We start from the raw sequence: 72,089 nt of genomic DNA, 5'->3' as shown, positions 1-72,089 counted from the left end.
TGTCCTTCTCTAGCTCCCAGAGGTTGCTCAAACTCATGTCCATTGAGTCAGTGATGCCATCCAACCATCTCATCCTCTGTCACCTGCTTCTCCTCTTGCCCTTAATCTTTCCCAGCATTAAGGTCTTTTCCAATGAGTTGGCTCTTTGCATCAGTTGGCCAAGGTATTGGAGCTTCAGCATCACACCTTCTCTAGTACCATAGTTCAAAGGCCTAGATTCTTTGACCCTCTGCCTTCCTTATGGTCCAACTTTTATATCCACACATGACTACTGGAAAAAACATAGCATAGCTTTTTTTAAAAAAAAAAATTTATACCTATACAGCTTGAATTTTTTAAAAAATTGGGGTATAGTTGCTTTTCTTTTTTTTTAATTTTATTTATTTTTATTATTATTTTAATTTATTATTATTATTATTTTACTTTACAATATTGTATTGGTTTTGTCATATATCAACATGCATCCACCATGGGTGTACACGTGTTCCCCATCCTGAACCCCCCTCCCACCTCCCTCCCCATACCATCCCTCTGGGTCATCCCAGTGCACCAGCCCCAAGCTTCCTGTATCCTGCATCAAACCTGGACTGGCGATTCATTTCTTATATGATATTATACATGTTTTAATGCCATTCTCCCAAATCATCCCCCCCACCCCACAGAGTCCAAAAGACTGTTCTATGCATCTGTGTCTCTTTTGCTGTCTTACATACAGGGTTGTCATTACCATCTTTCTAAATTCCATATATATGCGTTAGTATACTGTATTGGTGTTTTTCTTTCTGGCTTACTTCACTGTGTATAATCGGCTCCAGTTTCATCCACCTCATTAGAACTGATTCAAATGTATTCTTTTTAATGGCTGAGTAATACTCCATTGTGTATATGTACCACAGCTTTCTTATCCATTCATCTGCTGGTAACATCTAGGTTGCGTCCATGTCCTGGCTATTATAAACAGTGCTGCGATGAACACTGGGGTGCATGTGTCTCTTTCAATTCTGGCTTCCTCAGTGTGTATGCCCAGCAGTGGGATTGCTGGGTCATAAGGCAGTTCTATTTCCAGTTTTTTAAGGAATCTCCACACTGTTCTCCATAGTGGCTGTACTAGTTTGCATTCCCACCAACAGTGTAAGAGGGTTCCCTTTTCTCCACACCCTCTCCAGCATTTATTGCTTATAGACTTTTGGATTGCAGCCATTCTGACTGGCGTGAAATGGTACCTCATTGTGGTCTTGATTTGCATTTCTCTGATAATGAGTGATGTTGAGCATCTTTTCATGTGTTTGTTAGCCATCTGTATGTCTTCTTTGGAGAAATGCCTATTTAGTTCTTTGGCCCATTTTTTGATTGGGTGATTTATTTTTCTGGACTTGAGCTGCAGGAGTTGCTTGTATATTTTTGAGATTAGTTCTTTGTCCATTGCTTCATTTGCTATTATTTTCTCCCATTAAGAAGGCTGTCTTTTCACCTTGCTTATAGCTTCTTTTGTTGTGCAGAAGCTTTTAATTTTAATTAGATCCCATTTGTTTATTTTTGCTTTTATTTCCAATATTCTGGGAGGTGGGTCATAGAGGATCCTGCTGTGATATATGTCGGAGAGTGTTTTGCCTATGTTCTCCTCTAAGAGTTTTATAGTTTCTGGTCTTATGTTTAGATCTTTAATCCATTTTGAGTTTATTTTTGTGTATGGTGTTAGAAAGTGTTCTAGTTTCATTCTTTTACAAGTGGTTGACCAGTTTTCCCAGCACCACTTGTTAAAGAGATTGTCTTTTCTCCATTGTATATTCTTGCCTCTTTTGTCAAAGATAAGGTGTCCATAGGTGCGTGGGTTTATCTCTGGGCTTTCTATTTTGTTCCATTGATCTATATTTCTGTCTTTGTGCCAGTACCATACTGTCTTGATGACTGTTGCTTTGTAGTAGAGCCTGAAGTCAGGCAGGTTTATTCCTCCAGTTCCATTCTTCTTTCTCAAGATTGCTTTAGCTATTCGAGGCTTTTTGTATTTCCATACAAATTGTGAAATTATTTGTTCTAGCTCTGTGAAAAATACCATTGGTAGCTTCATAGGGATTGCATTGAATCTATAGATTGCTTTGGGTAGTATACTCATTTTCACTATACTGATTCTTCTGATCCATGAACATGGTATATTTCTCCATCTATTAGTGTCCTCTTTGATTTCTTTCATCAGTGTTTTATAGTTTTCTATATATAGGTCTTTAGTTTCTTTAGGTAGATATATTCCTAAGTATTTTATTCTTTTCATTGCAATGGTGAATGGAATTGTTTCCTTAATTTCTCTATTTTCTCATTATTAGTGTATAGGAATGCAAGGGATTTCTGTGTGTTGATTTTATATCCTGCAACTTTACTATATTCATTGATTAACTCTAGTAATTTTCTGGTGGAGTCTTTAGGGTTTTCTATGTAGAGGCTCATGTCATCTGCAAACAGTGAGAGTTTTACTTCTTCTTTTCCAATTTGGATTCCTTTTATTTCTTTTTCTGCTCTGATTGCTGTGGCCAAAATTTCCAAAACTATGTTGAATAGTAGTGGTGAGAGTGGGCACCCTTGTCTTGTTCCTGACTTTAGGGGAAATGCTTTCAATTTTTCACCATCGAGGATAATGTTTGCTGTGGGTTTGTCATATATAGCTTTTATTATGTTGAGGTATGTTCCTTCTATTCCTGCTTTCTGGAGAGTTTTTATCATAAATGGCTGTTGAATTTTATCAAAGTCTTTCTCTGCATCTATTGAGATAATCATATGGTTTTTATTTTTCAATTTGTTAATGTGATGTATTACATTGATTTGCGGATATTGAAGAATCCTTGCATCCCTGCGATAAAACCCACTTGGTCATGGTGTATGATCTTTTTAATGTGTTGTTGGATTCTGATTGCTAGAATTTTATTAAGGATTTTTGCATCTATGTTCATCAGTGATATTGGCCTGTAGTTTTCCTTTTTTGTGGCATCTTTGTCAGGTTTTGGTATTAGGGTGATGGTGGCCTCATAGAATGAGTTTGGAAGTTTACCTTCCTCTGCAATTTTCTGGAAGAGTTTGAGCAGGATAGGTGTCAGCTCTTCTCTAAATATTTGGTAGAATTCAGCTGTGAAGCCGTCTGGACCTGGGCTTTTATTTGCTGGAAGATTTCTGATTACAGTTTCAATTTCCGTGCTTGTGATGGATCTGTTAAGATTTTCTATTTCTTCCTGGTTCAGTTTTGGAAAGTTGTACTTTTCTAAGAATTTGTCCATTTCTTCCATGTTGTCCATTTTGTTGGCATATAATTGCTGATAGTAGTCTCTTATGATCCTTTGTATTTCTGTGTTGTCTGTTGTGATCTCTCCATTTTCATTTCTAATTTTATTGATTTGATTTTTCTCCCTTTGTTTCTTGATGAGTCTGGCTAATGGTTTGTCAATTTTATTTATCCTTTCAAAGAACCAGCTTTTGGCTTTGTTGGTTTTTGCTATGGTGTCCTTTGTTTCTTTTGCATTTATTTATGCCCTAATTTTTAAGATTTCTTTCCTTCTACTAACCCTGGGTTTCTTCATTTCTTCCTTTTCTAGTTGCTTTAGGTGTAGAGTAGGTTATTTATTTGACTTTTTTCTTGTTTCTTGAGGTACACCTGTATTGCTATGAACTTTCCCTTTAGCACTGCTATTACAGTGTCCCACAGGTTTTGGGTTGTTGTGTTTTCATTTTCATTCATTTCTATACATATTTTGATTCCTTTTTTGATTTCTTCTGTGATTTGTTGGTTATTCAGCAGCATGTTGTTCAGCCTCCATATGTTGAAATTTTAAATATTTTTTCTCCTGTAATTGAGATCTAATCTTACTGCATTGTGGTCAGAAAATATGCTTGGAATGATTTCAATTTTTTTGAATTTACCAAGGCTAGATTTATGGCCCAGAATGTAATCTATCCTGGAGAAGGTTCCATATGCACTTGAGAAAAAGGTGAAATTCATTGTTTTTGAGTGAAATGTCCTATAGATATCAATTAGGTCTAACTGGTCTATTGTATCATTGAAAGTTTGTGTTTCTTTGTTAATTTTCTGTTTAGTTGATCTATCCATAGGTGTGAGTGGGGTATTAAAGTCTCCCACTATTATTGTGTTATTGTTAATTTCCCCTTTCATACTTGTTAGCATTTGTCTTACATATTGCAGTGCTCCTATGTTGGGTGCATATATATTTATAATTGTTATATCTTCTTCTTGGATTGATCCTTTGATCATTATGTAGTGTCCTTCTTTGTCTCTTTTTACAGCCTTTGTTTTAAAGTCTATTTTATCTGATATGAGTATTGCTACTCCTGCTTTCTTTTGATCTCTATTTGCATGGAATACCTTTTTCCAGCTCTTCACTTTCAGTCTGTATGTGTCCCCTGTTTTGCGGTGGATCTCTTATAGACAGCATATATAGGGGTCTTGTTTTTGTATCCATTCAGCCAGTCTTTGTCTTTTGGTTGGGGCTTTCAACCTATTTACGTTTAAGGTAATTACTGATAAGTATGATCCTGTTGCCATTTACTTTATTGTTTTGGGTTCGAATTTATACACCGTTTTTGTGCTTCCTGTCTAGAGAATATCCTTTAGCATTTGTTGGAGAGCTGGTTTGGTGGTGCTGAATTCTGTCAGCTTTTGCTTGTCTATAAAGCTTTTGATTTCTCCTTCATATTTGAATGAGATCCTTGCTGGGTACAGTAATCTGGGCTGTAGGTTATTTTCTTTGATCACTTTACATATGTCTTGCCATTCCCTTCTGGCTTGAAGAGTTTCTATTGAAAGATCAGCTGTTATCCTTATGGGAATCCCCTTGTGTGTTATTTGTTGTTTTTCCCTTGCTGCTTTTAATTGTTCTTTGTGTTTGATCTTTGTTAATTTGATTACTATGTGTCTTGGGGTGTTTCGCCTTGGGTTTATCCTGTTTGGGACTCTCTGGGTTTCTTGGCCTTGGGTGATTATTTCCTTCCCCATTTTAGGGAAGTTTTCAACTATTATCTCCTCAAGAATTTTCTCATGGTCTTTCTTTTTGTCGTCTTCTTCTGGGACTCCTATGATTTGAATGTTGTGGCGTTTAATATTGTCCTGGAGGTCTCTGAGATTGTCCACATTTCTTTTAATTAGTTTTTCTTTTTTCCTCTCTGATTCATTTATTTCTACCATTCTATCTTCTATTTCACTAATCCTATCTTCTGCCTCCGTTATTCCACTATTTGTTGCCTCCAGAGTGTTTTTTATCTCATTTATTGCATTATTCATTATACATTGGCTCTTTTTTATTTCTTCTAGGTCCTTGTTAAACCTTTCTTGCATTTTCTCAATCCTTGCCTCCAGGCTATTTATCTGTGATTCCATTTTTATTTCAAGATTTTGGATCATTTTCACTATCATTATTTGGATTTCTTCATCAGGTAGATTCCCTATCTCTTCCTCTTTTGTTTGGTTTGGTGGGCATTTATCTTGTTCCTTTACTTGCTGGGTATTCCTCTGTCTCTTCATCTTGTTTATATTGCTGAGTTTGGGGTGGCCTTTCTGTATTCTGGCAGTTTGTGGAGTTCTCTTTATTATGGAGTTTCCTTGCTGTGGGTGGGGTTGTATCCGTGGCTTGTCAAGGTTTCTTGGTTAGGGAAGCTTGTGTCGGTGTTCTAGTGGGTGGAGCTGGATTTCTTCTCTCTGGAGCGCAATGAAGTGTCTAGTATTGAGTTATGAGATGTCAATGGATTTGGAGTAACTTTGGGCAGCCTATATATTGAAGCTCAGGGCTGTGTTCCTGTGTTGCTGGAGAATTTGTGTGGTATGTCTTGCTCTGGAACTTGTTGGCCCTTGGGTGGTGCTTGGTTTCAGTGTAAGTATGGAGGCGTTTGATGAGCTCCTATCGTTTAATGATCCCTGGAGTCAGGTGTTCTGTGATGTTCTCAGGATTTGGACTTAAGCCTCCTGCTTCTGATTTTCAGTCTTATTTTTACAGTAGTCTCAAGACCTCCTTCTATACAGCACCGTTGATAAAACATCTAAGTTAAAGATGAAAAGTTTCTCCACAGTGAGGAACACCCAGAGAGGTTCACAGAGTTACATGGAGAAGAGAAGAGGGAGGAGGGAGTTAGAGGTGACCCGAATGAGATGAGGTGGAATCAAAAGAGGAGAGAGCAAGCTAGCCAGTAATCACTTCCTTATGTGTGCTCCACAGTCTGGACTGCTCAGAGATGTTCATGGAGTTATACAGAGAAGAGAAGAGGGAGGAAGGAGACAGAGGTCACCGAGAGGATAAAATGGGGGAGTGAAAAGGAGAGAGACAGATCCAGCCAGTAATCAGTTCCCTAAGTGTCCTCCACCGTCTGGAATACACAGAAATTCAGAGAGTTGGGTAGAGAACAGAAGGGGGAGGGAGGAGACAGAGGTGACCTAGTGGAGAGAAAGGAGAGTACAAAGGGGGAGAGAGCAGTCAAGCCAGTAATCTCGCTCCCAAGTAAAAATAGGTACTGAAGATTGGGTTCTTAAAGGTACAAAATTGATAACAAATACCAAAAAGCAAAGATTAAAATTCTAGAGTAGAGCTTGGATTTTCAAAAATACAATATTAAAGAAAAGAAGAAGAAAGAAACAAAGTCACAAAAGTTATTTATATATATATGAAGTTTGCTTTAAAAAATAGTCTTTTTTTTTTTGGAAAAGTAATAGTAGGTTATAAAAATGAAAATTAAAGGAGTAATAGAGGACTTAAAAATTTTTTAAAAATTAAAAAAAGAAAAAAGAAAAGAAAAAAAAAGTAGAAGAAAAAAAGGAAAGAATGATCGTAAAAATAGTAAAAATATATCTAAGACTTTCTCTGGTGTTGTTGTGGGCAGTGTGGGGTCAGTTCATTTTTGGATAGTTTCTTGGTCCGGCTTATATTTCTCAAGATCTATAGGCCCCTTCCTATGTAGTCAGTACTAACTACAGGGTTTTAATCTATTGCACCTGTCACTTCCAAGGCGGTTTCCTCAGTTTTAGCTTCTGTTTGCAGGTCTCTTCAGTGTTTGATTTCCGCCCTGACACAAGGGGGCGGTGGTGGACACTTTTTTAGGCTCACTTGTTCAGTCGCGCTGTGGGGAGGGAGGGACGCTGCAAACAAATAACACTGGCGTGTGCTTGCAGTGTCTCAGCCACACTGGGCCTGCCCCTGCTGACGGCACGTGTACCCTCCCTGCCCACACTGCTCAGGCTCTGGGTTGCTCCTCCAGGAACCATCCGAGGCTGGCCGTGGGCTGCATGCACCTCCCAGGTCTAAGTCGCTCAGGTTCAGGCATTCAGGTAGTCCTGAGAGGCGCAGACTCCGTTGGTCCTGCGTTTTGTGCCCTTCCCAGCTCCGAGCAGCTTGGGTGATGAGGTGTTTGCCAAGCGTGGTCACTGTAACTTAGCGCCTCTCCCGTCCCTGCCGCTCGGTTTTCTGGGTGTACAACTGGCGCACCTTCTCAGGCAGATGACTGTCCAGAACCCCAAGAAGTCTTAGTAAGCAAAGAAGCCTTCTTGCAGTTTGGTAGATAATGTCTCTCTGGGACTGCGGTTGCCCCCTTCCGGCTCTGGCTGCCTGTCACTGGAGGGGGATGGTGTGCAGCCAGCTAGTTCTGTTCCGCCCTTTGTTCTGTGCGCGGGCCTGCTGGTGTCTTAGGGGTTTTTGCGTGGTAGCTATCCCACAGTCTGGTTTGCTAGCCCAAATTAGTTCACTCTGAATACCCTTGGGGGCATTCCGGCCAGATCCTTACTCTAAGCAATGCAGCCCACGCCTCCCTGCCCAGCCCCCGCTTGCTAGTCGTGGATGCAGGCATCTGTGCTGCTTCTCCGCTGGGGGAGTTACTGTTGGGCTCCTAATCTGTGGGTTTTAATTATTTACTTATTTTTCCTCCCTATTATGTTGCCCTCTGTGCTTTCAAGGCTTGGCACAGACTCGGCAGTGAGAGTGTTTCCTGGTGTTTGGAAACTTCTCTCTTTTAGGGCTCCCTTCCCGGGATGGAGCTCCGTCACTACCTCTTTTGTCTCTTTTTTTGTCTTTTATATTTTCCCTACCTCCTTTTGAAGACAATGGGCTGCTTTTCTGGGTGCCTGATGTCCTCTGCCGGCATTCAGAAGTTGTTTTGTGGATTTTACTCAGCGTTTAAATGCTCTTTTGATGAATTTGTGGGGGAGAAAGTGGTCTCCCCGTCCTAGTCCTCCACCATCTTAGGACCACCTCCCTATAGTTGCTTTTCATACTGCCCATGAGCAGTACGGAAAGCAACTATACTTTAATTGAAAAAAAACTGAACTGTATAGATATAAAACTTAAAAAAAAATTAATTTGACCTTCACCCAGGAACCTTGAATCTACTTTCAGGAAAATACAAATAACTGCTGACTTTTTAAAAATTTGGTGACACAAGAAATGATTGATAATCTTAACAACAGTAAAATAAGAGGGTTTTTTTTTTGGTTTGTTTTTGTTTTTAAAGGAAGGCCAAGGATGGATGGCCACCAGAAGTTACAAAAAAAGCACGGAGTGGATCTGGCTTATGGCTTATGGCAAGTGGAGCATGACCCTTGAGTTTGAACTTCTGACCTTCAGAGCTGTGAGGGAATACCTTTTGTTGTTTAAGCCAACCTTTCATGTATTTTGTTACGTTGGACCTAGGAAACTAACGGGAGAAGGCAATGGCACCCCACTCCAGTACTCTTGCCTGGAAAATCCCATGGACAGAGGAGCCTGGTAGGCTGCAGTCCATGGGGTCGCGAAAAGTCAGACACGACTGAGCGACTTCACTTTCACTTTTCACTTTCATGCATTGGAGACGGAAATGGCAACCCACTCCAGTGTTCTTGCCTGGAGAATCCCAGGGACAGGGGAGCCTGCTGGGCTGCCGTCTATGGGGTCGCACAGAGTCAGACACGACTGAAGCGACTTAGCAGCAGTAGCAACAGGAAACTAACATAGTCATTGAGCCATGAGGCTTGGTTTTATTGGGAAATCTGTGGGGAACAGTTGCAGGGCATGCTGTCTCCCTGGTGGCTCAGCAGTACAGAATCTGCCTGCAGTGCAGGAGACATGGGTTTGATCTCTGGGTCAGGAAGATCTCCTGGAGAAGGGAATGCTAACCCACTCCAGTATCCTTGCCTGGAGAAGCCCGTGGAGGGACGAGCCTGGCGGGCTATAGTCTACGTGCTATGGTTGCAAAAGTATTGGACATGACTTAGTGATTGAACAACAAGCCTCACATATCTATGCCTGTTTTCTGCCTTTCTCCCCACCACACAGGCTCCACAGACTGCAGGCCCCCCTCTACATGACACACCTGTACCATGAACCTGCTGATCAAAGCTCCCACCTACAAAGACAGCCCAGGCTCAATCCCCATCCAGCTTGGGTGTCCTGATGGCACCCCTTTCCTAGAACTCCTGCCTCACCCATCCTATGAAAGGAGATGTGATGGATGGAGCACCAACCCCTCATGTCACTCAGTCCATCAACAACTCTGTGAAATACGACGTCGTTTGATAGATGAGGCTGTGTTGGAGCTTCCCTGGTGGCTCAGATGGTAAAGTGTCTGCCCGCAACATGGGAGACCCGGGTTCGATCCCTGGGTTGGGAAGATCCCCTGGAGAAGGAAATGGCAACCCACTCCAGTATTCTTGCCTGGAGACTCCCATGGACTGAGGAGCCTAGAAGGCTATAGTCCATGGAGTTGCAAAGAGTTGGGCACAACTGAGTGATTTCACTCACAGCTTCCATGTTCCCTCTAACACATCCTAGGAATCTCCTCCTGGTCCCCTTGACTGATAACAAATAATCCCACCAATGACTGTATTTCGGTGTGAAAGGCGGGCTATGCCTTCATTTTTACCTGTCCTGGGTGACATTTGCCTTCTAACAGGGAAGCCTGGAAATGCAATGCTTCAATCCACCGGCTCCTAGCTTGAGTTCTCTGCTCTAGCTGTGACTGCAATTACCTTTGTTACAAGGTTAGAAAAAGTTCCACTCCAGAGACTCTAGTTTAAGTAGGTCTGGGTGGGCTCTATCTGCTGTGCTTGTTAAAAAGCTCTGTTAAGAATTCTGAGGCACATTAACGCTGGTGAACTGCTTCAGTTCCAAGGGGTCCAAGCACAGGAACAGGCTACACTTGGGGTTGAAAATTTTTGAAGTAGCGGGGACTCGGAAAGAGGGAAACTGTGCTGTTTCAACCTGCTGTCCAAATGTACTGTGGCATTAGCAGTAATATTCGAAACAGGCACCAATTATTATACTCCCAACAGGGTCAGACACTGTTTGGTTTCTTAAACGTATCCCTTCTCCTCCCAGGGTTTGCAAGAGATGGGTAACTTCCATTTTCTGCAGAAAGCACTGAGGTTCAGAAAGCTCTCCTGCTATACGCCCAAACTGGCTCTCATTACAATACAGACTATCACCTGTGTACAGCCCCACCACGTTCTCCACTCTGGTTGAGCAGGTATAGAATCCAGAGTAGACTTTATGGCCATTCACTGGCTCCTGTCCCCTTCCACAGACAAGCTGCTTACAACTGTGTTCAGAAATGGACAACGGACCATTGCAACTGTGTAAAGCCCTTGGCTCCCAGCAAGTCAACTTAAGTAAATGCCCTTTTCTTGGTCTGGAAATTCTTTGGGTTTTTCTCCAACATGACCATCTTTCTTTCTACAGAATTACTCAAAATCCATCCCTTTACTCTGTTCTCCCCAGACCTTTTGCATTTCCATCTTTAGATTTTATCTCCATTCTTCAGCCTGAATTAAACACCAGCCAAACCTAGTTGAATGATTTATAACATATTTATAAGAAGCAACAAGCTCGCACATAGTTTATCTCATAGAACTGCTACCGTAACCTCCCAGAATGGTATCATTATCCCCAGTTTCCTGAGGTCCAAGAAGCTAAATTGTGACTTGATCAAAGTCCTCTATTTAGTGATGAGAAGAGGAGGGGCTAGAACACAGTATTGTCTTTCCATGAATCCAGTTCCGTATCCATGGACCACCTTAAAGAATTGCCCAAATGCAAGTATGAAAAGTGAGACCTCTGTTGTGTGCTCCACAATAATAGCAGGATGTCTGCCTCTTCGTTCAAATGTGACACTGCCAATAATTTACTTTCCACTCTGATCCTTCTCTATTTTGTATCAAGTTTAGACTGGCCTCTCGATTTGGGTCTTGCAACCTCCATGAACGGTGGTCTTAGTTTTCAACTGGATCTTTAGACTCTAGAGCTGAATCCACAGGGTATACCTGCCATCAGGTGACACTGAAGCCTGCAGGTTAGACACACCTGTCAGCAGGACATCTCTCTCAGCGCGAGTCTTGGCAGTCACTGACTATTCTCAGATCACCCCAGTGACGACTCAGGTGAAGGCAGAGAGACCACCTGAGTGGATTTAGGAACTCTTATCTGAAATAAGAACTCACATAGCTAGCTGTAGCAGTTCTGTAGCCATAGCTTCTATATCTCCATAAGAGACAAGCCCAGGTATAGATTGCTCCGCACAGGAAGCCCAGATTATATCATCCTTCCAGGCACTTATAGTCTATCTACAGTCCTCCCAGGAATGAAGCAGCTCATCAATCACGGGGCTTCTTGTGCTTCCCTAACTGTAAATTACATTGCCTGGAACAGAGCTCTCTTTCACCTTTATCAGGAGTTCGGGGTTACAACATGGTCAAATTTATCCATCTAGGAAGAGAAGGTTTTTATTAACCCTTTTCTTTCAACTTTGCTGTTGTTTAGTCATTAAGTCCTATCCAACTCTTTTCTGACCCCATGGACTGCAACCCGCCAGGCTCCTCTGTGCATGGAATTTCCCAGGCGAGAATACTGGAGTGAGTTGTCCTTTCCTCCTCCAGGGGATCTTCCCCACCCAGGGATTGAACCCTCATCTCCTGCTTGGCAGGTGGATTCTTTGCCACTGAGCCACCTGGGAAGTGCCTTCTCTCAGCTAGTTTCCTCCTTTCTAGTCTCTAGAGAAGCTTGCATTAGGTAAGAATTATGCATTCCTAGGTTTGGTAAAACTTGAAATTATCTTGCTTTTCTTTGGAGGGTGGGCAGATTCTTTTACCACAAATTTAATTTCCTGAATGGTCAATTGAGGTTTTCTATTTCTTCTTGAGTCAATTTTGATAATTTTCATTTTTCTGAAAATATTAATCCCATCTTAGTTATCAAAATGATTGTCATAAGACTCTTCACACCATGGTTTAATGATTGCTAAAATGTCTCTAAAACTGCAGCATATTTCCTTTATCATTCTAAATATTGTTTATTTGTGTTTTTCTTTCTTGAGCAATCTTGTCAGAGAGCTATTTTATGGATTTTTTTTTTTATGGATCTTTTCAATGAACTATCCTTTTGAAAACAAATCTCCTTACCGTGTCCTTATTTTCTATTTAATCACTCTTGGTTTTATCCTGATTTTATTTAAAGTTTCTTTCAGTTTATTCTATGGTTCTTTACTTTTAGTTTTTGTATTAAATAAGTAGCTTAAGATTTCGTTTTTTTTTTCTAATACATACGTTAAGACAATATGTTTCCATCTAAGTACCTTTTAGATTACATTACTCATAATTTAACATGTAATGCCTTTATCACCACTCACTTCTGAATTTCCATTATGAATTCTGCTCTAATTCATGAATTATTAATTGTTACTTTTCAATTGCTAAACATATGTTGTGTTTCTTTGCACAATTTCACTCTAGCAAAGTGGTGGTAGTCTATTCTCCTTACAGCAATAAAGCAGAAGGTTCTCAGAAAAAAAAAAAATTCTGGTGGAGATAATAAACAATCAGGTTTATCTCACAGAAGAAAAATAGAAATAACTTTGCTAGATCAAATATACAACCACATAGAATAGTGTTTACTTACCACTGAGTTTAATCTTATGGGTATGTTGTCATTCAACCAAGATTTATTTACTACTTGATACAGGCAAGATATGTGTTGGGACTGAAGAGACAATTTAGTAGGGGGAGAAATCAAACCCGTGAAGGGTTCTATGATGGGGGCCAGCAGAGAGTCTACAGAGTGAGAAATGAGGCTCCTAGGAGGCGAAGAGACAGAAGTCCCCAGGTGATGGTGAATGATGCCCCAGGCCTGGGAGCAGGCTGGACAAATGCATGAGGAACCACAGAAGAGGGGGACTCAGGTAAGACCCAAGAATGGCTCTAGCATTGAGTCCTTTTTTAGCAACTCCCAGAAATGAGAAAAGTGACAGGACTCAGAGTAGAATAGCCTACTTAAGTGATGGTTTGGAAGTTGAACTTCTCTCTCATAGCCCTCTAGCCTCTCGATGGATTTACACTGCGTCTTCCTTTGCTAAGAGGTCCAGGTGGGTGGTCCTTACTTTAACATGTAGGGGAAAACAAGAGCTAGTTGGTCTACCAGCAACTCAGAACCACTGGACACTCTCACACCCCCGCAGGTGGGGAACAGAGGCGATAGCACAGCGGGGGCTGTGTTCTCCCCGCATGCCAGGCACTGCACTGGGCGCCTTATCAGCATTAGTTCATTCAACCCCCCAGGAGCTGGAGTAAGTCCTGGTGATAGGCTTCATATTGCAGATGAGCACACTGAGTTCCAGGGTGCTAAGGACTTGCCCAAGGTTGCAGAGCTAGAAAGAAGCTGAGATAGGATTCTGTCCTTTCAGCTCCTTCTCTCTGGAAAACAAGAACATTAGTTTTTCTCCTGGGGTTTCCCAGAGGTAACAGTGCAGACTTACCAGCAATCCTCAACATTAACAAAGGCTCTGTAGGAGTTTTACTGAAACAACAGTCTCGTGGGTGACCAAAGCAACAGGTAATCTATTAAATAATCATACTAGTTAGGATGCTTTCAGCTAAAAACAGCAGATGATTTCACTAACCGTGGCTTCAAGGTGAGGTCTTGTTTTCAATAACAACGTGTCCAGTAGCTGGTGGTTCCAGTACTGACTCAGCACCGGGTCAGTGCCGTCAAGAACCCACCTGTTCCCTTCTCTCGGAGCTGATGAGCTTTGTGCATAAACTGCGCCACCATGCACAGCCCTAAGGTGGCAATCCAAAAGGAAAAGGGAGGCATGCTGCTTTTTAAAATAAAATCTATTTTTATCATGGGACTTCCCTGGTATGCTCAGTGGTGAAGAATCTGCCTGCCACTGCAGGAGACATGGGCTTGATCCCTGGGTCAAAAAGATCCCCTGGAGGAGGAAATGGCTACCCATGCCAGTATTCTTGCCTGGGAAATCCCATGGACAGAGGAGCCTGGCGGGCTACAGTCCATGGGGTCACAAAAGAACTAGACACAGCTTAATGACTAAACAGCAGCATTTTAATCATGGAGCAGTATTTTCTGGAAGTCTCCTCCAAACACAGCAAACTTTCCTTTACATGTCATTAGCCCAGATTGATTTCCACGAACACCCCTCGCTGCCAGGAAAGCTCAAAAGCAAAGATCCAGCACTTTCTGGCCGTCAGGAGAGGTGGGCTCTTCTTTGACACAGAAGGATGAGGGAGCTGGTCATTGGTCAGGCAGCCAGCAGTGTCTGCTGCAGAAGCTCCAGTTGATAGTGTTTTATTGCTGTCTCCTGCTTTGCATTTATCATCTGCTGATTTATACCCATGGATGATTAATCTAGGAAGAGGAAACAATTAGTTATGACTTAAAAACCAAATTCTGATTGGTGGAAACTCTTTCAAAGCCGAGAATCAATCATGGAATTTCTTCCATCGAGCGCTAAGGTTCTTCCCCGGAGTTTACTTACTGTTTCTTTTGGGGCTATCCAAAGAGTCTGGATCATGTACAATTTGTTCCAAGGAGCAGTGGTGATGGCAGAGGACAGGGGCTGAGGAGATACTAGAGAGACCCCTCCCAGAACTGTCCCCAATATGCCCTGCTTTCCAGATGGGCGTGCAGCTCTTTGGAGTGAGATGGTGCCCTGGGCCACCCACCCTATCTCCCCCCCTCTCCATCACCACCCTGCCATGATGTATTCCTGCAGGTTTCTCTGGCGAAGATTAGTTCTGACTCTAATTAGATCAGAGGATGCCTCATTGCCTCTTTCTATATTCAGTGCTGGCTACATGGGCAGGGGCAGCAGAATGGGGTGTCACTAAGTAAAACTGTCATTGTTGTTCAGTCGCTAAGTCATGTTCAACTTTTTGCTACCCCATGGACTTCACCTTGCCAGGTTCCTCTGTCTTCCACTATCTCCTGGAGTTTACTCAAATTCATGTCCACTGAGTCCATGATGCTACTTAACCATCTCATCCTCTGCTGCCTCCTTCTCCTTTTGCCTTCAGTCTTTCTCAGAATCAGGGTCTTTCCCAATGAGTCATCTCTTTGCATCAGGTGGCCAAAGTATTGCAGGTTCACCTTCAGTATCAGTCCTTCCAATGAATATTCAGGGTTGATTTCCTTTAGTATTGACTGTTTTGGGTTCCTTGCAATCCAAGGGACTCTCAAGAGTCTTCTCCAGCACGACAGTTTGAAAGCATCAATTCTTTGGTGCTCAGCCTTCTTTATGGCACAACCCTCACATCTGTCCATGACCACTGGAAAAACCAGAGCTTTGTTGACAAAGTGATATAAAATTAGATAATAAAAACTAGTTGATACAGTTTACAGTTTTTTGAAAATGTGTCCCTCATGCAAAATGCAAGATGTCGCAGCCTTCTTACACAGAGCTGGCCAAGAAATGAGTTTGTCAGTGCTAAGAAAGGAGATGATTTTTTTAAGCTGTATTTTTTTTTAAATATTTGGTTCTTTTAAGTGGATATAGATATTTTTTTTTTAATTGCCAACTTTGAACTCTTTGAAGACCGATGTCCCCGATCTGAATTTCTTCAGATGGCCATTTGTAATGAAATACCATTTAATTTTCCTCTTCAAATGTATTCTACTTTTCTTGCTCTCTTGCTTTCTTGAAAGTTTGCAGAACTATTTGTCACTGGCCCCCATAATAAGGTCCCAAATTAGGATGCACTTGTGGAATGAATGCCTTTGTGTGTGTATATATATATACTTGGCAACTGGCTTTAATTTATAATTTAGTTCTGTTCCTGCAGCTGATGGCAAGGGAGCATGACTTTTGAGAATGCCAAGGTGTACTTACTTTTTGAACACAATTTACACATTAAAAGAAGTTGCCAGCTTCCCTGGGTTTCTGCATGTTCACGCATTTTCAATTATAAACCACCATATGTATTCAGTAAGGAAGATGGATAAAAGAGAGAATGTGGGCTGGTTAGCAGGGCCAGATTCTGAGGAACAGAGAATATTTTCACTTAATTGAATTGGCAAAATTATTGGCAATATTTTGCTTTCAAAAAAGGAGGGAGACAGAGTTCCTATTTCTTGGTAGTACACTGTGACAGGAACTAATTTGCCTATGAGGTCAAAGTTAGAGGAAATCTTTTCCCCTTCTGGAGGCTCCACTAATGTGAAGACCCATTTCATGGGAGCTGCACCTAGTCTTTCTGTAGTTTCAGTCAGCTAGAACAGGGTTGTGGGGGAAAAACCTTCAGGAAAGGAAAATTCAGAGGCGTGATGCAGTCATTTCCTAAAAAAGAAGAAAGACACCCTAAGCACCCACGCAGTATTGATGCCCAGGACCCCACCTCCTGCCCCAACCACATCCACCCCTCAGTGTCCCTGGGATTGCCTGAGGATCTCAGTAGCCCAGGGCAAGCCCAGGGCAGCTGGTCGGGACTTGGCTAAAGACTGAGCCTTTGTTCAGCCAAACCAGGAACAGTGTGTGTAAGCAGATGGGGTATGGAATGGGAGCAGGGTTCCGGCCAATGGAGAGAGATGACAGCTGCTTTAGGAAAGAAAATCTGAGAAAATTAAAAGAAGCTTAAAGAAGAAATTTAGGTCTGGGCATCAGTATATGTGATGTATTTCTCTGTAATCTTAAACAGTCTTCAGAAATAATACTCAAAAACAAACTATCTTTCTCTTTCAAGTTTTAAGAGTTGATTTTTGATGACAGAGGAGGAGGTAGTTTGGAGTGTACGTATGTGTGTGCGTTGGCTTGTTTTTTGATGCATATGTGATGAGAAATGACTTACGTGTAGACTGGGCAATGCAAGGGTTATAGCTTAATCCAGGTTATAGCAAGAGACAAGGCTCAGAAACCCTAAAAGTGGCTCAGGATAAAAGCGGGCAGTGCAAGAGTCATTCACATGATTTCCTTACCTTGCAGTGCCCAATCTGGAGGATTCTGTTCCTAAAAATCTTCTTGGATGAGAATTTCAGGCTGACAAACTGAAGTTCCTAAAAGGAAGGAATGAGAGTTGATACTAAATCAAGCAAACACAAGGGACATTTTGTACATCCTAAGTGAATGACTGCTGTTGTTGTTCAGTTGCTAAGTCGTGTCCAACTCTTTGTGATCCCATGGACTGTAGCCTGCCAGGCTTCTCTGTGATGGGGATCTCCAGGCAAGAGTACTGGAGTGGGTTCCCATTTCCTTCTCCAGGGATCTTCCCAGATCAGGGATCAAATCCATGTTTCCTGCAGTGGTAGGTGGATTCTTTATCACTGAGCCACCAAGGAAGGGGCCCTATACAGTTGGCATCCATTTGCCATTTTTATTCTTAAGTAATTTTTAAGGATCTTAAAAAATTACTTCTTCCCTGCAGTTTCAAAGGGATGCTTGAAAATCCTTTATGAGATGCAGGCTGAACAAGCACAGCTTGTGAAGCAATTAAAATGCACTTGTGCTTGGTTCTCCCACCACTTCTTTAAAATGTATCCAATGGGGCAACTTCTGCCTTTGGAAGAAAGTAAGGTTAAGTCCAAGACTTTTCTGATGACTCTCAGGTAACTGGCATTTCCATAGCCATTTTAAGTCTCAGAAATTAAGTGTCCAGTCAAAGGTATGAGCCAAAAATCTAAATAAGACTTGATAGTGAGTCTTCCTACTTCCTGAGAGTTTGCTGGGACAGCAAGGAGATAAAACCAGTCAGTCCTAAAGGAAATCAACCCTGAATACTCATTGGAAGGACTGATGATGAAGCTGAAGCTCCAATACTTTAGCCACCTGATGCAAACAGCTGACTCATTGGAAAAGACCCTGATGCTGGCAAAGATAGAAGGCAGAAGGAGAAGAGGGTGACAGAGGATGAGATGGTTGGATGGCATCACTGATTCAATGTACATGAACTTGGGCAGACTCCAGGAGATGGTGAGGGACAGGGAGGCCTGGTGTGCTGCAGTCCATGGGGTCATAAAAAGTCATCCACGACTTGGTGACTGAACACAACTTCCTGCTTATCCCAGCTCATATGTTTTTAGGGTGGAAGCCCATGAAGGGAAAGCTGGGGACTTCGGGACCAACTTGTCTTTCTTCTGACTTGTGCTTTAACAGTTTCCAAAACCACAGCTTCTCAGTAGCTTCTGACCCCTCAGGATGGGAGGGGAGGAGAGGTAAGAGAATAGAATGCCCTCTTGGGATGGCACCACGATTGGTTGCCCCAGCACTCCAAGTCCTGGCAGGAGTATCAGCATTTGAGGATCTCAGAAATCCTATCATTGAGAACCACCCCTGAGGCTCCCCTCATCCAGCTGGAACCAACTCAGACCCTAGGAACCCAGGCTCTTCTTCTTTTTTTTTTTAATTTATATTTTGGTTGGGCTGGTTCTTTGTTGCTATGCTGGGCATTCTCTAGTTGCAGCAAGTGCGGCTATTCTTTTTTTTTTTTTTTTGCTGTGCACGGGCTTCTCACTGTGGTGGTTTCTCTTCTTGCAGAGTACAGGTTCGAGGCGCACGAGCTTTAGTATTTGCAGCACCTTGGTTCAGTAGTTGTGGTGCATGGGCTTAGTTGCCTCGCAGCATGTGGAGTCTTCCCCCACCAAGGACTGAACCCATGTTCTCTGCACTGGAAGGCAGATTCCTATTCATTGTACTACCAGGGAAGTATGGAACTCAGGCTGTTGATGATAGAATTCCATCCACCCTGGGGAGCCCAGTGAGTTGAAATATTCCTGTTCTGGCTTTCCCTCACTGCAAAGAATCCCACACTGTCTCATGGGGAACACCAACGTCTTTTGCTCCAGAAACACTGAGTCCCTGCATAGTAGGATTCCTGAAGTCCTACCCTCAAAGCAGTTTACCAGCCCTCTTCTACCCTCTGCATTTCCTGTCTGGGAATCAGACCTCAGATATAGGGAACATACTTCAAATCTCTTAGAATGATTCCACTGAAAGTTCTTGACACACTTTAGTTGGGATACATCAATATAACAGTATCTCTAAAGAAAGCTCCTTGACAATTTTCCTTCTGTTTCCCTTAACTCTCTTTAAACTCTCAATGAGGAAGAGGGTCCTCGATCTTTGGGACAGGTCCTCTGACATTTTCTTTGCAAATTCCTTACCCAGAGATCTGGCTTTGAATTTTCATCTGTTATCTCATGGTGCTTATTAGAGGCTTCAGTTTCAGCATCCTATTACAAATCTGTTTCAAGATAATTCATATGCCAAGAAGAACTTTTATTTTTTTTTCTCCCTTTGGTCTTCCATCCAAATGTTCCACGACTTTATAATTTTATGACTCAGTCTTTAAGACACATTCCCTAAGTCACAAGATGGAATGACTCATGCTTCGTCTGTACTATCTCTGAAGCCCAAAAAATATCGGATGACTGTACTAAAGTAAGTCTGGATATTCTAGAATTCCAAGTAAAGGGTACTCAGCGTAGAAAGAGGATTTTGTGTGCTAATAATTAAAGGGAAAGACTTTTACATTTTTCTGGAAAGAAGTGACTAGATCCGGGTTAAAGCACTTGAAAAGTAAAGGTCAGAGATGGGATTATTTATTGACCATGACATTCATAATGAACATATCACCTAATCCTCAAAACAACCCAGCATATCCCCTGTCATTCATTCTTTAGATTCTGACTAGATGCTACTTCCTTTAAGAAAGTCTTCCTGACCCCAGACTGTATTGAATTTTCTTGTTCTATTCTCCTAGAGCAAACTGTATTTGAGTATATACCACTCTGGACTTCTCAGGTAAAGAATGTGCCGGCCAATACAGGAGACTCAGGTTTGATCCCTGGGTTGAGAAGATCCTCTGGAGGAGGAAATGGCAACCCACACCAGTATTCTTGCCTAGAAAAATCCCATGGACAGAGGAGCCTGGCAGGCTACAGTCCACAGGGTTGCAAAGAGTCAGACACAATAGAGCACACACACACATATCATACTGTGTTGTAATCGTCTGTTGATGTAGTACTTCATCATTAGTTCACTAAATGCAAACAGTGCTCATGGGTATCGTTGTTATCACTTATTATAATGGCCTTGTGTAAAGTCAGGAATAATAACAATTTAATAAATATTTCACCTATGTATTAGTTAGGATAGGATAGGTTATGCAACAGTAACAAACAGCCCCTAAATCTAAGCAGCACAGCACAGCAAAGATTGGGTGCTTAGCCATGCAGAGTCCCAGAGACTCTCCAGGCCAGTTTTCCTTCACTCAGTGACTTAGCAAGCTGGGCTCTTGGATCTCATGGTTGCATTTCAGCAAGAGTGTTGTGATGGAGAAAGAAAACTAGAAGATTATGCATCTCCCTGACACAGACACCTCTCATAATCCATTGGTCAGAAATGCTCACGTGAAATGCTCATGAAATGGTTGGTAAGCCCCAATGCAGCCACCCACTCTGGTCCCTCAGAACCTCAGGTTCATCCTTTTATACATGTTGGGCCCCCCAGCTGACCTAGTTGGACAGTAGTTCAGAGTCGGAGAGTGAGATAATTGAGAGGTAGTCAAGAGGCTGAGCATGGAAAACCATCAAAGCCAGGCTGAGGAGTCAGGAGCTTTCCTTTTTAAATAATATGAGCTATCATTTCTTGCATGGCTGCTCTGTGTCTGAGCTGCATCGTTACTGCTCTTTGCAACAAATCTGTCAGGGGAGGACTGCAGGAGCCACGTGGCAGAGTTGGGATTTGCTACTGGGTCTGCAAAGCCTATACTCTTCACAAGGGGAGTGCTTGGGACGGGTGTGGAAGATTCAGACCTGTGTGGGAGGGAAACCCTAGGACTGTGGGGAAAGAGAGAAAGCTTAGGGTACTGTTGAAAGGGTTCTTGTGAGAAGATATGAAGAGTTGAACCAGGGCAGGGGAGGGGGTGGGCACAGCTGTAGTCTTCAGAGATACTATTGAGGCACCTGTTCTTTTAATCAGCTGTTAAATATCCCCCTATCCTGTCTCTGAGAATATTTCAAGTAGATAAAGTCAAGTTGTCAATCTCTGATTTCTTTCCTCTGTTTTCGTCTTATCAACTCACTCCTGATGGCCCAGATCAGGGCAGTAGAAGAGTGGGGCAGTGGGGTTAGGAGTGAGCAGTAGCCAGGGGTGAGGGTTAGGGTGCAGGGGTCTCTGGGGGACAGTGTGATGGCAGAACTCGTTAGGCTACTGTTTGGGTAATACCAATGTCAGTAAAGTGTGAAAATGAGTGTTAGTCACTTGTCTTCGACTCTTTGTGACCCCATGGACTGTAGCTCGCCAGGGTCCTCTGTCCATGGGATTCTCCAGGCAAGAATACTGGAGTGTTTAGCCATTTCCTTCTCCAGGGGATCTTCCTGACCCAGAAATCAAACCTGGATCTCCCGCATTTTGCACAGATTCTTTACCGTCTTGAGTCACCAGGGAAGCCCAACACCAATGTCAGAAAGTGACCTAGAAAGAGCCTCTTTCCAAACCACAGATCACCCTGACAGTGCTTTCTTCTCCTTTTCCAAATATAGTGCATTTTAGATTTTACAAATGAACAATACAGAAGTCAAATTCCTTTTGATTGATTGAATTCTGGCAACTCCATGGAGTGCCAGTAGGAGCCAGGTGACAGAAGTGCTTAAAGATCCCATCCTCTAGACATTCAGCATTTGAACAGGAGCCAGGATCAGGTGGGTCCCTTGAACTTATGGCAGCCTGAAAAGTAGGGTTGGTAGGATGTAGGCTCATCACCTTACAGATGACGATGCAGCATTGGACCAGGGAAGACAGAGTGCTCTGACTCACACCTTGCAGCTGCCCTGTGAGGTGGGCGCTCATCACCCCCTTCACTTCACAGATAAGACAGCACACCACCAAGACTGAGTGATTTCCCCGAACTTGTGCAGCTGGCTTAGGTGCAAACAGGTGTTCAAAGCTCATCGGTTGGCCTCCAGACAACGTGTCCTTCCACTTCTCCTCACACCTTAGTGGTACAAAAGCTGGGGTGTGATTTTCAGAAAACATGAAACGTCATCTTCTCCAGAGTGAAGACTTTTCATACTTTAAAAAACTGTTAAGACATTCTGCTTCCAGTAGCTTCTGTGCAATTGTGAAGCCATTTTATAAGTGGAATACAATGAAACAGGCCACCAATCTTTATCACCACCATGCCTTTGAGGAACCAAGATTCTTTTTTCATTTCTAAAGCAAATTAAATATTGCACCAATGAAGCATAATTTTAAAAATCCATGAAAACAAAGCTTGTACACATTAAAATGAAAGATGTTCGTTTACCTTGTCATCATTTGGGGACATTTTTCCATGACCTACTGGATCCTGAATCACCCCGTAGACTACAATCAAAGCCATCTGTGCTAGTAGATCCCCAAATTCTTTATTCTTCAAATATTATTAAATATATACAATCTTGAGTAGAATAGCTTTGATCTTATATTCCGTAATATGGAAAAACCTGATTAACTTGCATGGCAGTCATTCACAAAAGGTGGAAATCTGGGCTTGAGGTGGGCTAAAGTTTCTAGTTTGTATTTCTCTGAAAGTCAAATATCTGAAGTTACAGAAACTCATCTCACTTCTCATATCTTCTGTTGACACTAATCCAAATTTTTCTTCACATTGGTCCCCTTTCTCTTCATCTTTAGTGCTTCTTCAGTACCTCTGGTCACTGTCTTGGTCCAGTTCCTCCAAACTCCCCTTTTCAATGCCCAAATCATATCTGCATAGGGCAGCTGGATGATTTGTCAAAAATCTGAATCTATTCACATCACTCACCTATGAGAACCTCCACACACTCTTCATTATCTACAGGACGAAATTCAGTCTCTTCCGTAGACTTTTGAGATCGTCTATGTTCTGCACAGGCTTTTTCCATTCCTCTTTACTATTGTCTTTACTCTGAACTCTACTTAAGGCACGTTAACCACTGTAATTTCCCCACTGTGACCTTTTCTTTCTCATCCTATGTTTCTTCTCATACTGGTCCTCCAACCATTCTCCACCTCTATCTCCTTACTGATTCTTGGGGCTGACTCCTGTTCACCTGGCACAAAGAGCCAACTCACTTGGAAAAGACTCTGATGCTTGGAAATATTGACGGCAGGAGGAGGAGGAGGCGACAGTGGATAAGATGGTTGAATAGTGTCACTGACTCAATGGACATGAGTTTGAGCAAACTCTAGAAGATGATAAAGGACAGGGAAGCCTGGCACACTGCAGTCCATGGGGTTGCAAAGAGTTGGACACGACCGAGCAACTGAACAACAACCCGTTCACCCTCAGGTCTAAACTTTGATGAAACCATAAGATTCTCTGGGAAGACTGCCTGACTCCTTAATCCTGAACAGGAATGACTCCTCTATGCTCTCATAATCTCTGATGCTTCCAACTTTGCTGACTCATCTCCTGAACTGTCACTACCTATTAATTTATCTGTATCCCTCAGGAGACAATCAGCTCTTACAAGGTTGGACTCACCAGAAGTTACCATCAGAAGGGACCTAGTTCATGTTGGATTTTCCATCCATATTACTTGGATAAATAAGCAATAATAAGCACTGTGATGAAACTGTACATGAACCCTGCACACATTAATAGGAAGCTACAGCTTTAGTGATTATCCCAACTGAGTGGGATTCTTACTTCACACCATACTTGACTCATCTCTATGTGTCCAACCATACTAGCATGGTATATTGGGCATACTAGCTGTTTAGTAAGTGTATTTGCATGAATAATAGTCTAGGACAAGTAGGGTCTGGTGATGAGCCTTGGTTTTCTAGGACCTGGAATCCAGTGTGGTCACAGGGCTGGCAGAAGTAGATAAGAGTTCAGCAAGTCCCACTATCCTAAAAGTGAGTCCCTTGGTCTCTGTTTTTGTCCTTTCCTCTAAGGTCACCTCAAAAAGGATTGGGAGAAAGTCAAAACAGCTGGGTGATTCCATTAATGACCAATAATCTGGGAATGCTGCTGAATGCTTTTGAAATCGAAGTAGCAATAACTCCCCATGGGTCCATTAACCTGCAGCCGAAATTAGATTATGTAGAAATAACATTAAATAAAGAGTCACAGTCCTCGGTTAATTGAAAGGCAAACTTGTGAATTATAAGATCATTCTCTTTGAAAGGCAGAATGTTCCATTGCCCCAGGACCCTTGGGACCACTCTTGAGTGTCCAGCTTTGGTTCACTTTAGAGAAAACATGTTTCCTATGGGGGCACTTTAGCAATCTATTTGTTGTAGAAAACAGTTTGAAATGCGGAAAATGAAGAGATTTGGAATGAGACCAGGGTAAGGCAGGTTTAAATCTTGGATCTGCACATCCTAGCTCTGTGACCTTAGGGAAGTTACTTAATTTCTCTGAGCTCCAACCAACTTGTCTGTTTATGAAGGATGGTGGTGGTAATAACATGGATTTCATAGTCTTGTGAAGGTGTGCATGCGTGCTCAGTCACTTCAGTCGTGTCTGACTCTGTGACTCTATGGACCACAGCCCGTCAGGCTCCTCTGTCCATGGGATTCTCCAGGCAAGAATTCTGGAATGGGCTGCCATGCCCTCCTCCAGGGGATCTTCCAAAGACACGATCTTTGAATCGTGTCTCCTGCGGCTCCTGCACTGCAGGCAGGCTCTTTACCACTGGGTGAGCCACTGGGGAAGCCCATGTGAGGAGGTGAGGTGTGTAATAAGGTCATTGCTATATAAAAAAGGGAGTATGTGGAAAGACAGTACTGTGGAAGCATCTGGGGACCATCTAACCTGCCCATGACGGTTAAGAATGGCCCCTTGGAGAGATGCCACCTGGGCAGAATCATGAAGAATGAACAGGAGCACTGGATTAAGGTGTAGGCACCAGGACTGGCCTTGGAAGTCACAGTTCCTAGTACTGGGTCCTGACTGCTGAAAACACGAGGAGGAGGAGGTCAGGTTATGGACTGAAGCCCCTTCCTTCCACTCTCCCTCTCTTGCTTCTTTCTAGGCTTCTATATTTATTTCCTTCCATCCTTCCTATTAAAATCCTCGTATTCCTTCTCATCTTGGCTTCAGGAAAGCCCAGCGAAAACGCTCAGCAGCCCTTCTCTCGGGACTGAGGGGAACAGATCTTCTTGTTCCTCCTCTTCCGGCAGTGCCAGTCCCTGAAGAGGGCAGAACGCTGTTTCCATTGCCTTCTGCCTCAGGCAGATGGCGGGACTGCTGTGTGTTCCCACAGGGAGCACTCTGTCCCTGCTCTAGAGTCTCTCAGCGAGTCCTGCCAGGAAGGCAAGCAGGACAATTTGGAAATCTACACCTGCCCCTTGAAAATACAGGCTCATTCATGACCCACAAGATCACAAGGCTGACCCATCCTTGAGCGGGTCTGATGCACTAGGGACTAGGGTTTTTTATTATTATTATTATTTTTTAATTGGAGAATAATTGTTTTACAATGTTGTGTTGGTTTCTGCCATATCAGCATGAATCACTTGTAAGTATACATACGTCCCCTCCCTCTTGAAACTCCATCCCACCTCCCACTCCCACCTCTCTAGGTTATCACAGAGCACGAGGTTGAGCTCCCTGTGTTATACAACAGCTGCCCACTGGCTATCTGTTTTATATATAGTAATGTTTATGTTTCAATGCTACTCTCTCAATTTGTTCCACTCTCTCTTTCTCCCACTATGTCCACAAGTCCAATCTCTACAACTGCATCTCTATTTCTGCCCTGCAAATAGGTTCATCAGTACCATTTTTCTAGATTCCGTCAGTTCAGTTCAGTCGCCCAGTCGTGTCTGACTCTTTGCAGCCCCATGGACTGCAGGGTTCCCTGTCCATCACCAACTCCTGGAGTTTACTCAAACTCACGTCCATTGAGTCAGTGATGCCATTCAACCAGCTCATCCTCTGTCGTCCCCTTCTTGTTCCGCCTTTGATCTTTCCCAGCATCAGGGTCTTTTCCAATGAGTCAGTTCTTTGCATCAGGTGGCCAAAGTATTGGAGCTTCAGCTGCAGCATCAATCCTTCCAATGAATATTTATGACTTATTTCCTTTAGGATGGACTGGTTGGATCTCCTTGCTGTCCAAGGGATTCTCTCAAGAGTCTTTGCCAACACCACAGTTCAAAAGCATCAATTCTTCAGCACTCAGCTTTTTTTATACTCCAACTCTCACATCTATACATGACTACTGGAAAAACCACAGCTTTGACTAGACGGACCTTTGTTGGCAAAGTAATGTCTCTTCTTTTTAATATGCTGTCTAGGTTGGTTATAGCTTTTCTTCCAAGGAGTACGCGTCTTTTAATTTCATGGCTGCAGTCACCATCTGCAGTGATTTTGGAGTTCAAAAGAATAAAGTATCTCACTGTTTCCATTGTTTTCCCATCAATTTGCCATGAAGTGATGGGATCAGATGCCATGATCTTGGTTTTCTGAATGCTGAGTTTTAAGCCAGCTTTTTCACTCTCCTTTTTCACTTTCATCAAGGGGCTCTTTAATTCTTCTTCACTTTCTGCCATAAGGGTGGTATCATCTGCATATCTGAGGTTATTGATATTTCTCCCAGCAATCTTGATTCCAGCTTGTGCTACATCCAGCCTAGCATTTCACATGATATACTCTGCATATATAAGTTAAATAAGCAGGGTGACAATATACATACTCCTTTCCCGATTTGGAACCAGTCTATTGTTCCATGTCTGGTTCTAACTGTTGCTTCTTGACCTGCATACAGATTTCTCAGGAGGCAGGTAAGGTGGTCTGGTATTCCCATCTCTTTAAGAATTTTCCACGGTTTGCTGTTATCCACACAGTGAAAGGCTTTGGTGGAGTCAATGAATCAGAAGTAGGTGTTTCTCTGGAACTCTCTTGCTTTTTCAATGATCCAATGGACTTTGACAATTTGATCTCTGGTTCCTCTGCCTTTTCTAAATCCAGCTTGAACATGTGGAAGTTCACGGTTCATGTACTGTTGAAGCCTGGCTTGGAGGATTTTGAGAATTACTTTGCTAGAGTGTGAGATGAGTGCAATTGTGTGGTAGTTTGAACATTCTTTGGCATTGCCTTTCTTTGGGATTGGAATGAAAACTGACCTTTTCCAGTCCTGTGGCCACTGCTGAGCTTTCCAAATTTGCTGGCATATTGAGTGCAACACTTTCACAGCATTATCTTTTAGGATTTGAAGTAGCTCAACTGGAATTCCATTGCCTCCACTAGCTTTGTTTGTAGTGATGCTTCCTAAAGCCCACTTGACTTCGCATTCCAGGATGTCTGGCTCTAGGTAAGTGATCACACCATCGTGGGTATCTGGGTCATTAAGATCTTTTTGCATAGTTCTTCTGTGTATTCTTGCCACCTCTTCTTAATATCTTCTGCTTCTGTTAGGTTCATACTGTTTCCGTCCTTTATTGTGCCCATCTTTGCATGAAATATTCCCTGTATCTTAATTTTCTTGAAGAAATCTCTTAGACTTTCCCATTCTGTTGTTTTCCTCTATTTCTTTGCATTGATCACCAAGGAAGGCTTTCTTATCTCTCCTTGCTCTTCTTTGGAACTCTGCATACAAATGGGTATATCTTTCCTTTTCGCCTTTGTCTTTCACTTCTCTTCTTTTCACAGCTCTTTGTAAGGCCTCCTCAGACAACCATTTTGCCTTTTTGCATTTCTTTTTTGGGGATAGTCTTGATCCCTGCCTCCTGTACAATGTCACGAACCATATATATGGTTCCATTTATATGCATTAATATATGATATATTTTTTTCTTTCTGACTTATTTCACTCTGTATAATAGGCTCTAAGTTTATCATCCATCTCACTGGAACTGACTGAATTCATTCCTTTTCATGGCTTAGTAATATTCCATTGCATATATGTATCACATTTTCTTTATCCACTCATCTGTTCACGGGCATCTAGGTTGCTTCCATGGGACCAAGGTCTTGAGACAGTGGCTCTGGAGAGTCTCATCACACTGTGATGGAGGTGGCAGGGTTGATGCTCATTTTCTGTTTTATAGATAAGGAAACTGAAGCTCATAGAAGCTCAGCTTTTTTTCCCTCAAAATTACACAGCAAGATTAGATAGAGATGACATGCTTGATCTTCTAAATCAAGATCCACTGCTCTTTCATGATTATTCACTGCCTCTGTATATTTGGATTTTGACCAAGGGTCAGATAAATAACCTGGGAATTTGTATTTTTACTTCCTGGTGTTGGCTTTTCTTAAACCTAAATTAAGAGTGAATCTTTTCCATGGAAAATCTGCCCCTCTGCCTATTATTCTCTATCTTCAAAGGGGTATCACTCTCAACCCGACTCAAGCAACTTATTCCTGGGCAGGGAGCGACTCCAAGCAAAAATCTGCCCATCATCTTAAGCCCTTCCTACTTCTTAAACCCACCCAGTCCTCTGCCCACCACTTACCACATACCCCAGGCCCTGTAGCTTTGGCTTTCCAAATTACTTTTGAGTGGTCCCTCATCTCCTTCTCCACTCCCCCCATGCACTGCCCCCTTCCCCTCGCTCTTTCTTGTCCAGTAAAGCAGAATGACCTCCTATCGGGGTGCCCTTCTGACAAATTTCTCCTTAATGTTCCAAACATCAGCAAGATGCTCTTTCAACACCACAATAAATACTCCCCATGACCATTCACTTCCTAAAAAAAGCACCTCTCTACAGCAGCACATCTCTGAGCTGGGCATGGTGCCACAGCCTTCACACACAACATCTCTAATCCTCAAAACAACTCTCCAAAAGAAGTCTTGTTATCTCAGTTTCACAGTTAGTAAGGAGCAGGGCGGACCCTCCAGTATAGGGGGATTTGATGGCACAGCTGTGGTCTATTCACGGCACCATACCAGCTACCAGATAAAATCTCTTTAGCATCAAGCACAGCCTCACCTCCTGCCACCAGATCTCCGCCATGCCCTGTTCTCCAGACATCCCACCCTTCCTGCGGTTCACCATCTCTCCAGATGCTTTTGCATTCCATCACTCCACACAGTTTTATGGGCTTCCCAGGTGGCTCAGTGTTTAAGAATCTGCCAGCCAATGCAGGAGACACAGGTGATGTGGGTTTGATCCCTGGGTTAGGAAGAGCTCCTGGAGTAGGAAATGGCAACCCACTCCAGTATTCTTGCCTGGAAAATTCTATAGACACAGGAACCTGATGGATCAGCTACAGTCCATTGGGTCGCAGACTGAGCACGCATGGAGCGCGCTCGCACTATCGCTTCCTGAAATGCTTTTCTCTTTTCAACTGTCTTTCCAAACCCCACTCAGTCAGCAGCTAAAGTTGGAACTCAGGACTTCCTCACTCCAGTCTCTTCTCTTTCCCACCATGGAGCCTGCCTCCGTCCCACATGAACAATTTTTGATTCATTCTAGGTTAAAATGCTGTAATTGGTGTGGATGAAGTTGGGGAAATATTAATACCACTGAAGACTGTTTCAATGGGTAGTTAAGGTAAAGGGATAGGTCTCTGTTGGCTTCCTCTGGAAAATTATTTCAAGATTTAATTTTTAAAATGTAAAAGAAATAGGACTTGATTCCCTGGTCCGACTAATTACTGCACTCCTAAGTCATGCTGATGAGATGCTTCAGGAAAACAAGGGTTCTCCCACTGAGCTGCTGGTCGGAGGGCACTTATGTCATTCTCGAGGGGAGTCATTGTTGGGCTGGAGTGTGCTGTTTCTTGATGAACAAAACTACCCAAGTTGGTCTGTTAAGTGTCTCTGTGTGGCGAGGGGGGCCTTATTCTTGGGCAGGGAACGACTCAACGGAAGGCGGGCTGTATGTGGTCTGTGCGCCCCATGCTGTCAGGCTCGTTGACACCAAGTTCAAGGACAAACACAGTAAAGAGAAGAAAGAGAGTCTGTCTTTACAAAGTCATCAGAGATTAAAATATTGACTGCTGGTCAGCCTCTGTGGATTTAAAACCCAACACATGTGATGCAGAAAGACCCCAGTGTGGAAGCTTGACTCTGCACCTCTCAGGTGGGCAGAAAGTGGTAAGACTTCGATCCAGAGGCAAGGCATCGGCTACCCTACAAATGAATTATTTGCATGTCATTTACACACCTGTGACCTTGAATAAATGCCTTCTTTTCTCTGCTCTTAGTCCCCCTTTGTAAAATAGAGACAGAATCAAAATCTCATTTTTAAAAACAGAACTCAACAAGCTGATTCTAAAATTCCCCTTCAGAGAACATTAGTAAGAATACCTATGTATATTTTGAATGTGAAATATAATAAGATCAACTCATTGTATCAGAAATAAAATTATATTCTAGGGATAGGAACATTAATTTTTTTCTCAAAGCCTGGCATTGTCCAAAGATGAGACAAATCAATTAAAAGAACAGAAAAAAGAGGTCAGAATGCAAACTGTGGTATTTGAAAATTTATGATGTTTCATTTCATATCTGACATAAAAGGAGTAACAATTCAGGACACAGAATTTAGACAGCTGAATAACTATTGAAAAAATTCTCTCTCTGACTTACACCATACATGGAAATAATACCAAGATGTATTAAAGATATGTCTTAAAAACAAAATTTTGGAAACATTATAATAAATATAGAGGAATAGTTTTATTACCTTAGGTTGGGAAAATTGACCATTTAAAGATTCAAAAGTTTTGACACCATAAGAGAAAGACTGATATTTGTTGCTGTTTTCGTTGTCGTTCAGTTGCTAATTTGTATCTGATTCTGCGAAGCCATGGACCCAAAGATGGACATACTTGATCATAATACATTTTTCATTTCTTTTTCTGAGACACACATAGCAAATTTAAAAATGCAGAATAAGAAAAATATCACAATATTTGTAAGAAATGACTAATAATCAGAATATATAAAGAAATATAGGAACAGAATATAAAAGGACCATTAACACAAGACATATAGAGGCTAATAAATATATGAAACATTTTCAATCCCATAAAATATCAAGGGAATGCACATTGAAATTAAAAAGGTAAAATTTATACTGTTAGTGAATGTATCTATACAGTTAATTAAATCCAATGTTATTTAAGTTGCTGGAAAATGGATATTTTCTTTAAATGACAAAAAATTAAAACTGATTAGGAACATGGGCTCTGAAGTCAGACCACCCAGCACTCCATCCAGTTTTGTGTGACTTCAGACAAGTTACTTCATCTCTGTACCCTGCTTTCCTCATCTATATCTATATTTAGAGTTATGTGAAATTAAATATAACAATCCATGGAAAATGCTGCGAGCTGTGCCTGGCACATAGTGAGTACTCAATGATTATTAATTTTTATTTTTTCACTGTCAATGAAGTTGCTAAAATTAGAAGTGCATATGCAATTCCATTTATAGGTATCTGTCCTATAGACAGAACACCCAAGGGCATACTTTTCTTTTTATAAGAATACTCATTTCAGCAGTCTAATGGTGAAGTTTTGAAGACATCCTAGCTGTTAATTAAAAGGAGAAGAATCACATAAATTATCGTGTGTACCTCCTCTTTATAAAACTGTATTCAACCATTTGCAAAGAATAATCTAGATCCCTGTTTACTGAGTTGGAAGAATCACTAAATATTTATTATTATGTAAAAAAGTAAATCAGAGAACAATTTGAATAGTGCAACTGCTGGATACCATTTTAAAAACATAATATTTGTAAATACATTGACATTCCTGTAAAGAATCTCACTGGACTGTTAGTAGCAGTTACTTTTGGGCAAGGGAGTGGGTTGAACAATTTTTAAATTTACTTCAGCAGTATTGGTATTTCTCTGTAACAACTATATATTTTTTATTCTCTATAACAATTATATATATATTAGGTAGTTCAAAAACATTATTTTAAAATTAAGGATGGTTGAGATAGGCACCCACCAGACAGGCTTTTAACTCATATACCATGATTCTCTCATTTTGTCTTCCAAGCAATGGGGAGTCATGGGTGATATATGAGGAGACTGACTTGACCACAGCTACAGGAATTCATTTTTTAATTTTTATTTTATATTGGACACAGTTGATTAACAATGTCGTTTTAGTTTCAGGTGTACAACGAAGTGATTCAGTTTTATATTTGTGTGCTAAGTTGCTTCAATCGTGTCTGACTCTTTGCGACACCATGGACTGTAGCCCACCAGGTTTCTCTGTCCACGGGATTCTCCAGGAAAAAACACTGGACTGGATTGCCAGGTCCTTCTCCAGGGGATCTTCCTGACCCAGGGATCGAACACATGTCTCTTACATCTCATGCATTGGCAGGTGGGTTCTTTATCACTAGCGTTACCTGGGAAGCCCAGTTTGTATACACACACACACACACACACACACACACACACACACACACATATATATATATATATATGTATATATATATATATATATACACACACACACACACACATGTATCTATTATTTTTCAAATTCTTTTTACCATTTAGTTTATTATAGTGTACTGAGCAGAGTTCCCTGTGCTATACAGTAGGTCCTTGCTGGTTATCTATTTTAAATATAGCAGTGTGTACATGTCGATCCCTGGAATTCTTGAATATACAGTATCTTGTCTTACTCTGCCTTATACTTCCCTCACCTACTCTTTCAAGTGCCTACATGGTCCTTTTTCTTTTTTCTTGCTGTCATTCAGTGGTTTTTTCTTAATTTTCTCTTAGCCAGCCACTCGACACTCAAGTTTATTTCCCTCTTAATGTCTTTATTGTTTTCCTCTCGCAGACAAAAAATTGGTTTCTGAAACTATTTCTTCTCTGTTGCTGGGTGAGTTTCCAGAGAAGGCACCTCCAGCTAGCAAGTTTCCTTTCCTACTTCCTCACCGTGGTAAGGCCAATGGGAAAGCCTATGCCAAGGATGAGGAGGCCAGGCTTGGGGCTGGCTTGGGGATTCACCCTCTCGGAAGTCCAATTTCCCCACTAAGAATCTGGAGAATTTAAAGGAGGCATTTTCCACAGCCACATCCAGCTGTGGTCATCTAAGATTCCAAGGCAATTAAGGAACACTGGAGTCCAACTGATCCTAGAGAAAGAAGAACTATTATTTGATGCCTCCATGCCTCTGCCCATCTTTTCCCCTCTGCCAGGAACACAGTTCCCCTTGTCTTACAAGTGGCCAATTCTTACTCCTTCATTCATCCCATCACTCATTTAACACTCCGTCCCTACTAGGTGTTAGGGTTGGCCTTAAGCATCAGGAATATAACAATGAACAAGACCTACAGGAATATGACCTCCAAGTAGCTTCCAATACAGACATTACTCAAATAACCCCAAAACACAGGTGTCACTGCGACATTTGTTTTGTACCAGGAAGAAACAAAAATGGTGCTTTGAGGGAGAATCAAAGGGTGGCCTCTCCAGACTGGCAATTGGGAATTGTCAGAGGAGGTATCATTGGAAGCAATGTGTCCAGGCAAAGGCTGGAAAGAGTTTTCTGTGTCTGAGCAAGAGGAAGTCCATTGCAGTTGGAGCGACAGGAGGATGGTGCCAAGGAGTGCATGGAGGTGTGGCAGAGCATGGGCTGCTCTGTGGGATGAGGCCCTGAATCTCCATTTTCTTACAAATGCAATGGGATTTTAATTAAGGAAGTAACACATTCTGGTTCACATGTTCAAAACATCACTTAGTCTTTTGCATGGTGGGTGACCTAAGGGTTTCAATCGTGGGAGGTGGGTAATTATTTACAGTATTGCTATTGTCCCAGGAGAGGAATGATTGCTAGGACTAAATCATGGTGGAAGAAATAAGGAAAGTGGTGGCTTTCCTTACCATAAGGAAATGAGGAATGAGTGGCTAGAAGGGCCAGTGCCAGCAATGATTGAAAACAGCAGGGTGCAGGGATGGCAAATACCTAGAGTCCACTGGAGAAGCAAATGAGAGCTTTCTTAGATTCACTGAATAGTAGGGTTGGAAGCTCCTCAAGAGGTCTTCCAGTCCTGGCATGGGATCATGCAACTATGAGAGAACAGGGCCTGGGCTAAAAGTCAGATCTCCTCCCTCCTCCCGGTCAGTCCAGGGAGAGTTGGATTACACGAGTCCAGTTGAGTTAGCCATAGGTACTGTTTCAGGGAGTTCTCAAGAAAACTCCTCGATTCTTTCATGTCAAGAGCTCAAAACATCCAGTTCCCAACTGAGCTGCAGGGAGAGCTTCTCAATCACTGGACCATAGCTGGGTAGTGACAGTTCTATGGCAATGTCTGGTCAGGTAGGGCAGGTACCTCTAGTTAACTTAACACTGCTGTACTTGAGACCAGAGCTTGAGGCCACTGTAGGCATCAGTGAGACCAGATGCTTCCTTTTCCTGATGGAAAAAGAAGGCCCTAAAAAGATGGGGTGACTTGCCCAGGGTCATGTGGCTGGATGAGCTAGTGGTGGGGAGCTAGTTCATTCAATCCGAAGCTATGAGAATGATACCTCTCATTTTCACCTCTGCCCAGTCACCCCACGGCCCACCCTTACCCCCATCCCATTTCCATCTACCCAGGAAGAGCAATTTACAGTGAACTGGCTCTAAACAAATCTACACTGATCTCCCTGCATCTAGCTTTTACTCCTTGTAATAGCCAGGCGTTCTGCTATAGTAAAGCTGCATAATAAGCAATGCTATTAGTTCTACTAGTCAGTATTTTTTAGTAATTTATTATATATATATATACACACATACACACACACACACATATATATTATTATTTTTTGCCCACGACACAAGGCATGTGGAATCTTAGTTCCCCGACCAGGGATCTATCCCATGCCCCCCTGCATTGGAAGCATGGAATCTTAACCACTGAACCACCAGGGAAATCCTATAAAGCAGCCTTTTATTTCAGGCTCATGAGTTTCAGGCTGGCATTGTTTTACCTGATCTCAGCTAGGCCCAGTTAGACTTGACTCCAGGCTTCAGGTTGGTCCAGGTCAGCTGCAAATGTCTCCATTCCAGAATCGAGGCTGGAAGAGATTACTTGGGGCATGATCTTATCATGCCAGAAGAGTTCATTGAGACATGAAAGCTCATTTAAAGCTGCTGGTTGGCTACAGCACATATACCAACTGCTCGCATTCCTCTAGCCCAAGCAAATGATCAGTTGGCCAGAGCTGTATATTCCACCTTTTTTAGAATGGCAGTACTCAACTAGGGGAGCAGGGTGAGTTATTTTTCCCTCCAGGGTTACTCTGAGATATTCTTGGTTCTCACAGGTGGGATGGAGGCAGGGGGATGTGGCAGTGATTTTACTGGGAACTAGAGGGTAGGATGCTGCTAAAAGCCTTACCGTTGGAGAAAGAAATGGCAAGCCACTCCAGTATTCTTGCCTGGGAAATCCTGCAGAGGAGCCTGGCTGGCTACAGTCCATGGGGTCTCAAGAGTCAGACACAGTTGAGCTACTAAATAACAACAAAAAGTAGGTAGTATGCTGCTCAACATCCTACAATACCCTGGCCAGCCCCCACCACAAAGAATGACCCAATACAAACGGCCAGTATCATTGAGGTTAAGAAACCTCACTGCAAAATAGCATAGCAAAGAGTGTTGATATATAATCATAAACACCAGGAGAAAGTGAAGAGCTGGGAGCCATAATCTGGTCTGCCACACTCCCAGCTGCTCTCGTCTCATCAGGCAGAGTGAAACTCACATTTGTCTTTTCATTTCTCTGCTTAAAAGCCCATAGTGGCTCCTCCTGACCTCTAAGTTCAAACTTCTTAGCTAGACTCATGGTTCCCATCATGAGCTTATCTACTTCACCAATCTTGCTTCTTGTTAGGTTTTCTTCGATTTTATAGTCTGTGGGCACACACACACACACACACACACACACACACACACACACAACCATCATTTCTTTATTTTTTTAAAGACAGCTGATTATCTTCACATGAGCCACTCTCAAGCTCTGATGTTGCCTCTCTTTGTCTCTATCCAGGCTTGCCTTTGTCCTTTCCATCTCGATTAGGAGTCTCTTCCCCTCTTAAGCCCTTCACGCCTTCTCAGGAAGGTTTGCCTTCCCCTCCCAGTCTCTCACTGCGTCCTTTACTTAGCTGATCTCTCACACTGGACTACGATGCTCTTTTTCCTTTGCCATGTCCCAGGGAAGATTGTGAGCTCCAGGTAGAGAAGAGTCTCGCCTTATGCATCTCCACTGCAAAGGCCACAGAGTAAGTGCTCAAAGAATGAAATAGGAGATTTTTACAACCCAATACAAAGGGATGTGAGGGTACAGAGAAGAGAATGTATCCACTGCCTGCTCCCTGTTTGAAAATCTCCTAGGGATGTAGAACTTATCCATGACAGGTACAAGCACAGTGCTCTGCACAGACTGTTCTCCAAATAGTATTTGAAGAGTTCAGATGTGAGTTCTTTCTATCAGTCATTTACACTTTAGTATGAAGTTGGCCGATAATTCCCAGCCTCTCAGGGATGCTGGCATCTTGAGTTTCTCTCCTTGTGGAGTTAAATGGTTATTTAGGGTCAAAGATCAGAAAGCAGGAGGGAGGATGGAGGAGTTTGGAGAATAGGCTGAAAAGGAATCAGCTTCTTTGAAAAGACTAGTTTAGCCCCTGAGTCCATGTCTCAGGCTGGCCTCTCTTTCCAATTCAGAGGCTCTTTGCCTGTTCCTCCTACCCTGCCCCTGATGCAGAGTACCAAGCATCACAGCAAGCCGGCCTCCTCACACTGATACCCCACCCTGGGGCTGCCAGAGGCAGTTTATTTCATTGTTTCTGTGCTGAGACACACAGCCCTGATTTAGAGGGAGGTGTGAACAAACAGACCTGCGGCAATTTCTTCTTTCCACGGCCTCCTCCCAGAACAACTGTCACTGCTTCCTCCCTCTTACCCCTCCTCCATCCACAGGCGTTAGTGCTGAGAACACCATGCGGAGATCACAGTTCCAGATCTGAGTCCCAGTTTCACTGCTGACTAGCTCTGTGACATTCTGCCTTGGTCCTCCATCTGTGTAAAGGAGCAAAATTCCTGTCATCTTCACTATGCAGTCAGTTCAGGTAAATGTGTCAATTCGGGTGTCAGTGTAGCAAATGAATTCAGAGTAAATGCATCTTTGTTGATATAGGCACTGCAGCTACAGAAATGCCCGGGAAGAAGTTCACAGTAAGCACTCATGAAAACAATGTGGGATGTGAGATGGTGACAGAGGTGTGGAGTTTGCTTTCAGAAGACGTGGTGTCCCACGTTCTGGATCTACTTCCTCCTGATCCATGGTGTGGGGTTAGTTTCCTGGAAAGACTGTGGTGTAGGGATGGCATGCATGCTCACGCTTCCCTCCAAGGCCATGGCAGACATCACTAATCAAACCCAGATGACATCACTAATCAAACCCACATGCCCTCTCTGTATTCACCTCAACAGTCAGTATCACATGCCATTGCCTGTGATAACTTTAAACTATTTAAATAACATTAAATAGCACAAGTAATATGGCTTGGGGTAGGTACTGAGAAATGGAATATTTCCTGCCAGATCAGTAAACAAGGGTGTCCTAGTCGCCAGCAATTACAGCCACCACAGACGGTGAGCTGGTGAGCCCCGAGGGAACTCAGGATGTGGAAACACAGCATCCTGGCCCCCAAGAGCTGAGGTGCATATCAAAGGAATGATTTCAGTGAGCCCAGACTCTTGCGTATCCCCATAATTAGTTATGTGCTAAATTCCTTAACTGGAGATATCTGGCTTTCTGTAATAAACAATCATCTTTTGATGTTCAGACTACCTGCCTTTGTTGCAACACTTCTATATAAGCTGGCTCCTCCTCTCACCTCCTGGGGAGCAGTTCTCTCGGGAGTACTTGAGACACGGTCTCCTGGGCTTGATGTCCTAAAAATTCCCACTGAATAAAACATAACTCTCAACTTTTAGGTTGTGAACATTTTTAAGTTACAGTACTTAATACTCATTACTTAATACTCATTTTCTACCTCTTCTCTTCTAGTTCTGAACAGACCTTCCCTCTTAACCCTCAGTTTTTACCTCCTGTAAAATATTATGAATGGCATTCTGACAAGGTTATTCGAAAGATTCAAAGTGGTGCCCTGGATCATGCTGAGGGAGGAAATCTAAAGTCAAGACTGTCTTGCCCCACTCAACCCCACTCATAGTTCTGCTCTCCCTGTAGCAACTCCATTGGCTCCCAGCTAAAGGCCATCCAGCCTCCATTTGGATGGAAGTTTCCCTTCCATTCTCTATCCAGCTTTGAGACTCATGTGGGGAAGGGTCATTAGCTTCAAGCTAACCAAAGTGCTCGATCTTGGTCCAAAGTGTGTGTGTGTGTGTGTTGCAGGGGGCGGGAGTGGAGGCCAGAGCTCAGATGTTCCTTGTAACTCATGGGGACCTGTTCTTCCTTCAGCCTTCTCAGGCCCTTCTGCATGCCAGGGAATAAATGCCCCACTTCTGTGTCCCTTTGGATGGGAAGACAGCAGAAGAGGCCAGCAATGCACTTTTCTTCACTTTTCAGTTATTTATTCTTCTCTGGTTGGAAGGCCCTCCCACTAGGGTCTGACCAAAGAGAATACAGATAGAACCTTAGGGGAGCAAAATTTAAGGAGACCCTTACTCTTGGGGCTTTGCAAGGGCAGATCGTTCAGTGAGAATGAGAGCCTTCTTAAATGGAGTCTCTTCAGCTCCCTGCTTGCCACTCCCTAGTCCTGGTCCAGCCAAGTAGGGAAGGAAGTCAGTAGAAGCTTCATGGGCCAGATGGGACCTTTGAGGGTATGGGCTTTGGAGCCAGGTGCTCTGTATTCAGATTCCAACACCACCACTTGAGTTGTGGAGTTTTCCATAACTTAACTATATATATTTTTTCTTATATGTAAATTGGAGATAATAATAGTACTGTCCTCATAGTGATGTTGTGAGGATTAAATTAGGGGCTACATAAATGATCACCAAGGAAACATTGGTAATCATAAAAACACAATTTTAGTTAGACTGTGCAAAATTGGAAATAACAGAGACCCTGATGGTTCAGACAGTAAAGAATCCACCTGCAATGCAAGAGACCTGGGTTCAGTTCCTGGGTTGGGAAGACTCCCTGGAGGAGGGCATGGCAACCCACTACAATATTTTTGCCTGGAGAATCCCATGGACAGAGGAGCCTATTGGGTATAGTCCATGGGGTTGCAAAGAGTTGGACACGACTGAGCGACTGAGCACACAGCACACGGGAGAAGAGGAAGGGATCAAATTCCCACTGGGAAGGGATCAACACTACGCTAGACACCCCTACATGGTTTTCTATTTTAAGCATCAAAACTATAGCACCATGAAGGGCTTCCCAGGTGGCTCAGTGGTAAAGAACCTGCCTGACAACGCAGGAGACGTGGGTTTTATCCCTGGGTTGGGAAGATCCCCTGGAGAAGGAAATGGCAACCCACTCCAGTATTCTTGCCTGGGAAATCCCATGGACAGAGGAGTCTGGTGGGCTGCAGTCTATGGGGTCACAAAAGAGTTGGGCATGACTTACTGACTAAACAAAAACAACAACAAGTAGCACTGTGATCCCCACTTTACACGTTAGGAAATTCAGGCCACAGAGAATCAGGAACTTGCCCTAGGATGCTCCACTGGTATGGACAGGCTATAAAACTTGACCCCGTGTCCCATCCCCCAAATTCCAAACTCTTTGCTCTTTCCTTCCACCCTGAAGTCATCTCTGATTTGAAATCCATGGACTAGACTCACGGTTCCTTCAGCTGCCTGTTCACTAGAATCACCAGTGTAGCACCTTAAGCATACACTTGATAGAGCTCCACTCAGATGAGAGTTGTCTGGGAATCTGTATTTTTAATAAAAAGCCCTGGGATTAATACAAGCTGCCAGGTTTGGGCATCACAGGAGGCTGGGTGACCTCAAAGCCCCCTTCCTCCTCCAATTTTCTAAGTACAGCCTCATGAGAAAGTGAGAGTGATTATCAAATCCGAAGAATAAAGTGCCTTGCTAAGAAAAGGCTGGCACTTTCTGAGGGATGTATAATTAAAGCCCAATAGATTAAAATTCCTTTAAGAAATGAGTAATACAAAGATTAAGGCACATCTGATACAGCTTCTTGAAGGACTGCTCAAAGATTTATAGGCAGAGGACAAATCGGCTCTGACGAGAGAAAGAAGACGATGTGTCTTATCGCTCACATCTTCCAGTGGCAGGTAAAGTGTGCAGAAGAGGACCATCATGTAAGGCACTAGAAGGGCTTTTGCAAATATTTCCAACAAAGAGAAAGAAAATTGCATTCAAGGGAGCAGGGGCAGTCTGGTTGTCCATCAGGAGTCAAGTGACTTCTAGTGTCAAATCCCTTTCTTGGGAGGGTTTTTAATCACACACAGAAAATGAGTAAAGGAACCTGGAGTAATTAGGAGGTAATGAAGTTGTCAGAATAAGCTATTGACCAAAAAGCAGACAAGGGAATAGATGAAAAATTTAAACATTTCCACTTATCTGATCTGGAAGCCGTGTATCTTTTTCCCGTGTGGGAATTATCCTCCCACACGTCTAATGAATGAGTTTTCTGGGCAAAGTAGGGAGCATCCCAGAAGACAAAGGAAGAAGGGATTGAAATCAGAGTCTAAAATGGCAACGGTGATAGTTATAGAAGTTGTAATTAATCCATTCCATTTTTATCTGGCTTTGCAGAGCGCTTGAAAATACATAATTACCTAGTTCAATTTGCACAGAAACCTAAGAGGGAGGAAGAAATATCCACAGGTGTAAGTATGGAAAGTCAAGGTCATACAGTGCCTTGCCTAAGGGTCCCCCAACTTATTCTCACTCTAGTACAGAGCTGAGGCTTGACTTCTGGTCCTTCCAGCCCAAAGCCAGTGTTCTTTCCATTACAGATTAACCTGGGGGACACTGAAATTGATAGGCCAGTTTAACTCAGTCCACAGAGCTAAAACGGACAGGCTGATTTCTTTCTTCTTGCATCCATCCTTTCCTGCCAACCTGGTCTCTTGTTTCCTCTCTTCATTGTTCAAGAGTTTAATGCAAGGAAGCTTTCTTTGAGAAGAACCTGGTTGTCCTCTGTTTATTCTGGTTGGTATTGCTAGCTGGGGAGAGAGACCAAGAGAGCAGTCATTTGCTCAGTGCTGGTCCTTATCTCATTCAGTCTCAGAATCAGTTTGTAAGGGAGGTTTGCTCATGGATGGTTTGCTGTTATGGATGGGCAGACCAGGATCCTGAAAGACTAGACGGCTGGCCCTAAGCCCCACCCAATCTCTCCAACATCCAAATTCAAGAGCCTCCACTATTATTTCCACCTGCCAGACATCTAGGTGGAGGAGGACCACAGACCACATAGATTACTATTTAGTCTGGAGAGCAAAGGCGGGGAGCTATGTGGTTCAGTTTGCAGACAGTGTGAATTGAGCTCCCAGCCAATGTCCAGCCACATGAGAGAGCCATCTCAGAAGTGGGCCCTCCAGCTCTAAGCTGTCCTCCTAAGGTCTGCTGGAGCAGCCACAGACAGTCCTGGGTGAGCTCTGCCCAAAGCGTAGGAAAATGAGCAAATGAAATGGTTGTGTCTTATACACACTGCTTTATTTTAAATGGATCACCAGCAAGGACCGATTATATAGCACAGGGGACTCTGCTCAATTTTGTGTGGCAGCTTAAATGGGAGAAGAGTTTGGGGGAGAATGGATACATGTATATGTATGGCCAAGTCCCTTTCTGTCCCCCCGAATCTATCACAACATTGTTAACTGGCTATGTGCATGCTAAGTTGCTTCAGCCATGTGCTACTCTTCACAAATCCATGCCTGTAGCCTGCCTGGCTCCTCTGTCCATGGGATTCTCCAGGCAGAAGTGCTGGAGTGGGTTGCCATGCACTCCTCCAGGGGATCTTCCCAACCCAGGGATTGAATCTGCATCTCTTACGGCTCCCTCGTTGGCAGGTGGGTTCTTTACCACTAGTGCCACACCCAAATACAAAATTAAAAGTTTAAAAAAATGGTTGTGTCTTAAGTCACAGAACTGTGGGGTAGTTTGTGACACTGCAAGCCATCCCTAGGGTAGCTGTTTGGAGAAGGGTTCATCTCTGCAGGTGGTATTTTCCAGGCAGAGTCTTAACAGGAGAATGAAAGGCAGAAAGAAGGAGGGAGCTTCAAGCGGGGTCTCTGGCCAAGACTGCGTCTCCTCTGTCCATCTAGCTCTTTCGGGCTTCAGGTTCGGCATGTGAGCCCTCCAGCAGAGGGATGGGCATGTCTGCTGATATTACTGATCATTGGCCCTGTTTCCCCCAATTTTCCTATCAATTGTGTAATTAATGAAGAGGGCTTCCCTGGTGGCTCAGACGGTAAAGCATCTGCATGCAGAGCCGGAGACCCAGGTTCAATCCCTGGGTTGGGAAGGTCCCCTGGAGAAGGAAATGGCAACCCACTCCAGTACTCTTGCCTGGAAAATTCCATGGGCTGAGGAGCCTGGTAGGCTACAATCCATGGGGTTGCAAAGAATCAGACATGACTGTGCTACTTCACTTATTTAATTAATGTCCCACATTAAATTCTCTCTCTGAAATATAAGCAAGTCATTTCTGTTTTATTGATTAGATTCTGATGGGTACATCACAAGTTACAATAAATAGTCCAACCTGGTCTCTTCTACATGTTTATTTATTTCTGTGCCCTTGAGTGCCCATCAGAGCATAAGAACACCCATCCCTGATCACAGCCCTTTCTGGCCTCTCTAATACATCTCTGACACTCTCTCCTCAGCTTTCCACTTGGCCTCGGGGCCTTTGCACTGGCTGTTCTCTCTAGATGCTCTTCCTTCAGATGTGTGCAGGGCTTACTCTCTTATCTCTTCCAATCCTCTGTCCAAGTATCACCTTCTTACTGAGGCTGGCCTTGATCCCTACTTCAAATGACACCCCTGTAGCCCCCTGCACGTCCAGTCCCTCTTACTCTATTTTTTCTTTTTCCCCCATAGCACTGATCATCCTTGAACATACTATGTAATTTTCTTGCTTATCTCATTTATTATCTATTGTCTCCTCTTTCTCTGCCAAGTTCTGTGAAGTCAGAATCTCCATTGTTTCTGGTCGATGATTTATCCCAAGTGCATCAGACGTGGCTGGCACATGCTGGGCATTATCTGCTGAATAAGCAGATGGCTATTTTATGCACAGTATCAATGTCCAAACCACAGAAAAGCTGAACCTCTCTGGCTGAAGCAGAGGAAACAGGCGAAGACCCCAGGCTATACAGAGCCCACCTCTTTCTCGGCAATGTTCTCTTTAATTTTTTTAAATATTAATAAAGTAATATTAATTTTTTGCTGTGGTGGGGCTTCACCACTGCACGCAGGCTTTCTCTAGTTGCAGCGAGCAGGGTCTGCTCTTCACTGCAGTGTGCGGGGCTTCTCACTGCAGTAGCTCCTCCTGTTGCGGAGCACAGGCTCTAGGTGCGTGGGCTTCAGCAGTCGCAGCATGTGTGCTCAGCAGTTGTGGTTCATGGGCTCTAGAGTGCTGGGTCAGTCATGGGCTTAGTTGCTTTAGGGCTATGGAATCGTCCTGGACCAGGGATCGAACTGGTATCCCTTGCGTTGCAAGGCAGATTCTTAACCACTGGATTGTCAGGGAAGCCCCTGCTATGTTCTCTTTAGGATAAAGTAAACTCTGCAGTTTAAAGCCCACAGCTGCAGGGGACCCTGAAAGCCCAGATGACCTGTGTTTATGTACCTAGTCGGGCTCATAGCTCCATTTACTATGGTTTCTTTCACAAACACTTTCAATGAGTTTTAACAGGTAATATCCCTCAAGACAGTTTGGTGGGCAAATAAAAGCACAGAAACAAACAGATTCCTCTCCTGCAGCATTTCTCAGAGCCTTTTAATATGCTCCTGAGTGTGGTGAATTTCCAGGAGGGAGTTAGTATATTTTCCAAACTTCTGTGACCACAAAACCCTCTCTTCTCTCTATCTGATAAGAAATGCTTTGAGAAAAGCAGACTTTCTGGCTGATCTCAGTCTCCATCCTGTTACTATGATCATTTGAATCACCATAAATATTTAATTCATGACTCTTATCTCAATTGCTAATACAGTTAGTAACTGCACATTAATATCACATCTATGAGCATAATTATTAACTGTTAATTCCAGAACGGTTAATGGTAGATGAGCCTTAGTCTGCATTAACTACACTTCAGTCTTTAGGAGAAGTGAAGTTGGTGGACATGCGGGATGAGGACTCAGATGGAGTTCAGACAACCTGGACCTGGTTCTGGCTTTATTGCAGGTGTGTGACTTGGGCCAAATAACAGAGCTCCTGGGACTCAGCTTCTTCTTTCTTAACTGAGCTGATTCAGTTGGGATGTTTAAGCTAATAAGGTCCCTCAGATGTTTGGCAAGGAAGGAAGGAAGGAGGCTTGTGGTTCCATCCCCACCCCCAGGAGCTCTGCTGCCTTTATCTGGTGGATGCCAGCTGACAGGCACTGCTCACTCACCATCTGCCAGGCACTGTCCTAATGCTCCCTGTCACAATGCTCACAAACCCCAGTGGCAAACACTCCGAATAAATCAGAGTAATGAGCTAGAGACTGACTTGGGGTACTTTATTCTAGGAAGTCTCTAGCTTTACTGTCCTCTGTTAGCAATACCCAATACACACAGACACACCAGATGAGTGCACATGTGTGTGCAGTTGCATGCATGTGTGTGTGTTTGTAAAGGACAGTAGTTATAAGAGTTTTAATGACGTCAGAGACCAGGCAGGCAAGCGGAAGGCATGGAGTGAAAGGAGAGGTGCTCTTCTCCTAAGACGCTGTCAGGTCAGCAGCTGGAGGTGACCTCAGTCAGAGTATTTCCATCTATAATGAGAACCAGGTTCCCACAGGTTGAGAGTGAGTCAATAGCCCAGAGGTAGAATGTCAACTGGATCTGCTTGGTCGTTTTAGAGTCAGACTGGAAAAGCGGCAAGAATATGTTCTTCTCCAAACGCTGGCTGGAGTTCCTGAGAGATCAGATGCTGCTTCAGTGTCTTCATGCTCTCGTCTGGTCCTTCTACATGGGGATGGACAGTAGCCGAGCCCATCTCCCAGGGGAGGGGAAACTGAACACTTGGACTGAAGCTGTGCAACCCACAGTATTTCCGAGTCTTGGAACCCATCACAGGTGACATATCAAATACATCTAGAGACAGGAGCCCCAAAATCCAGACCTGCACTCAGAGCATAAAGGATGTTTCCAAAACTACTAAATCTAAAGATAATATGTGAAACAGCTTCAAATAGAGACTTGCCCAAATTTCCTTTTCAAAAACCTAGTGAGGTTCTGGCCAAGCAAGATGCTAATTAAGGTTGGACATAGGGCAATCTGGAAAAAACTTCTGAGTCCCTTGGACAGCAAGGAGATCAAACCAGTCAACCCTAAAGGAAATCAACCTTGAATATTCACTAGAAGGATTGATGCTGAGGCTGAAGTTCTGATACTTTGGCCACCTGATGCAAAGAGCCAACTCACTGGAAAAGACCCTGATGCTGGGAAAGACTGAGGACAGGAGGAGAAGGGGGCAACAGAATATGAGATGGTTGGATAGCATCATTTACTCAATGGACATGAGTTTGAGCAAACTCCGAAGGATAGTGAAGGACAGGGAAGCCTTGGATGCTGCAGTCCATGCTGAGTTGCAAAGAGTCAGATACGACTTAGCAACTGAACAACAATCCGTCTTTCTTGAGTTCCAGGATTTGAGGAGAGATTCTGAGCCAAAATGCCTAAAATGTGCCATAAGTCAAAGCAAAGGACGTCGATCTCAATGTAACAGGCAAATGTAGGGTTACAAATCTGAACCCCATGCCAAATATGAGTGGGAAAAACTAGTACAAACTAATCAAGGAGGCAAATCCTGGCCCTTCCACTAATTTCCCACAGGACATTCAGCATGTGGGATGCTGATCTTTTCCATGAGGCATTGCCTAATTGTAAAGAGTTGGTACACGATAAAATATGGTAGATGAATAGACTGGTTCCTACATTTGTCATCTTGTTGCAAAGATAGGCATTGTCATCCTATCAAAGTACTCCTTTCCACCAAGTCTAGTTGGTGCTTTCTCAATGCTGTGCTCCAAGGAAGCACACCTGAGATGACCTGGGCACCCCAGAGTCAGCAGTACCCCAAATTCCTTCCAGTGCAAGCAAGCTTCTTCATTCTATGGCAAACAGATTTCCTTGAATTTTCCTCTCACTATATTAACAGCACATTCATATGATTCCTTCAGCCTTATTATTGATGCCTCAGATGTCCTCACTATAAACCATTTATCTTAACATATTTGCACCTGAAGGTCCCCTTAACTCAAAGTCCTTAATGTCCAGGGAAATCTTTCTGATGAAGAATATGGTGTGAAGACAGAGTCCACAGGTGCTGACAGGCATCTGAATGACTAAAACTTTTACAACCAAACACATTTTTAATTGGACTTCCTTGGAGACTGCCTCTTTCATGGTGTCTTGAGGAATGTTCTTGCCTGGCATCCTTGTATGAAGAGCTCTTCACAACTCTGAGTGCTAATTATCCTCTAGAGAAAAGGGGAGAGACCCTGGCTAGCAGCTGGTTCCATAATCTAGGTCAACTCTCTGGAGTTGGTCTTCTGTTGTTTCAATTTTCTCAAACTCATTATCAGAAGGAACCTAGAAATGCTTGATTAACTGGGTCCTGACTGAACAGAATACTCGATTTCCAGTAAATTTCCAGGCCCCCTCTCCCAGAGCAAGAGGTAAAAGACAGTCAAACAAGTCAACATGAAGGAACTTATGAACAACAAAAGATGCTGGGGAAAAAGCATGTTTGACCTTGCGGTATGTGCTGTAGTATCAATGTCATTTTTCATTTGTTTGTTCCAGTAACTTAAAACACCAGTCATGTTTTTGCCCGCACTGTGAGTCAGGAGTTCAGGCCAGGCTTAGCAGAGATGGTTCAACTCTGTTGCACATGGTGTCAGCTGGGCAGCTTGACGGGCTGGAGCATCCAAGATGGCCTCACGCACATGTCTGGACCCTTGGTGCTGGCTATTAGCTGTGAGCCTCACTTCAGCTCTGCCAGGCATCTCCTTCTCACCAGATGGTCTTTCATCAGTCAGGAATCCAGACCAAGCTTTTCACATGGCAGCTGGCTTATAAGAATACACATTATTTCTAGTTTGCATTTATACTCTCCAGGAAACATCAGTCTGAGGAGGACCACCGAGAAGTTCTAGGCACTAACAACATCATTAAGTAAAGAGAGTCTTTGGTTCTTACTCCTACTCTAGGGATCTGATGACTTTCAGTTCTCAAGCTTCTTCCACCTCCGAGATTCAGACTCACTAGGATGCTAAGACTGGAAAAGCATTGGATAACATTCATTAATTTGGTTTCTTTGGTATATTTTAAGAGTAGAAGCCTCTGTGTGTGTCACTGTGAGATTTCTCCAACCTTCTCCTCAATACATAGGATTATGGAGTGTCAACCATAAGTCTAAGGGTGAAGCTCAGCCTTCAAGGCTACCGGCCATGTACTGTCTCTGCCTTTATCTCATTACCCACCTGGCTGCAGACTTCAACAGCTGTTCAATTCCCCTAAAGGATCCACTGACACCAAAGCATTAGTGAGCAATGTGGATTCACTGACAATTATGGAATGGAGAAAATTTACATAGCACGACCCGGAGCAAAATTAAGAAAAAATATATGTCCCCTGGTAGATGTTTGTCTTTCACCAATTCCCTTCTCTACAGGATCCCTGGGAATTCTCATCCTTTTTGCATTTCTTCCCACAGTACCCAGGTTGCCTGGATCCTCTCTTTTCCCTGCCAAACATTACCAGGTCCTTCAAATCCATCTTGCCTCTGTCATCCAGCTCTTTTGCTCCTAAATCCTTTACTTTTCTCAGCAAACCACCCCCCTCCCCCCCCTTTTTTCTGTTTTGAGAACTCATGCTATGCACACCACAGCTAGAAAAGTGAAGAACAATCTGACCCAGTTCTGCCCTCCTGTCCCACCCTCAGTACCAACATCATCCTCATGACCAACACAATGTGATGTGATACTAGAAGCTAGCACAGTGGGCCAGGTCTGCTCATTCATTTATCTGCACAACAAACATTTTTGAGAACCCTACTGTGTGTCAGACACTGTGCTGGTCACACATACGAGAGTGAATAGCATATGCCTACACTATGACCAACCTAGATAGCATATTCAAAGGCAGAGACATTACTTTGCCAACAAAGGTCTGTCTAGTCAAGACTATGGTTTTTCCTGTGGTCATGTATGGATGTGAGAGTTGGATTGTGAAGAAGGCTGAGTGCTGAAGAATTGATGCTTTTGAGCTGTGGTGTTGGAGAAGACTCTTGAGAGTCCGTTGGACTGCAAGGAGATCCAACCAGTCCATTCTGAAGGAGATCAGCCCTGGGATTTCTTTGGAAGGAATGATGCTAAAGCTGAAACTCCAGTACTTTGGCCACCTCATGCGAAGAGTTGACTAATTGGAAAAGACTCTGATGCTGGGAGGGATTGGGGGCAGGAGGAGAAGGGGCCGACAGAGGATGAGATGGCTGGATGGCATCACTGACTCGATGGACGTGAGTCTGAGTTGGTGATGGGCAGGGAGGCCTGGCGTGCTGCGATTCATGGGGTTGCAAAGAGTCAGCACGACTGAGCGACTGAACTGAACTGAACACACATCTCACATTCTGGTGCAGGGAAACAGTGTAAAAGCACACACATCAGCTGAAGAATGCACAGACGGACGTAAGGGACAGGCAAGAGATGGAGTGCTGTGATAGGAAACCTGAGACACTTTCTTAACCGAGGTGGTTAAGAAGGGTCTCAGGAGGATGCGGCATTTGGGCTGAGATCAGAAGAGTGAAAGGGAATATTCCTTCTTTTGCCAAATCCTGTTATCTTCTTGCTCTCAATGGGTAAAACCTAAGAAATGTTCAAAAAAGACATCAACAGGAAAAACTTTAAGCTGGTGAAGAACATGGCATATTCTAGAGAGAGTGGATTAGAAGGAGCATGAGGAAGATGGCTCAGAGAGAGGCTGGAGAGGCAGGCTGAGCCCTTGTGGGCCAGGTGTGCCTTCCATGTTTCAGTTGGGGATATAGAACCACTTCAAGTAGCACAAAAATAAGATATTTATTATAGGAGTTGGACTTTCCATGCATGTAGGAGGTGCGGGGAAGTGGGTATCTAGAGGGAGGGAGTTGAAGGATCATAGATACATTGCTGAAGCACAGACAAGGTGGGGGGTGTCAGAGCTTGCAGGAACCCACAACCACAAGCACGTTGGCCTCCCAAAATGGTGTGGGTGCTCAGGAGTGGTCTTTGGGAGCTGTTGTCTCCAGGGGGCAGTTGCATGGGTATAACTGCTATCACAGAGGCACAGCCAGTGCCTGGGTGGTGGTCAGCAGCTGAGATGATGAGCTGGCAGCCGAGGAGCGTGTGGGTGGGTGGGAGCCGCTGGCTTTCTCTGTGCCTGTTCGTTGCCATATGTGACCATGACATCCTTCTGAGAGTAGGATGACTTTCTCTCTTGGCCAACTCTAAACCAGAACCTCAGAACAAAGAGAATTCTGGGAAACTCAGCTCCCAATACCCCAGATGAGGGTTTGGATTTTCTTCTCAATGGAAATGAAAGCCTTCTTGCCTTCACGACTCCAGGGCCTATCATGGCAAACATCAGTCCTTCTCCTTGGTTTACCTTTGCTTCTTTACTACCATATTTTTATATTTATATTCCTTCTTTATATTTCTGTATTTTTTTCCTAACATAGTCCCTAAGCCCCAAATCCCTCAAGTCTCTCTTTTTTCTGGCAGACAGTTGGTATATCACCCATGCTCCTCTTGGGCATTGAAATAGATACAAATGCTTGTCCCACCTCTTCAGAGTCTCAGAGGTTGCGGGCTTGGAGAGGGGGATATGTTTTGTAGGCTTGAGTCAGGACACCCAAGTACTACTTAGTAGATGGTAGTCAGGGGCAAGTTACCTGCCTGAGAAATCAATTATCCATGTATAACCTAGATGGCATATTAAAAAGCAGAGACATCACTTAGCTGACAAAGAGACAGATAGTTTTTCCAGAAGTTATGTACAGATGTGAGAGTTGAACCATAAAGAAGCTGAGTGCTGAAGAATTGATGCTTTCAAATTGTGGTGCTGGAGAAGACTCTTGACAGTCCCTTGGACAGCAAGGAGATCAAACCAAACAATCCTAAAGAAAATAAATTCTGAATATTCATTGGAGAGACTAATGTTGAAGCTCTAATACGTAGGCAACCTGAGACAAACATCTGACTCATTGGAGAAGACCATGATGCTGGTAAAGACTGAAGGCAAAGGAAGAAGGGGGTAGCAGAGGATGAGATAGTTAGATGGCATCACTGATTCAATGGACATGATTTTGAGCAAACTCAGGGAGAGAGTGGAGGACAGAAGAGCCTGGCATGCTGCAGATCATGGGGTCACAAAGAGTTGGACATGACTCAGCAACTGAACAACAGCAACAAAATGGGATAGACATCTCTGCCTCATGGAATCTAGGGAGTTAAATTAGAAAATGCATTTTAAGCAGACAGCATGTATGCAAACTGTATTATTTCCAGCAAGCACTCAGTCTAAGTTAATTCACGTTTTCTTTTGCTCTGCTGTGCTTTCTGGACTAACACTGACACCATGTTGGAGTCAGTCATCGCCCCACTACACCACTTGCTCCTGCTTCTCTTTACTGCCCACCCCCAGTATCAGCTATTATGATGCTCCTAAGCAGGGTGAGCCAGCTCCTTCATGTTTCAGCCAGGTACAGGGCTGCAACCCTGCAATTACCTTCCTCAGCTTTAAACAGGCATCATCGTAACGGCACTTAACTCCTTATAAAGATCGAACGGGAAATGTATGGAAAGGGCTTGGAACACAGCCTGGCCCATGGGAAGGACTCAAAGAAGGGTAGTTAGCTTATTATCACAGCCATTATACCACGAGCATCCTGCTTGCAAAGGTGACCTGTTAAGTCCCCGTGTGGTGGGTAGGATGACCTAGCAGAATGCCGACTCTCAAGTGCCTCTCTCCCCACATAGTCAGGTCATGAGATAAGGCCAAACACAGCAGTCACTTTCTTTAGAAGAGCTTTATGCCCACGAGGGTACTGTTGAGAGGTCATGAAGTGGACTTGCTTTGTCTCCCTCTCACTTGAAACCCTCGACCCAATGGTTGCCTAGGGCAGATGGGCAATTTCAAGCTCTATTAATGACTTTTCCCAGAAGCCGACTATGCCTGTAAAGGGCTCGGAAATGTTTGCTGAAGGGACAGACAAATGATTATCCCTTTCTAGGGTTCTCTGACATATTTATAATTATTTTTCAAAATGTATATGTCTTGTTTCAGTAATAACAATAATAATGCCCTACATTTATTGAGCATTCACTATATGGCTGACACTATGTTGAGGGCGTTACTTTCATTAAGTATTGTATCTTCATACTGACCAATGAAGTAGATGCTGTTACATTAGATTTATAGAGGATGAGACAGATATGTGTATATACATTGTCCTAAGACTAGGTAGTTGACAGTGTGCAGTAACCCAGTAGCCTTCCTACTACATATATACAACTTACAAGTGGAAATGATGGGAAAAATATAATAGATTAAAAAGCAAGATATATGCATGTAGCTTATTTTGTATTTAAGCCAAGAAAATTACCAAGTGCCAAAAACAAAGAAAGAATTGAAAGCCAGAGTGATAAGCATAAAATCTCATACTGTGGCAACCCTGGTGGGTAGGGAATAATGTTAGACCTTAGAAAACTGTCCACCTGTTTATGGGCATAGGTTTCAGTCTCATACAGCACAGGAGATAACGCCTGGAGTCTGTGACAGGTGGAAAGTTGGAACTGTGACTTCATAAACCTGGAACCATAAAAAACTAATTCTTAGTGGAAATAGAATTAGAAAAACTTGAACCACCAACCCTGGGAATTTACAAAGATGCATTTCTCCACCCAGAGCTCTTTTGAAGGTTAAAAAAAAAAAAAAAAAACAAAACCCTAAACTTTCATTACAGATGGGTTTGGGAACTGAACCTTGTGATACGGAGTTCAGAAATCTGAATGAAAAATATGAATATAAAAGATGATTCCTGGTTCTGGTAAACCTGGACCCCCCTTCATAGGGGCGAAAACAAAGGCTTAGAAACACTGATTCATTCTCAAAATACATGAACTTCCTATCATGCAGAAAATTAATCTTTGGTAAAGATGAATTAACAATCGTTGTCTAGTTGCTGTTATGTCCAATTCTTTGTGACCCCACAGTCTGTGGTCTCCCAAGTTCTTCTGTACATGGGATTTCCCAGGCAAGAATATTGGAGTGGGTTGTCATTTCCTACTCCAGGGGATCTTCCCAACCCAGGGATCGAACCCACATCTGCTGCATTGCAGGCAGATTCTTTACCACTGAGCCTCCTGGGAAGCCTGACTTAACAATAAACATGTATAAAATATATGGGGAAGTGACTCACCACAAAGCAGTTTTAACAATCACAATCATCAAGGGGAGCAACTCTCAAGAGTTTGAGAGAAAAGAACAGTCCACAGAAACAGCAAAATCAGAATTTTTAAAAGCATCCAACAGATAAGCAGACTAGTAAATACAAAAAAAAAAAAAGATAATATTATTAGAAAAGGACAAATTGCTTGGAAAGATAAAAGCATTAATGATAAAGATCAAGACATTAAAAACTGGGTTCCCCAAAATTCAAAATCCAATGAACAAATGAAGTATCAGTTGAGATACAGCTGAAGAGATGATTCTGAAGAATGCATCACAGGGAATCCAGAGACAAAGCCTCTGAGGGAAGCGTGAGACCCACTGCACAGAATGAGAGAATCTATCATTTAAGTAGAATAGAGAGAGAATGAGGGAAAGGCAATGTTTAAAAATATAACTGTGAATTTTCCAGAGTGGATAAGATATAAATTCTTGGAACATTAAGTTCTGAGAAAAAAGGGATACCTAACCTACTCAAGGCACATAACCAATAAGCAGTGGAGTCGGATGCAGACTGATTCAATCTGCATCAGCTCTTCAACTATTAATAGCACCCCATGCTGCCAGCAAGTCTTTGGTATTCTCCTTGAAGGCTCAAATCATGACTAATTCATGCGACCCTCAGTGTTGTAACAAACCTCAAACTCTATCTGGGATAAAACAATGACAATCATGAAGTTGTCAACCCAGCATTTCCTAAAGTGTGTTTCGAAAGCATTTGTCTTGGGGCTTCCCTGGGGGTGCTGTGGTCCAGACTCCAAGCTCCTACTGCAGAGGGTGCATGTTCCATCCCTGGTCAGGGAACTAAGATCTCAAACACTGTGAGGTGTGGCCAACAAACAAACAACAACAACAAAAACCCATTTGTCCCATAAGATGTTCTTTTGGGAATGGTGAAGGGTAGGAGTGAGGAGGGTGTTCTGGTGAAATAAGTTTGGAAAACATTATATATACAATATCATTTTGTAGAGGCATGGCAAATATCAGTGTATTAAACTTTCTAAGTCTGACATAGAGACTTCTGCTTGATTTCAGAGCAAATTTCTCCCCAAATACCAAGAACTTTTGACCTTCAGAAGTCTCTTTGCTACAATTCTGTATAATACTGGAAACAAGTAATTATTCAACTTTGTTTGAATTCTTCCGTTGTTAAGAATCAAGGCAGTCTTCTCACTTTCATTTTTTAAGATTTTTTTTTTTAATGTGGACCATTTTTAAAGTCTTTATTGAATTTGCTACAATATTGCTTCTGTTTTTCATGTTTGGGTTTTTTGGCCAGAGGCATGTGGGATCTTAGTTCCCTGACCAGGGATCAAACCTGCACCCCTGCGTTGGAAGGTGAAGTCTTAACCAGTGGACAGCCAGGGAAGTCTCAGTCCTCCCTACTTTTAGACAGATTTTACTGACAGAAGGTTATTGAAAGGAAATGTTTCATCTTCTACCCAGTGGCATGAAACTATACCCCGTAAGACTAAAAAGAAAATGCCTGGACCTTGTTAATTTATGCTACAGTAATAAATGACATCTAGATGTCAATGGCTCACAACAGCAAGTGTTTTCTTGCTCATGTACCTGTCAGCTCCAGGTGGGCTCAGTCTCTGCTCGTTAACCTTCCTTGTTTCAGGGCACAGGCTGAAGGAGCATTCTCCATGTTGGTTGGGGCCAATGAGACATTTTAATGCAGATTCTTAAAGCTTAATCATGGCAATCATCACTTTCATGTTTAATTGGTCAAAGTCAGTCATATGGCCCAGTCAATTATTAAAGAAGCTGAGAGATGTGATACTTACATGGAGAGGGTAGCCAATATTTGAAAACCATAATACAATCAACTATATGGTCAAACCTGACCTTTTAGAAAATTTGAGGATAAAGCTGAAACTCCAGTACTTTGGCCACCTCATGCGAAGAGTTGACTCATTGGAAAAGACTCTGCTGCTGGGAGGGATTGGAGGCAGGAGGAGAAGGGGACGACAGAGGATGAGATGGCTGGATGGCGTCACTGTCACTGACTCGATGGACTTGAGTCTGAGTGAACTCTGGGAGTTGGTGATGGATAGGGAGGCCTGGCGTGCTGCAATTCATGGGGTCACAAAGAGTCGGACACGACTGAGCGACTGAACTGAACTGAACTGAACTGACTAGGTTCTGGTATCAATTCCAAGCAATTCTCATGATACCATGATATGACTCAACTCAATTCTGACACTACCTACCAGAAGATAGCACCAGATTCCACAGGTTAAGGGTTCATTTAATTCCAGACTGACACCTCTTTGTCCAACTTCAGTCCCCACTAGCAAATCCCGTTTATTACTTGTGCCTCTGACAAATCTGGCTATAAAACAGATGTACCCATCTAGATCCTCTCATTGTGTTCAATTAATTTGCTAAAGCAACTCAACAGAACTCAGAGAAACATTCTACTTACTAGATTACTGGTTTATTACAAAAGGATGTAACTCAAGAACAGTCAGATGGAAGAGATGCAGAGGGCAAAGTACAGGGAAAGGGCATGGAACTCCCACACCTTCTCCAGGTGTGACATTCTCCCCACATCTCTGTGTGTTCACCAACCCTGAAGCTCTCTGAACCCAGTCATTTGGGATTTCAGGGAGGCTTTATTACATAGACGTGGTTGATGAAATCATTGGCTGTTGGTGATTGATTCAGTCTCCATCTCTCTCCCTTCCCCAAGGCTGGGTGAGGGTGGGTATGAAGGGTGACTGAAAGTTCCAACCCTCTAATCAAGAAGTTCTAACCTTCTAATTAGCCAGCTCCACCTCCCCATCCCCCCACCCCCAACTACCTAGGTTACCTAAGGGCTTTCCACAAGTCACCATAATAACACAACAGAAGATTATCTTTACTGTTCTTATCACAGGAAATTCCAATGGTTTTAGTAGCTCTGTGCCAGGAGATGATGACCAAACACATATTTCTTATTAAAAGTCAAATATCACAGTGAGGGGCATCTCTGTTGTAGCATAGATGTGCAGATTGTTGATTGGTGAATAGTATTCCATTGTGCAGTATATAGACCATCTGTTCCTGGACTTCCCCAGCTTTTTCAATTTCCCATTCTTTTTCTGTTCTTTTATGACATGGTTTTGAACATCTTGGGCTCTCCTAAATATATTTCATTTAATATTAATAATGATGATGATAATGACTGGTGAATATAAACCTGAACCTCGGCTCCACTCTTTACCAGCATTATCTCTTTTAATCCTCACAAAGCCTTGGGGACAGGTATTACTGATACTCATTTACAAAAGTACAGATGGGGAAATCGCAGCTTGGAAACTTTGACTCACTTAACCAAATTTACATAGCTGGTATGTGGCAGGGACTGTCCGACTCTGAAGCTCCGCTCTTAACCTCTGATGTACATGTTGCCTCCCTGTTATCTCTACTCTCTAGATATGTATAAGAAGCTGAGGAAGTGCTGACACCTCTCTAGTCTCAAGAACATATGCTGTGGGGCACAAATGTCCAAAGGTGACATAGAAATTCTATGATTCAACATTTGAAGCAAGAATAAGAATATGTTGGCACATCTCTCAGAAGCACCATGTCCTCCACGCACCTGGAGGTCCATTTGCACATTTAATGTACATTACAAACCATCTGTGCATACTGGGTGCAATAATCAACAAAGTCATTTATGGACAAGCTCTGGATCACAGATGGAAAAAATATTTTACTTTCTATGTTAACTCTGACTTTTTTTATTTTTTAATAAATGACCCTTGAGGGTTATGTTCAGAAGGATCCTGAGGGGTTCTCAGCAAAGCGAGGCATAATCAATAAGCAGTGTCTGCTAAAAGAAAATAAGGAAGCTGTGCTAGGCTTTGCAAGCATTTGTCATTTTTATACTAGAGAACACCACCTGTGAGATTCAGGGAATAAAGCCTCTCAGAAAAATACTGAACTGACACTTAATTTCATAAAAAGAAAGGAGAAGGAATCCCCTGGTGGTCCAGTGGTTAAGACTTCCTTCCAATGCAGGGGGTGTGGTTTTGATCCCTGGTTAGGGGGACTAAGATCCCACACACCAAAAAATAAAAAGCAAAAACTAAACAAAAAAAATTTTTTTAAAGGAGAAAACTGGTAGCATTTACCATTGAACATATATTTTATTTCACTTACTCCACACAACACAATGCAAATGTCTATTAATGTCCCTATTTTATAGGCAAGAAGATGAAGGCTCAGAGATGCCAGCTAACTCCTCCTGAGATCCATAGCTAGTAAATGGCAGAAACAGGATCCAGCTTTAGGTCTGATGGATTCTTGACGCTGAACCACAGCATGGCGTCTCTAAAATGCCCTGAGCTACATAAATGGTCCTGCTAGCTAAACAAGCTGTCTTGCCATGATATGGCCCAATTCCAGGACATCCAGTACTTTCTGCTCCTTCCTCCTTCTCACTGGTGGCGAACTCACCCCTCTCAGAACACAAATGGCTACAAGGCAAGACGCTCTGTGTTGGGCCATTTTGTGCCTCCTAAAGGTGGCAGCTTTGCATCACGACTTTACATAAATGCTTTTGGCACCGACAGCAGGAGGCAGGCAGGAGTGTGGCTCTGCCATGCGACAAATATAGAGCTGCCGTCCTTAAAACTCTCACAAGAGACTAACCCTCAAGGGAGACGCCATGCAATAAATAATTTTTGCCATAACACATTCCTTGCCTTTGCATAAATTTAACACCCCGCTCTCTGTGCAATATGTGATCTTCCTGCTAACTCCCCATAGACAGAAATAGCTCTGGTAAGATGTGATAAAAGACAAGCAGCAGAAAGGAAGAGGGAAACACGACACATAGAGGAACTTGACTTTAGTGCCGGCTTCTCTACGAGGGATATCATTCTTTGCATCCTTCATGGAGAACCGTGTGCAGAGGACAACCACAACTGGCCTATGGGGCCTTCCAAAGCACAAAAGGAACTGCATTTCTGGGATGCTGAGATGCTGGTTCCCTGTTTCTTCTGGCAAGTAGCATCGGGCTGCTAGTCTCTGCCTGCTTTTCTCCAACAGTGGCCATGGACTACTTCCCTCATGTGCCTGGCTTGTGTCAATCGGTCTATTCCTGACCCCAGTCAAATGCTTAAACCTGTTTTAGGTGGAGCTCTGTCATATGCAACTGGAAGACAGGGACCAATATACCAAGGTTCCTTTCTGATGAGCTGTTGACTTGGATTTTGCTATATCAAGAACCCAGAGGAAGGAGATAAGGTTATCCGAAGATGTATTAAGACATAAGCAGCTGAATTTGAGCAGATGATAAACAAGACAGAATTCAATCCTATCTCACAGTTCTCATGTCTCCAGACAGAGGCACCAATATATGAGAATTTCAGTCAAATGTTGCACCTGCCTGGTATGGTCCACGCTTCTCTATGGTGACCAAATGGGGTTTAAACATTTTGTGAAGCTTATTACTGATGAGTTAGAGAGCATATTGGAGAAGGCAATGGCAACCCACGCCAGTACTCTTGCCTGGAAAATCCCAGGGATGGGGGAGCCTGGTAGGCTGCAGTCCATGGGGTGGTGAAGAGTTGGACATGACTGAGAGACTTCACTTTCATTTTTCACTTTCGTGCACTGGAGAAGGAAATGGCAACCCACTCTAGTGTTCTTGCCTGGAGAATCCCAGGGACGGTGGAGCCTGGTGGGCTGCTGGCTATGGGGTCACACAGAGTCGGCGACGACTGAAGCAACTTAGCAGCAGCAGCAGAGAGCATATTGTCCCTTACCACAATGCTGGTTGGCATCAGAGGTCAAAAGAGTCTCCTGGGGACTTCCCTAGTGGTCCAGAAGTTGGGACCAGCAGTTTGACAATTAGTGGTCTAGTAGTTTGCTTCCCAGTGTAGGGAATGTGGGTTTGATCCCTTGTCAGGGAGTTGGGATTCTACATTCCTTGGGGTCATAAACCAAAGCACAGAATAGAAGCAATGTTGTAATAAATTCAATAAAGACTTTAAAAATGGTCCACATTTTTTTAAAAAAAGTTTCCTGGCTACTGCTTTTATTACCTCAACGACCCAAGTCATAAATATTGAGTAGGAACACTAATACTTGAACCCGCCTGCATTCCTATGTCCTGGGTCCCCAAAGTCCCCATTTAATTCCTGTCTAGGTCTAGGTCTTATGTTCCAGTTATAGTTTTGGCTGCTGGCCTGGTTTATCAGTCTAGGACTTTGTTTCTCCAGAGATTGGAACCGTGTCCTTGAACCCCCAGCCAGTCCTGGGGGGCTGCTGTGTGCTGGCATTGCTGCAAGGTGCTTACAGGGTGCCACAGTCATGAAAGTCAAGTCCCAGACTCAGTTACTAAACTGCCTGCCGGACATTTCCACTGATGGCACCTTTAACTTAACATGCCCAGAATTATTTGCACCAAATCTCTTCTCCCTAATCTGTTCCCCTGCTAATGCTCTCAATATCAGTAGACGGGATAACTGTCTTTCCATTTGCCCAACTCAGATATGCCAAGATCATCCTTGACTCTTTGCTTTCACACACCCCCATATACCATGGAAAAGGAAACAGCAACCCACTCCAGTTTCTTGCCTGGGAAATCCCATGGACAGAGGAGCCTGGTGGGCTACAGTCCATGGGGTCGCAAAGTCAGACACGACTGCACGACTAAGCATGCATGCACCTCCATATACAGACAATCACTCTGTCCTACTGAGCATGTTCCCAATAATTTTTCAGGACAATCTGTTTGTCTCCAGCCCCACATTTAGCATCTTGGCCTAAGCCACCAGCATCTTTTACCCTGACTGTGGGTCTATTTGTTCCCATCCTTGCCCTGATCCAGTCCACTTTTCACATAGCAGCCAGAATAACTATCTCAAACCACAGTCCCACATATAGTGTCAATCCCACACATGGCGTCCTCTGCTGGCTCTTCTTCGTCTCAGCACCTATTCATCTTCTGGGTCTTAGATGAAATGCAATTTCCTTGGGTCAGTTTTCCCTGACTACTTTCATAGCATCCTATATTTAATCTTCATAAAGTCTATCAAATAATGTATCAATTACTGTTACCGTTTAGTGAATATCTGCCTTCCCAGGTGAATTAAGTTCTAAAGAAGGTGGGTGCCAATATCTAGTTTTCTTCCTGTCCCCCATATAGTTAATGCTCAATAAATATTTAATGAATAAATTTATCAATGAATATCACAGCTCATTCTAACAGTATTCAAGCGGAGCCTAAACAGTCATTATTCTGGAATACTGCAAAGATAAATCGGTTTTGAAGGTTGGATTAGATATTTCTTAAAACTCCTTCCAAGTAATCCTTTTTGATTTTTTCTTACAGTCTCATCGTCCCGATGTTAAATACTAGTCATTATTCATAGAAAATACAAGAGGTAAGCTCACCATTTACTAAATTAACCTACCATAGGAGATACCATCAGTTACTATATCGCGTCATTAAGTCATTTTATTTCCATTCTATTTTCAGTCCCCTCTTCTGAATATGGGAGAGGGAATAACATTTATCATCATCTAAAAGAAATTAAACTTACCAACCCAATAAATTAAGAGGATTGTCTTAGGTCTTACCAAAGAATTCACCAAAAATTTCCTGGAAAGAACAAGCTCTCTGAGGGCATTTAAAATTGGATTTGATTTACAAAATTTGATTTGCACATAACTATTCAGGAACACATTGATTGCTTAAAGTGAGGTACACCAGGACATAACTACCTTTAATCTGTTATAACAAAGGCAGCAATTAAAATTGCTTTTGCTAAGCAACTTTTGAAACAGAAGGTTCGATCTCTTTGCTACACTCCCCTACCCAGAAGACTCCCTCTCTCCCCACACGCTTTTCTCCTCCTAATTAAATGAGGCAACCATTCTGGATTCTTTGTAGAATGCAGTTTCTGACAGGATCACCCTCCTATCTTAGAGATACTGAAAAGGCTGTGTTAGGGACTTAATTTCATTTCCATCCCTCTTTGTTAATATAGTCCCTTCTTATTCTCGCTTCTTGGAAGCATTGTTAAGGAGGGATCGATTTGTTGGTTATTAAAAAATGGTCAGTTCCTATGGTATTAGATGTGATATTCCCCAACCACGGTGTCATTTTCATCCCTTGAAACAGTTTGCCCTTTGTGTTGCATATCCGTTTGTTTGCTTTATTCAGCCCCTGGTGTGAAGTGCCTAATAAGGAATCCTGACGACAGTTTGCTCCATCTCCAGATTGAATTTCTTTATAGATCAGCCTCAGGAATTCATTTCCCAACCGGTTTTAATCAATACAGCTTGACTCAGCTTAAGTTTGGAGAAACTAACAAAAACGCACTGATTGGTACTGATTGGGTGTCTCAAAGCACCGTCTTCATAAAGGCTCTCTTTGATGGCGACCCATCAAACTGACCCACGGCCTCTGAGTGGAGTCAGGGCCAGAGCTCTACCCAGGCCCCAAAGCTGTCATTGTCCTGTTTCGTTTGATTCCGCGAAGCCGGAGGCCAGAGAGGCTTTTGCAAAAACAGCATGGTGTTAGGGAAAGATGAGTAATGGTGTATCAGGTCACCCTCAGAACTTGCTGTTGAGCTTCACTGAGTGGCTGAAACATCCTGAGATTCCATGTCAGCATCACAGAATAAGGTGACTGGGACTATGTGTATATGAGGTCTCGTTGAGCTCTGAAGTGCTAAGACTCTGTACGGAGACAGAAGGAACTGCTGGATCCCAATCGTCCATCCCACTTTGCAAGTGCATGCTGAAATGACCACCATTTGGCTAAAGAGATGGAAAACCGTCATTTCTAAATCATGGAACAAATACTTGCCTTCTGCCAGAAGGATTCCAAACCCAGCTCTCACATTTTCTAGCTATGGGGCCTTGGCTAAATCATATTATCTCTCTCACGCTCTGTTTCCATATCTTTAAAATGTAGACGTGTAATAATACCCTTTATCCATTTGGGGGATGTTGTGAGGGTCAAATGGGGTCACAGATGCAGAAAGCACTTTGGAAAATAAAGCAGAATGCAGAAAAGGAACTGTTAATCAGGTGGTCATCGCACTGCCGGAGCACAGAGCCTTGAACATCACCCTGGAGCTTCATAAATCTGGCTTCCTCCTGCTCCCTGCCCTCCCAGCTTCCCCACTGCAGTTGTAGTTGACACTGGGCCAGAAATCGTGGCTTGTTTGCAAGTTATTTGAGTGCAGAGACTCATCAGTGTGGGCAGTGACTCCATCCTTGGGGAGTGCTGCAGGGATTCAGCCAACTAAGCTCAGCCAGCCTGTTCACCCTAGCAGGGCAAGAGTCCTAATACCCACTGGTCAACCAGCCAGTCAGCCATCAATGCGGTGCTTAACACACTGGGAGCACAGAGCTTATGATGCTCCATATACAGGATCAACAGTGAAGATGGGCTGACTCCATGCCTTTTTAGATTAATAGTGGCATTTGTAAACTAGTGAAATTCTAAATGAGGCATGGTCATGCTTTTTTCCCCTAAAATCCTACTGATTTTTTTCTTAAGTAGAATATCTGTAAACTCTAGGACCTAGAAATATAATTAATTTCAGTCAGTACACCTTTTAGATACCTATAATGTCCTGGATTTTTATTCTGAGCCAAGTTTGGTACTGATTACATTACATAAATGATTGAATTTATTCTTAAAAACATTTCTGTGAAGCATGTATTCACTTAGTAACGTTTCTTGAATGAATGAATGCATGAATACAGTTAAATAATGAATGTGTGTTGAGTGCACTGTGTTAGTTATTAAAGGTTCAGAAATAAGAAAAATAAATGGCATAGCTGTTATCACTGAACTTACGGTCTAAGTATTATGAGCCTCATTTATAAATAAACAAATGGAAACACAGAAGATGAATTAACTTGCTCAAGGTCACACAGCAGCAACGTCAAGAGACTGAAAGCAAGTCTGGCTCTGGTCATGATGGAATAACTAGTACAAACTCACCTTCCTACTTCAAGCAATGATAAAAACTTACAATACATATGTACATAAAGCAATAGTTTTCAGGCACTGGATATCAAGGAGCATTGTACTGTGATCTTTAGTGAAAGAAAATCACACAAAATAAACCTCATGTTTGGTCTGATTCTGTGCTTTAAAGCACTTTCCCAACTTCAGCAGAGAGAGGTGGGATCTGCAAGGAGGGGAAGTTGAGACATATGTTTGGGGGGTTCCCACTGCATGTGCACGAGGTGAGACTCCACAGAGTCTAGCAGAGAGCAGCAGCTGCACACCAGCACCGCAGAGATCATGGAGAACCTGTAGGTACGGGAATTTCAATCCAGCCAGAGTGGGGAGACCTCCCACTCCACAGAGTGGAGAGCACCTCAGGGATTCAGTTGAGACCTCATAAAGGCCAAGACTGAGGAGTAATGACCAAGTCCTAGACACAGAATCAATCCCTAGGATACAGACAAAGTGAAAACAAACCAGCCATTAACAACGTAAACAAAAAAAAAATCCAAGCCTGGAAAGTTGAGAAAATCTAACAGCAATTTAATAACTCCTCAAGCAGGATTTAACACTCTTTCAAAAAAGACATGATCCAGACTTCCTACAATGCATTTTTTAAAATGTTCAGTGTATATTTAAAAATTGTTAAATATGTGAAGAAGTAGGGAAATTTGATCTGTAATTTATAGAAAAATAAGTCGGTACCTGATCCAGTCATTGGAAGTAGCAAATAAGGACTATAAAACAGTTATTATAAATACATTCAAGGATATAAAGGAAAAGATAGCTATAATAATTAAAAAGATAAAAATATTTGAATTCTAAAAGTGAGTATTATAATACATAAATAAAATTTATTTAATGACGATATATTAGAGATGGCAGAGGAAGAATCAATAAACTTGAGATAGATCAATAGAAGTGATACAATCTTAATAATTCAGGGGGAAACTTGAAAAAAGGAAAAGTGCCTCAATAGCAAGTGAAGAAATACAAACTGTCTAGTATTCATGTGATTGAAGTTCCCAAAGGAGAGTACAGAGAGAATACATCAGAAAAATATTTCAAGAAATAATGGTCAAAATGTCTCAAATTTGATGAAAATATCAACCTATAGACCTCTAAAGCCCAGCAAACCTAAAGCAGGATAAATACAAAGAAACACTGGAAGGGAAGAGAACAACAGATCTTGACGATGTTAAAAAGATCATGGATCCCATGACTTAGAGGACATGGATAAATTCCTTTACAAGCATAATTCAATAAAAGTTACATAAGATTTTTACAAATTGAAATTTTTATTCTAAAATGTATATAAAAATTCAAAGACCTAGACAATAAAATAATATTATAAAAGAAAACTTGGAAGTCTTAAACTATCTGATTTCTGATTTACTGTAAAGCTACAGCAGTCAATACAGTGTAGTATTGGCCTAAGGATATAAAAATAGATCAATAGTACAGAATTAGATAATCCAGAAATAAATCTATACATTTGTACATTTGGATCAATTAATTTTTAAAAAATGCATGCCAACAACTTAACAAAGAAAATTTTATGCAGCAAATGGAGGGAAAAATCCAATACTTTCCTCATCAAACACAAAAATTATTTCAAGATGAATCATGGACATGTAATACTATTGACTAAGTCAATACTATTAATCTTCTTTAAGTAAAAGAAGAATGTATTCAAACTTCAGTATGGCTGAGATTTCTTAGAAAAAACACAAAAATAAACCCAAAAGAAAAAAATAATAATAAATCAGACTATAAAAATTAAAGAGCTCTAGTCATTAAACAAAAACAAGCCTGTTAAGAAAAGAAAAAGGCAAACCGCCAACTGAGAGACATTATTCACAGTACCTATATCTGACAAAAGACGCATGTCCATAATATAAAATAATCCTTGTAAATTAATAATTTTTTAAAAGTTATAAAAACAGACAAATGACTTGAACAGATAATTCACAAAAAAAGTATATAAATGGGCAATGAGCTTGAGAAAAAGCTTAACATCCTTAGTCATCAAGTAAAGGCAAATTAAAGCCATAATGAAATACCATTACATATCTACTATAACGGCTAAAATTTAAACAGTAACACCAAATGTTGGCTAGGATGGAATGCCACCAGAACCCTCATATACTGCTGGTGGGAATGCAGTGATACAAATGCTTTGGAAAAATGGTTTGGCCATTTCTTAGAAAATTATATATCTCCCCTATGATTTAGCAAATTCATTCATAGATATTTTACCCAAGATAAATGAAAACATATGTCTAGAAAAGACTTATCCAAAATCTTTATGAGAGCTTAATTTAATAACCCCAATCTGCAAACAACCTGCAACAGGAGAAGAGAATACAGTGTATTATATTATATTAATATATTAATTCAACAAAATGTGTTTGGTTGGTCAGTTATGTCCGACTTTTTGCAAGCCCATGGACTGTAGCCCACCAGGCTGCTCTGTCCATGGAAGTTTTCAGGCAGGAATACTGCAGCTGGCTGCCATTTCCTACTCCAGGGATCGAACGCTCATTTCTTGTGTCTCCTGCATTGGTAAGTGAATACTTTACCACTGAGCCACATGGGAAGCCCCCAACAAAATACTGGTTAGCAATAAAATGTATAAAGTGTTATCCACAGCAGCATGAATGAATTTTAAGAATATTCTAGTGAGTGAAAGTTATCATATACAATGCAAATGTAAAATTCAATTATTCAAGAAAGGCAAAACTAACCTTTGGTGACTGAAATTGGAACACTGGTTGCCTCTAGGGTGGTAAGGATTAAATTTAGAAGGGTTATGGAGAACTTTCTAAGGTGACAGAAGTGCTCCTTATTTTTACTGGTGTTTTTCGGTACATTGAAGAGCACCTGTCAAAACTCATTGAACTGTGCCTTTAAAAATGTTTATTTACTTGTGCATAATGGCATCTGGTCCCATCATTTCATGGGAAATAGATGGGGAAACAGTGGAAACAGTGTCAGACTTTATTTTTCTGGGCTCCAAAATCACTGCAGATGGTGTTGCAGCCATGAAATTAAAAGATGCTTACTCCTTGGAAGGAAAGTTATGATCAACCTAGATAGCACACTCAAAAGCAGAGACATTACTTTGCCAACAAAGGTCCGTCTAGTCAAGGCTATGGTTTTTCCAGTAGTCATGCATGGATGTGAGAGTTGGACTGTGAAAAAAGCTGAGCGCCGAAGAATTGATGCTTTTGAACTGTAGTGTTGGAGAAGACTCTAAATTTAGAGTCCCTTGGACTGCAAGGAGATACAACCAGTCCATCCTAAAGGAGATCAGTCCTGGGTGTTCTCTGGAAGGAATGATGCTAAAGCTGAAACTTCAGTACTTTGGCCACCTCATGCGAAGAGCTGACTCATTGGAAAACACCCTGATGCTGGGAGGGATTGGGGGTAGGAGGAGAAGGGGACGACAGAGGATGAGATGGCTGGATGGATCAATGGACATGAGTTTGGGTGAACTCCGGGAGTTGGTGATGGAGAGGGAGGCCTGGCGTGCTGCGATTCATGGGGTTGCAAAGAGTCGGACACGACTGAGCGACTGAACCGAACTGAATTTTTATCTAGTTAAGATAATCCTGTCTGTCTGATTCCAGTGCCCACATATTTTCCTGCTATATTATGCTGAATATCAGGCAAAATGTTAACCACTGGAAATTGTACTATCCTGAAATGAGTCAGCACCTTGTAAAGCAAAGAGAATGGATTTCTCTATTAGAAGAGCATGAAGAAGCTGTCTATAAACTGTAAAGGTAACAGAAATATTTATATTTATTTTTAAAGAACTATTATTATAAACTGTAAAAGCAGTGCTTTGTCACAGGGGTTTTGGAAAAAGTGGCTATTTGCATTACCTGTGACTGCATAAACAACTACTAAGACTTCTAAATGGCTTAAAACAGCACACTTTATTCCCTCTCATTTTTCTGTGGGTCAGGAATTTGGAAGAGACTTAGCTAGGTGATTCTAGCATTGAGACATCCCATGAGGTGGCAGTCAAGTCCTGGAGGGGGTGCGGTTATCTGAAGGCTGTAGGGTCCTCCTTCAAGTTTATTCCTTGGTGGCTGACTGGCCTCAGATCCTCCCTGGCCCCTGGCAGGAGGCCTTAGCTCTTTGCCAAGTGGGCCTCTCCAGACTGCTGACAGTACATAGGATGCAGCAGTTGGTTTCCCGCAAAGCAAGTGATTCTGTGATTGAATGGAAGTCCTTATGCCCTGGTGGTTCAGACAGTAAAGAGTCTGCCTGCAATGCAAGAGACCTCTGTTGGATCTCTAGGTTAGGAAGATCCCCGACAGAAAGGAATGGCAACCCACTCCAGTATTCTTGACTGGAGAATTCCATGGACAGAGAAGCCTGGAGGCCTACAGTCTATGAGGTTGCAAGAGTCAGACATGGCTGAGCAACTATCACTTTTCCCCTATGCCCCAGGCACACTGAGGCCAAACACCACCAAAATGTTGGAGTTTGGAGCAGAGAAAGGTTTACTGCAGGACACTGCAAGGAGACAGGCGGCTCTTGCCGTAAAAACTGAACTCCTTAAACGCTTTCAGCAAAACGTTATTATAGAAAAGGTGAGAGAGGCGTATGATTAGTTGTTGCAAATTTTGGGTGTCAGATCCTTTGTTCTTGAGGTCAGGTCATGGACAAGTCAGGATGTTCCTGTAAATCTCCACTAAAACCTGTTATTCTCTGTTCTGACAAGAAAGGCAACGTTCCAAGGCTTGAATTTTGCCCTCTGAGATCCAAGTCCTGGCTAAGAGGAGTGGATCCCTGCATCACCCCATCACCCCAAGTCCAGCACCCAGTCTGGGTCCTCCTGCCAGCGCCCAAGCTCAGCTGAGGAGGCACATGTCAGCTGGCAGCGCCCATATGGCCCGGTCCCCAGACCCTTGCCCAGCCATTATCATTTGGGGAGCCAGGCTCCCAGGATCCAGGCTTTTTATTTAAACTGGAAAGAATCGTTTGTTCAAGATCAACAGGAACACATGTTGTAGCAAATACCAATCAGGTTAATCCCCAGCTCACCATAACTGCTCTTCTTTGAGAATAGCCCCAACCACAGAAGCGGACCCAAAGTAATGACGTGCAATGTCTTTGCACCTTTACCCTGACCTCTGGCCACTTCCTAGGGGTAGAGAACTCAGCTAAGCTGGACCAAGTTCTGAAACTTGAACAGAGAGGCTGAAGGTGGTTGAAGCTCTTACCTTAATGGCAGTGTCAGTATGTTCCAGCTGCCAAGGAACCACAACCCATGGAGTCCGCCACTGTCATGAGGTCGCAGAGGTGGGGATAGGGGAGAGGTCCGCTGCTCCTTCAAGGGCTCTGGGGTGCTACGGGACACTGCACCAGCCTGTCCCCAGGCCCCCAGCTCACCTGCCGGGCTGGAGGGCGCCGGGGGAGAAGGCTGTGACTGATCGCATCTTATCACACTCTCTACCGCGAGGACCACTGCCAGACTGACTGTTGGTGGAGCCTGGACTGATACAGTCTCGCGCGGAAGGTCTCGCGGTAACAGCTGCACTAACAGGTCTCAAGGTAATGGCTGCCGCTCGCCCCGCCCCTATTCCAGTTCAAGAGAAAGAGCGCCCAAGACTCAAGTGGAAGCTGCGGTCCCCTCTTTGCCCTGATGTTGCTTTGCAGTATGCTGGCGGTCACGCAGACCAGGCCTGGTGCAAGCAGGGGAGACTCTTCCTGGTGAGCCCTGGGAGGCAGGCACCAATGAGGGTCCTTTGGAGTGCGGCTACCGCAGTCGCTTTTTCATCCCTGCTCCAGGACTCTTTAGATGCGCAATTTGGAACACTTTACTCTTTTAAAGCCCCTGCGTCTTAATCTCGGAAATGGAAAGGAATCATTGTATTTACCTCAAGGGGCTAAAGTTGGACTGTATCTTGTACTTACCTCAAGGGTCCTCAGAAGGAAACCTGAAATGGAATAAGTTTTTGTTACGTTATCTTAAAACACAAATACATCGGTACTGGTCCTGTGGCGTGTCTAGTATTGTACTGGGGCAGGGCGGCTCTGCCAAGGGTCTGCATGGTGATGGGCCCCGCAGCAGCGGTTCCCCTGGGTCGTGGTCCGAGGGATCTGGTCCCTGGTTTGTGCAGCCTGAGGGCCGGCTGTGTCCTGGGCCCCTGGCTCCCTTGATGGTGATGGCTGCGCAGGGGCTGGGGACCTGGCCCTGAAGGTGCTGCCAGCTGAGGTTCGCCCCCGGGCCTGGGCACTGGCTGGAAGACACAGACCTGCTGCTGGACGAAGGCTCCAGTGCAGGGTGGCCAGCCTGAGCAGGGACTGTCACTCTCCCAGCCAGGGCCTGGGCCTCGGTAGGTGAAAGTCAGTCTTTGGAACTTGGAACAAGATCAGGGGCAAGGATGTTGCTTTGCTTAGCCTCTTTGTTAAGTGTTGAAAGCTGCCAAGAGTCATGGAGAAAGAGTTTGATTCCTCCCCTTCCTCTTCTTGTATATTTCCCAAGGCTATGACCTTTAAGAGTATTATACCTTTAGATAAAATGTTGCAGAACAGAGACTATCATTTGCTTTGATGGACTTTACAGGAATATGGGGCCTGACCTTGACTTGATCATAAGGACAGTTGCAAAAACAAAGGATGGGAGATCAAGACGTTTGCAAGAACTAATCAAGTCCCTCCCTCACCTTTCCTATAAAAGGACATTTTGGGAAGCCTTCGGGGTTTTAAGGCATGAACCCCCTTTCTCCTTGCATGGCCCTGCAATTACACTTCCTCTGCTCCAGATGCTGATGTTTTGGGATTATTTGGCCTCACTGTGCATTGAGTGCAGGGGCTTGTGTTTGTAACAGTATCACAGTCCTGGCCAGGTAGCCTGCTTAAACCTTCTGCCACAAACTGCACTAGGTCAGTTTGTAAAAAGTGGCACCTTCCTCTAATTTGGATCCTTGAAGCTGAGTAAGTTCTGTAATCAACCTTTATCCAGTGGCTCCTCCCCATTCTTGCTTTATTCACCCCATGTGTTTGGTATCTTTTGCCTGCTCTTCTCATTAGACTGTGAGCTCTCTTGAAGGAACCTTGTGCTTTAGTCTTTGTATTTTCCAAAGCCACTGTTTGAACTTCATATTGATTTTTACATAGCCAGTGCTCAAATCGTATTCACTGGCTACATTTTACAAAGCTGAATATCCAGGAAGTGAAAGCTACTATCACAAGGTATATCAGTCATTGTCCCAAAACAGTGCATAGTAAGCCACCTCAAAACTCAAAGCCATACAACCACAAATGCTTAGTCTCTTGCTCATGGGTCCTCAGGTCAAAGGAGAACTGGCTGATCTTGACTGTGCTTGATAGGGTGGTGTTGCTTCAGGTCTAGGCTTGGCTTCTTGCTGCAAGTCTCAGCTCAGTTCTGTGCCACCTGCATTTATTCCAGCTGGGACCCAAGCTGACAGACAGTGCTTACCTAGGGAATGGTCTTTTCAGGTAACAGTTAAAGCACAAGAGGGCAAAGAGAATCCTTGAAATGCAATGCATTTCAAGCCTTTCCTTGATTCATGAACCTCACTACCTCATTGGCAGAAAAGGGTCACATGACTAAGAACAACATCAAGGAGATTCAGAAGTAATTGCTCTGCTTCCAGTGGGAAGAGCTTTAAAGTCACCTGGAAAGGGGCATGCAGAAACTCATGAAAGTTGGGACCAGTAATTCTGCCATATGGGATACTAAGTTGTCAGAGCTATCCAAGAACCAATTATGGCTGGGAACAGTGGACTCTTGGAGAAATATTTTAATATTGTTCCATCACTTCTAGAACTGGAAACACTTGAAATCTGCATGATAGTGATGCGGGCTTTAGAGATCCTACCCTACTTTCTTCCACTGTGGCTTAGACGGTAAAGAATCTGCTTGCAATGCTGGAGACCTGAGTTCGATCCCTGGGTTGGGAAGATCCCCTGAAGGGAATGCAACCCACTTTGGTATTCTTGCCTGGAGAATCCCATGGACAGGGGAGCCTGGCAGGCTATAGTCCATGGAATCGCAGAGTCAGACACGACTGAGTCTGCGTTTATTCCAGCTGGGACCCAAGCTGACGTGCAGACTAACACACACACACATTTTCTTCCACAGGTCTTTCCACTGTTTTCTTTCTCTGAGTTCTTTTTCCTCAAACACAAAGTAGAGATAATAAAACCTACCCAAGTTGTTGTGAAAAATTAACATTAATTAACATATATGAAATTACTTGGCATTACAATGCACTCAGTATTTGTTTCCCCATCTGTCCTTCTAGAGTGGCTAGGGGTTGAAGGGTGCTTTGATTTTTCCAGCAAGCTTCTGAGGCATCAACTCAGTCAGGGAAGGACTCAGCTTTCCTGAGTAAGAAAGAGGTAATGACAGAGGGTCTTTATATTCATCCACTTGTTGCTTTAAGATAGATGAGTGATCAGCGGTTGCCTATTTTGGTTTCTCAAACACCAAGTTATTGCCATAGAAACATAATTATAATGAGTAATTAAATGAAAATGTTTTCTGAAATCGTTTAAAATTGAAGTTCTAAATTTCTACCTTTTCACTCAGTTCATATAAGCAAAACTCAAAAACTGTAGCACATATCTTATTAATATTTTATTCCAAATCAGTGAGCTATTTGCAGTCACTTTATTTTTAAAAATGAAATAAATTCTCCCTAACTTTATTATGAACATGCAACTTCCACCCTTTTCCTGAAGAAATGGCATCTAGCCTACTGAAACAATCTGGAGTTTAACCTTATTTTGCTTTGCATCCCAGGAAATGTGTGTGAACAGGTCAGTATATGTTGAGAAGGATCTTTCATTAACCTTACAATATATCTGGGCTTGCTTTGCTGAAGAATTCCATAGCGAAATCCTTGAAGATTTGCAAAGACCTGTTGGTTTCCCTCTTCCTCACACTCTATACCACCAAACCAAAGAACATCCTATGCCCAAAATACATTTCAAATCCATCTATGCAACCTGTTTATTAATGATGTGGGCTACAACTATATCCTCTCAAATGCCTCCCTGTGTCGGCTCCTATCGACCATCCCAATTACTTTTCACATAGCAACCACAGTGGTCTTTTGAAAAGCTAGAATCATATCACCTCTCCCCTGGGAGAAGTGATAAAGTCTGTCTCTTGAAAGCCTTCCTGTGGCTTCTTGTTGCAATTATAATGTGTCTTTGTTCCTAATACACATATGTGTGTGTTAGTCGCTCAGTTGTGCCCAACTCTTTCCAATCTCATGGACTGTATGGGATTTCCCAGGCAAGAATACTGGAGTGGGTTGCCATTTCCTCCTCCAGGAGATCTTCCTGACCCAGGATCAAACCCGGGTC

At 42.9% G+C, this 72,089-nt stretch overlaps 1 long non-coding RNA gene across 1 annotated transcript; it reads right to left on the bottom strand.

Annotated features, from left to right (window-relative positions):
* Positions 1–14,318: 14,318 nt before the first annotated feature.
* LOC129627179 (uncharacterized) lies at positions 14,319–68,506 on the bottom strand. Its single transcript, XR_008702459.1, has 3 exons — positions 67,970–68,506; positions 17,202–17,279; positions 14,319–14,639 (listed from the first exon to the last, which is right to left on the bottom strand). It is a non-coding gene; the product is annotated as an uncharacterized LOC129627179 (long non-coding RNA).
* Positions 68,507–72,089: the final 3,583 nt, after the last annotated feature.

Source organism: Bubalus kerabau, chromosome 14, assembly GCF_029407905.1.
Source record: "Bubalus kerabau isolate K-KA32 ecotype Philippines breed swamp buffalo chromosome 14, PCC_UOA_SB_1v2, whole genome shotgun sequence".
NCBI classification, from domain to species: domain Eukaryota; kingdom Metazoa; phylum Chordata; class Mammalia; order Artiodactyla; family Bovidae; genus Bubalus; species Bubalus kerabau.
The sequence above is the reverse complement of the archived record's forward strand: the minus strand, read 5'-3'. Positions and strand labels throughout refer to the sequence as shown.